The sequence below is a fragment of the Oncorhynchus gorbuscha genome, linkage group LG06, assembly GCF_021184085.1.
Source record: "Oncorhynchus gorbuscha isolate QuinsamMale2020 ecotype Even-year linkage group LG06, OgorEven_v1.0, whole genome shotgun sequence".
In the NCBI taxonomy this organism is placed as follows: Eukaryota; Metazoa; Chordata; class Actinopteri; order Salmoniformes; family Salmonidae; genus Oncorhynchus; species Oncorhynchus gorbuscha.
The window spans coordinates 62,361,177-62,433,265 of NC_060178.1; the positions used below are offsets into that span (position 1 = coordinate 62,361,177).

At 43.7% G+C, this 72,089-nt stretch overlaps 1 protein-coding gene and 1 pseudogene across 1 annotated transcript in view; both read left to right on the forward strand.

Annotated features, from left to right (window-relative positions):
* LOC124037205 (fibroblast growth factor 8-like) overlaps nucleotides 1-5,337 on the forward strand; it is a 6,570-nt gene extending 1,233 nt beyond the window's left edge. The window contains exons 3-5 of the mRNA XM_046351875.1: nucleotides 696-876; nucleotides 2,759-2,865; nucleotides 4,061-5,337. Of these exons, the coding sequence (XP_046207831.1) occupies nucleotides 696-876; nucleotides 2,759-2,865; nucleotides 4,061-4,345 (573 nt within the window). The 3' untranslated portion in view covers nucleotides 4,346-5,337. The remainder of the gene's footprint in view (nucleotides 1-695; nucleotides 877-2,758; nucleotides 2,866-4,060) is intronic.
* Nucleotides 5,338-10,057: 4,720 nt separating this feature from the next.
* Nucleotides 10,058-41,545, forward strand: LOC124038717 (annotated as a pseudogene).
* The last annotated feature ends 30,544 nt before the right edge of the window (nucleotides 41,546-72,089 follow it).

Genomic DNA, 72,089 nt, shown 5'->3' on the forward strand with positions numbered 1-72,089 from the left:
CAAGGCGCAAGGGGCAGCGGGCGCGCTGCATGCCGCCCGCGTCACAGCTTGGCAGGTATCTTGCGAACATACTTCCCTCGCGCAGGATGCGTGGGCACAGAAGGGGCATCGCGTGGGGAAAGGCAAGTCTGAAAAATCTCTTGGGGTTCAAATATTAGGGCCAGGAGTCTCCATCATTGTTCCTTAGCTGTCGTTTCTTGAAACAGACACGAGGGCGTATGGCTAAGTGTCAAATAGGGACACGTTTAAGGTAGTCATTAATATGCCCACTTGCTCCATTTTATTGTGAGTTAAATATTAAACATTTATTATGTATAGCCTATTTTATATTTTAGACGTGTTTAGTATCTATCTAACACCACGCTATCTGCCTGCACTCACTTTTACGCACACGCTGTTGCACCTTGCGCCCACTTTTTCAGTTCAAGGTTTTCCTACATTACAAATTATGCATACATCATTTTAAGGAACTGTTGGCCTTGGCATTAGTATTAAATCATTATGGTCTATTGCATTTTATCAAGTGGTGCGTTTTTAGGCCTAAAGAAAAATGGAAACATATTTTCAAATTGGCTTATTTTGGTTTTAGAGCAAAATTAGGATATTATTGCTTAAAACATAGGCAACTGTAATTAGCCTACTTTGAGGCCATTTTTTTCAAAATACTGATTGTGATGACATTTAATTTCTGACAGGTAACCAATCAGTCCTCGCCTAATTTCACGCAGCATGTAAGCGAACAGAGCAAGGTGACGGACCGTGTGAGCCGCAGGTTAATTCGGACCTACCAGCTTTACAGCCGAACCAGCGGGAAGCACGTGCAGGTTCTGCCCAACAAGAAGATCAACGCCATGGCAGACGATGGAGATGTATACGGTAAGCCCAATATACAAACGTTGTGTACTTGTTTCAATTTCCTCACACTTTTTTCAGTTTTAACTAACCAAAATGCATTAAGTTTAAAACTATAAACTAACTAACTAATTAACGTAGGCCCTATGGATATAACAGTGTTGGGCTATGCATATAGGCATATAGGGTCTAAAGGCCCATTTTCTTTGTATTACAATCATGTGCAAGAACCCACTGGGTAACAACTGGTTGGATCATCATTTCAACCCCCAAAATCTATGTGATGACGTTGAATCAACGTTAAAAACGATGTAAGGGCATTTAAAATATTTTTCACCCAACTTTTAACATAAATCCAATGACATGGTGACATTTCAGTTGATTTCACGTTGACAACTCAACCAAATGTAGGCCTAAATACAAACTATTCATTGAACTGACATCTATGCACAGTGGGAGGTTAGTAAACTAATACAGCGACTACATTAAACATAAGTTGTTTTTCTCTATTTTTTTTACGGTAAATAACACGCCACGGTATCTATCAGGTATTGTTGAGAAGAGGCCGCGGACCTCAAATTTAAATTGGATTGAATATTGTGCTGTAGGTGATTCTCCAGAGAAACGCATGTCTGGAAGAGCCATTATAAATAATTTTACCTTAACGTTCTGAACATTTTCTGCATAGCTCTCTCTCTCTCTCTCTTTACTCTGACCAGCTTACTAAGAAAAATAGACCGCGCTGAATTTCCAACTAGTCCGCTTGCATTTTACGCACAGTTTCCCCTGGACAGCCAGGCTACATTTATCTAATCATATTTGCATATTCACAAAGATGGATATTTTGTTCAGACTTGGAATTTCTATTTTAAAATAAAACGTTTTTTTTTTATTGACATTAAATGGTTTTAGAATTAAATATAATTTGGCAGCAAACTGGACCTTTGGTTCTGTGTGTATCCTGTCTAATGTGGTTTATTGAGTGTGTGTGTTTGTGGTTTGCACCAGGGGGTGTGGAGGTGCTCCGGTCACCTGTGCCAGTGCCACCTTTACCCTGGTAGCAGCTTGTATGTGTGGGTCTGCAGCTGTGGCTTTTATTGTTAAGTCCAACCATCTGATTATAACTGTAACTCAATGACCACAGTGTGCATGAATCAAAGAGGGGTTAGAATCTCTAATAAGGGACGTACAAGTGGCTAACATTTTGAAATGTCCGTAGTCCTATTTGTTGAATTCTGATCTGTTTTAACAAGAATAGAGTCTGAGCAGTAAAACTACCAGATGCACCATGGGTTATTTATTTCTCCCAATGTTGGTCTATGAATGTGTGTGTCATCGTCATGTAGGTAGGGGGGTGGGAATAATAACGGTTTGTAAGCCTATGAAAAGTTTATTTTTAATGGCTTTGTCGACATGGCGTGCCTCCGTGGAAGGCCACAACAACATAGATAAACACATTTGAGTTTGATAAACCCACACCTCCTTATTTTACAACCATAGAAGCAGTTGTGAGACTTACAGTACACATAGACACATAGATAAACCATTGAACATACTTCTGTTTATGTGTTTTCTTTCTTCTGATTCCAAGCGTGATCTATGAATGTGGTGCTTATGTGTGAATTGAGTAGAAATGTAAATAAACATGAAAAAAAAAGTTGATAGTCCTTCCAGGATGGCCTCTTCAGTTTTCAAAGAATTGAGGTACACATGTTTTTGTCATTCTGCAAGAATTTAAGCTTGCGTAAATCCTCAGGAATGGTCCCCACAGGTTTTGTGTGTGTGTGTGTGTCTGATGATATATAGAGTTTGCTCGTATTAAAAGTATAAACTGAATCAACCAAACGATGTCTTTGAGCAATGTGCCATTACTAATAGTGATAATAAAACCCCTTTGTTTCCTCAGCCAAACTCGTCGTAGAGACGGACACGTTTGGAAGTCGCGTGCGGATCAAAGGAGCAGAGACAGGACTCTACATCTGCATGAACAAGAGGGGGAAGCTGGTCGGAAAGGTAGAGAGAACAGTTCCTCTGAGCACTCCACTGAGGGTTATGATCATTTTCCATTGGCTCGGGCTTTCGAGGTTCTTCGTCGGTGGTTCCACTGTTTGATTATATTGTAGTTCTGTTTGGGGGTTCTAAGACCAGTGGATTTTGTATGGCCAGTCTGCAACAGTTCTTACCATAGTTCAGTGTGGCCGTGGTTCTGTTTGTTGGTTCTCTAGAGCTAGGCTCCAGAACCGTCCACCCCTGGTAGGTTCTGCATGTGAGAGGGGTCGTTGTATGTTGTTGGAAGTCTCCTCCTCTGTGTAACGTGTTGTGGGTCCGAGGGTGTCTCTGCTCCTCTCTCGCTGTGCTGGCTAATAAACAGGGCTGCCATCCCCGCCCCCCCACAGAACCCTGCCAGGTGCACCATCTGCCCTGAGCTGCCTCTCTCTGCCATACTGGCCCAGCAACAGCCTGTGTGTGTGTGTGTGTTTAAATGACTATGCGTATATTTGTGTATGTTGCACTTGCTAGCTGGCTGCATGGATGCTAGATTTATTTTTAACAGCCCATTTTGTCCATCTAGGTTGAGCTCGTTGAGCTAAGTTACTGTTGCCGGTGTGTGACGTGTCACAGTCCAGTGGATTTTGGGCTGGAGGGGTTGTGGGAGGACGCAGGGCCTAGCTACTGCTCACAATACAAGAGCACAAACTCCCTTCGCTCTCACTGTAGAAGCCAGCAGGAAAATAAAAAATCCACCCTGTCGGACCATTTCTCAAAACGTAGAGATAGATAGAATGGATGCTAGTCAACCATGTATTTGATTGTACCGAAGGGAGACTAGTCTAGTTTATCCACACATGAAGCTGATAAAGAATTTGAACTCCTGAGGTATTTCTCCTATGATGGTGTCTTAGGCTGCTGACCCGTGAGTGGTCCTTGGTGCACTGCCTGCGTCTCTGTGTTTACTGAGGGGGGAGACTCATCGCTTACTGTCATCCCCCCTCTCTGATCTGGGCCTGTAATGGTTGTAGCATATGCTTCATGTGTGTGGGGAGGGCTGCACGCATGTGTATTTGTGTGTGTGTGTGCAGGGACATACTGTTCGGGCTAGCCTTCATACATCTGATATTTTCCATCTGTAAATCTTCATCGAAAGCTCCTTCAGAACCTCAGACTGACCTGGTATGTATGTGTGTGTGTGCGTGTTTGTCTTTCACAGAGAAATGGGCAAGGCCACGACTGCATCTTCTCAGAGATTGTCCTGGAGAATAACTACACGGCGCTGAGGAACGCACGCTACGAGGGCTGGTACATGGGTTTCACCAGACGTGGACGTCCCCGGAAAGGCTCGCGAACGCGGCAACACCAACGCGAGGTCCATTTTATGAAACGATTGCCTCTGGGATCCCATCCCACCCATCCGGCCCAGCACAAGCCCTTTGACTTCGTCCACTACCCCTTCAGCCCCAGGACTAAACGCACACGCTTCTCAGCCGAACGCTGAGGGGGGTCAGAGAGGGAGGAAAAGAGGAGGAGGAAAAAAACACTGACTGAAGCTGAAATGAACTCCTCTGTCCAAAACCTCTAGAGACATTTGTTTTTGTACTGAACATTACTATACCTAACATGTAGTTTTTACAATTTTTGACAGAAAGTAAAGAAAACAGAAACAAATAAGAAGTCTATTTTTGTACTTGAGACTTTTAGTACTGACCTGTGTTAAGTTGTTTCTAGATGCACATAACTCATCGGACATTTGGGGTGCTGACCTCTCTCCGTAGAGAGTGGACCTTTTATCATCTCTGTATTTTAGGTTGTGTTTTTACTTTTGTTTGACGGTTCAGAGTTGTTTGGACTCACACTTGCTGCTCCAAGAGACTTGAAGGGCCCTGATCGACCGCACTGCCAGAATACGCTGTGTTCAGCGACACATACAGTACACACCCCACGCACACACACACACACACACACACACACACACACACACACACACACACACACACACACACACACACACACACACACACACACACACACACACACACACACACACACACACACACACACACACACACACACACACACACACACACACACACACACACAAAGCATAAATGCTGCGTTCAGGAGCTCAGTATTGGGTAATGTCGCGTTCAGTCTTACACACAGCCACGGCACCTCTGCTTTGAACACTGTGGTGTGCCCCTGCTACGTCTGGAATTCTATACAGACAAACACAGTTAAAGCAAACAGAGCTTTAAGGACACACAATGGAACATGTGGCAGCTACATTGATAATCAAAGGTTTCTTGCTATAGTTCTAACTAAATTAGAGGTATAAAAATGCATCGACATGTAGGAAACTCCCTTTGATTTTGTTGCCCTTTGGTTTGTCTGTTTTTATACATATATAAATCTATTTTTATTTGAGGATGTGTGCAAATAATTTTAATGACGGGATATTTATTTAAAATGTGTAATAAATGTACATTAGAATACGGATATTAAACTCTTGTTGGTTAAATGGTTGTTGTACACTCATTGAACCGCACTTGGAAAGTGGAAGTGTCATTAAGCACACACTGGAGATGGCTCAAGTCACTCCACGCGCACACGCACAGGTCACTTGGATCACAAAAGCATTCTGATGATACGTAAAACAGAAGGTCATCCCTTCCCAGCCTTCAAGCCCTTAATGCAGACATCTAAATCCCTTGAACTCTGTTGTTAAGAGAGATGTCTTTCTATTTGCTGTTTCTCTGAGTTGATCTTAGAAATGTCAACTTTACAGCTGGAAATGTTTTCGTTCTCCAACCATGCAGTAGAAAAATATCTATCTGTAAAGTTTGATAAAGAGTTGGGAAGAGATTCCCTCCTGCTTTGCTCTGTTTGAAATGCTACTCTTATCCCCCTAGAAGGCCAAGCAGCAGTCTATAGCAAGCCGTGTAAGACTACAGCAGGTCACTGATGTTGGAGCCCTTTAGCATATAGAAATGTGTTGGTCTTCTTCTGCTTGGTCCTCCTGAGATGATATCAATCTGTTTGTTTAAGGCTTTGGTTTCTCCAGGTTCAGTAACTGTCTCAGAGATGATAGCAATGTGTTTGTTTAAGGCTTTGGTTCCTCCAGGTTCAGTTACTGTCTGTGTCTCTTTGTGTGCAGACGGCTGTTTTTCTTTCATCTCACTCCTTTAACACCTCAGGGCTTAATCTGATTGGACAGCCCCGTTGTGTGTGTTTATAATCTGATTGGACAGCCCCGGTGTGTGTGTGTGTTTGTTTGTGGACGGTGTCCTCATGGGTGGAGAGCTGTGCTGAGTGAGGGAGGTTGGGTTCTGACAACTCCTTGGCCACAGTGTCTCCAGGGATTCATTTCTTTCCAAGATGTCTTCTGAACCCTTCTGCTTCTCTTGCTCCCCCATATCAGACTAAGCAGAACTATCTTGCTACAGAAGGGTCTTTTGATGCAGCTCTGCATGGCAGAACAAGACCTGGTGATGCATCTCTGTAAAAAACCCACACATATCAGAATGAGGGGCAGCCAAGCGCAGCAGGCAGCTATTCAGTATCTTGATATGGCCACTGTGTGTTACAGAGACCACCTACCGAGGGTGTAGAATCTTCGAAAAATGAACAGAAAATGACGTCCGATATTCTGGTTAGAGGCACTCGGTTGCACTCGGCTGTCCATCGTTCTGGTGTGTGTTCTACTTAAGGCATAGTAAGGCCTTCTGGTTGAGCTCTGTATGCCAGAGCAAAGTCTAATTATGGAACTCAGTGAAGAGCAGCATGGCAGGCTTCACTGGCAACTTATACTTCAAGTAGTCTGTTCATTGCAGATTCTAATTGGTAATGTCCCTTATTTGAAAGTCCAGAGCATTTATGTCTAAGATTTACTGTATATCATTCTGGGGTGTCAGGGTAGCCTAACGGTTAGAGCATTGGACTAGTAACTGAAAGGTTGCAAGTTCAACTCCCCGAGCTAACAAGGTACAAATCTGTCGTTCTTCCCCCTGAACAGGCAGTTAACCCACTGTTCCTAGGCCGTCATTGAAAATAAGAATTTGTTCTTAACTGACTTGCCTAAAGATAAAAAACATATAACTATTTTTCAATGTTGACTGAATTCTGTTGTCTTGGGGAGGATCATTATCCCAAATGGCTTTTTTATTCTATGGTCATGATTTTACCCCCCACCCCCCACCCTTCCTTTCTTACGCCTTACTATATCTTACCGTATCTAACCTCACATCTTAATTGTTAAGTCAGTGCTTAGGAGTTGAAATGCTCTTCCATACTTGAAGACTGAATTAAAAGGTCTATTCACAAATCTTGACATTAATCTGATTGAGTCCTTCCATGATGGATTAACAGGGTTTCTGTCCCCCTGGGCTCTCTGTAGTGACTTCCTAGTCTGCCCACTCTGTTACAGCTCTGTGTTGGTCCTATGACTCTAAAGTCCCAGAAGACACTGGGGAAGGAGTACGTTGTGGGAAAAGTCGCACCTTCTGTGTAGCCTGTGAAGCCTTGCAAATGCAGAGCAATTCTGCTGCAGAAACAGGGGGTAAAATTGCTTTCTTTCGTTTTTTATTGAGCCACAACCATCGTCCTTAACCCCAGATAAACAAGAACTACCTTCTTCATTTGCTTAAGGAGCAATTTAGCCCCCCCCCCCCCGCTGAGACAGGAGAATAGCAGGGGTGAGCAAGGAGCACGACCCTGCCTCCCTATGCAGAACTGCTACAAACTGATGCAAACTGCCCTGATAAAAAAAAACTCATAACATCTAAATATATCTTAATTTTAAAAAAGTAAACATTTTGTGTGAGATCAAATACCACAAACTTTCCTTTGTTATCTTCCTGATCAGGAGACTCATACTGAGGTCTCAGGTATGTTTACCATCTACTTTTCTCAATATAGAGAATATTACAAAAAAAACCAGGAAAACCACAATAAGCAGTCATCAATAACCAAGTAGGTTTGAGGTTTCTGTGTGTTTGACACTGTCCAGAAATAGTGCTCAGTTAACTCCCATTTTCTTCGTTTCATTCTTGGAGCCTAGAATACTAGTTGTATTGATTTTCCTTCCATGTGACATAGATCCCCCTTAAATCCATGTCCTTATTCTTCCTTCAATGTTAGGGAAGAGCCAGCAGCCAAACCAAGCTGAATAATTGAAACGCAAACACTGATCAAAGAGGAGCTCCAACTCATACGTTTCATTTGTTTATACGGGCCTTACGGGAGACCTGTTGACTTTTCCAATTGGAGCTGTAAACTTTTGTTTGTCCATGCATTTCCAAGACTGATTGTCAGAATGATCTGAACAATTACCAGTTAAATGTGTTTGCCTGCTCAGGGAGAGTCCCCCCTCTCTGCTTTAAAAAGATCAAAAGGGAATACCCCCCCCCCCCCCTGTGCACCCCTCTGCTCCCCAGCTCTCTCCTCCCAACCTCTTCATTTCCTTTTAGCCATGTCAGTTCAGCTGGAGACCCGACCATAAATGATTTTTTTAAGGTGTCCCAGTGTTTGGGACATGGCCTTTCAGTGTGTGCAGCTTTCAACCGAGGACACGTCTCTAAGAGACGATCTGCATATTTCGGTGATGTGCCGTTATGCACAGCTGATCAAGGACTTTTGGGGCTGCCTGTTGTAACTGAAGGCTAGAGCACCCTCGTGATGTGAATGTGCACAAATGGATGTTAGTGACACAAAACTGTTGAGCTTTGCGACAGTTGAGTGGTCGATATTAGTAGTAATTTCACCACTGTACAACTTTTGGTACTTTATTGCTTTTGGTGAATAACCGTCAATTCTGGACATAGATTAGAACTGCAGGTGAAAAGGAGCAATATTTTGCATGAAGAGAGATTTAACATATGTGGTTCTCACATGATTTACAATGCATACAAACTTGTCCAGAGAAAATAAAACACTTTGAAACATTTTTGAAACCATTGTCCTTGCATTATAAAGCCTTTTCCACAGTACTCTTTTTCACAGTATTCTAGTATTTCACAGTTGGCATCATCCCAAGAACCGCAGGTGCTTTTTGCTTAGAAACAGTATTTGTCAGATACATACAGAGAGTCAATGATATTGTTTTTTAAAATCACAATGTTTTCTAAATCATAATGTTGATGTGGGATGTGGTTCCTATGGTCCTATATTGGTTTGACCTGGTCACCTGTGTCTGACCTGGTCGCCATCCAGTTGTTGCAGGGAACTTGGTTTCAGTTCCGTCACCTCTCTATGAGCAACACAGTCACAACGCGGAATGAGATAAGGTTACGCTGCCACTTTGGTCTAAATAGAAAGCGCCACCTAGAAGCTGCATTTCTGCCAATCACACATCATGACCTCTGATCAAACAGCCTATCACATACCATAACCCTTGATCAAAAGGGCCCATTGTGGCTGTAATAGAAAAACATGTCAGACAATGACAGATTTAAATACTGACAAGATGGGGGTCCGCCAGCAATGACAAGAAGCTCGCCATACAAAAAAACCCCACAACAAAAACATCAGAGAGACTGGGTCAGTCAATATGCCTCAGCCCCTCAGAAGGACTGAGGGGCATTCCACAAGCCACGGAGCATGTCTGCTGCCGGGGAACTCATGCCCATGCCAGAATAGCCCATAGAAAACAGTGAAGACAAGGAGAAACAGCCAAAGAGGCCACCTGGCCAAGCAATGACGAGCTTAAACTCAGAGTTAGTAAATAGAGCTGCAGAATAAAACAAAACATTACAGCAGTTAGCTATAGAGCACTGTGGAATGTGTGTGTAGGTTTTCAACACCTCAAAATGCCATAGTATAGGAAAGCAATACATGTCACTGTTGCAAATACAAGCAATATAATAATTGGAGAGTGAGACATTTAATTTCATATACCCAAGCCTTTGCTATGTCCCCAACAGCCGGATGTTCCGGTTTTCAGGATAAATGGAAAGAGCCTTTGACAGGACTTCCTTTGGAAGTTAACAAGGCAACACTCCATCCTTATTAACATTTACTGGATTGTTTGAACATGCAGAACAGAACTTCCCCGACAGTATTTTCCCCCCTTCTCGTCAAAACCAGTAGGTAGACGATCTAGTTTCATGCGTTTCTTTCACGCCTGCTACGTTATACATGTACACACTGACAGAGCAACAGGTTATAGGTGTATGACGTCATTGCGTCGCACGACGTCATCGCGTGCTCTGCTGTTACTGTTTTGGAATGGCTTCTTGTGTCTTCTCTATTGAACGCGCTCTGAAAACACGGAAAATACCGCTATTATTAGATTTTTTTTTTACTACCACAGAAGAGACAATACACCTCCCAGAGAAATATACAGGGAAACACATAAACGGAAAAGAGAAACCTTCTTCAATAAGAACTTAAAATGTTCTTATTCCGGTTACCAGATGATGTGCTCTACCACATCATGTCATATTTGGAATACAAGTCTTTGAGTCGCCTTTCTCAAGTTTGCAAAACTGTTTACCATTTTGCTAATCGGGACGCAGTAAGGAGGAAGATAGAGAAAGAGTTCATAAACACTGGAATGTCATGACAAGAAGCGGATGTGTAAGAAATACATTTGTTATTCGTACAGTAGGCTACAGTGGTCGTTTCATGATAAGTAAGCATCATGAATTCCCAAGCGCTGTTTACATCTTTTCCCGGCTTGCTACAGTCTGTCACACCACTTGTCCTCCTTGATGCAAAATTATGCAACACTGTAGCATGTAGTGCATGGGCTACAATGCTTCAGTATGTAAAAATGTATGCAGATAGCCTGGTGGTTACATGCTATAGATATAACTTACAGCGTTTATAAATCAGTTATACCTGCATAATAACACATTCCTTATTGCGCACAGTCATGCTGCTACATAATGCTGAGAATAAAATACTCGGTCAATGACTGTAGTTACGTTGACATGGCGACAATGTATTTCATGACACATTCATTGTAAGAAATAGCCTTTTTCTTCCCACTTGCTGCTGTGGAGTCTGACTGACTGGTCTAGAGAACCGAACATTGTGAATTGGACCTGAGCCATCCTGGCATCACTGCCTCTTCCCCCCAGCACAGCTCCATGTGCCACAGTGACAGCCACTCTAATCGAACCATGGGTTTCCTTTGAGATGCAGCCTAACGCCAGTGTAAATGAACTTGGCATTCCTGCTGAGAGCTACAGGATACCACATCCCTCAGCTCTGTGAGAGGAGCAGGCTGTTTCCTCCAGCCCGTATCCACCCCCTCTGGCACAGCCTCCTGAACACATGTGAATACATATGCTACTATTCTGGACTGGGTTTTCCCAAAAACGTTGCAGCACTAAGATAATCTTTCGTCCATTTAGTGTAAATGGAATTAAGATGATCTTATTGCTACGATGCTTTTGGGAACCCAGACCTGGATGACGTTGTTGAGTTGAGGTCTGACCAGTCTTTTGTCTTTCTAACTGCTCTTATCCCCTCTAGATCCTAATTGCAACATGCATATAAACAATATGGTTCTGTTTGAGGTGTCTATGTGATATTCATGTCATGCAATGTTGTAATTCTAAGCCTTTTTAGGGAATTGTTTGTGAGCGTCGTCTGTTCGGCGGTTATGTTTATTTGTTATTCTTCGGGGGTTATAATTGTGTTATCACATCACTGTCCGTGTTACAGGTATCTCCACATCCCGCTGAAGGACAGAGTGAAGGTATCTCAGAACTGGAGCCATGGGATCTGCAGAAAGGAAGTCACACTCAAATGGAGGATTAAGTGAGTGTGTTTGTAAGTTTTGGCCTCATGGTGACATCATGTAGATGTCAGAAGTTATCCTAATCCATCTCATCTCTAGCCCCAATGAACACACGACACACAGCAAGGTGAAGGGTTAGGGGGAAATAATTGACAATGAGTTCCTGTAGCGCTATTGTGAGTTTGTTTTCATAAAGCTGTGTACAAGTAAATGGTATTAGATATTTAGGTGTTAATGTCTTTGAAAAATGGCTGCTGAATAGCTTATAGTTCTCGATGTTGGGGCTGAGAAGCTCATTAGGAGTACTGCTATGCTCTATCCAGATAGTCAATGGTTGGCTTACTGTCCATCCTTAGATGACTTGAAAAAGTGTTCCCATCTGGTTGTGCAATTGACAAGGTTTCAACTAAAGGGAGGATCATTATCTCCTTTTAGTCATCGTGTCACCTCAATCCGTGAAGTCTGAAGTGAGGTGTAGAAGAACAAATGTTTCGATTGTGTGTTCCCCCCCCCCCCCCCGCAGCTTGTTGCCATGGATACAGGCTCGATGGGGATGTGCTGTATCTGTCTCAGGCTGGAGTGCGCACCTCGTTAGTGGAGGAAGGTAAACGAGCAATAATCGCCTTGACCCAAAATTCCTGGAAGGAATATTATCAGTGGTTGAAGTTCAGTCCAGCATTTTGCTTCAGGACTCATATGCCATTCCTGCTGTGAACATATTTAGACTAACGAAAATAGAAGCATCATCACTACTGCAGACCCACGGCCATAGAAGCACACTCACGTCTGTTATGATGAACTATTATCTGTCTCTTACAGAGATGGTAAGATCCTGGTGCACCACAGGAGGAATGGATTCTCTGTAGAGTACTCAGGTCACAAGCAGGAGGTGAACTGCCCGGGCTGCATAGGAGGACTGATGGTCTGCGGCTCCAGAGACAGAACAGCCCGGGTAAGACACACACTAGTGTGCTAGCACATAATGTGTCAGTTTCTTTAAAATGATACTGGCTGACAGAGCTCTACTGCAGTGTCCCATTGGGTGGCAACCCAAGAGTGTGTGTCAAATGCAAGCTGGGCGAATAAATTGCCATCAGAAACTCTGTGTGTTCCACCCTGTGGCATATTAGCATATTAACTGTCAACCACAGACAACTATGGTTTTATCGCATTTACAGTGGTTTTAATGTTAGTATTTTCCTCACGTTTTCTTTTAGATTTGGACTTTGTCTTCCAACTGCCCCGGAGGCACTATCCCCATGAATGACAAGGTGTGGTCGGTCTGTGGCTATTAGTCCCACATAGAGGTACGTACATGCCTAGAATGTTCCAACATAGTCGGACAGCTACATTAACATCATATATGAGAGTCCTGCCCCCTCAGGACAAGCCCCATGGTCCAGTACAACACTGGCTTCGGTAATGCCATTATTATGTAAACAATTGTCAGCTACCAATTTGGGTTTAGGTGATGGTCGAGGTTGGGGCTAGATGAACCCTAGCAGTGGGTTCATTGTCCTCTTTTACTGCATAGGACGATATTTCTTTCCCTCAGGTGGTCTGGGGAACAGTGAAAGAGGGATCGAGAGAGGTGAAAAAACAGGATATCAAGGCAAAGCGGGGTTGCCTTCATAGGCCCTATGTGTTGCTCGCGCACACACATACGCACGCGCGCACATGCACACACGCACGCGCACACACACACACACACACACACACACACACACACACACACACACACACACACACACACACACACACACACACACACACACACACACACACACACACACACACACACACACACACACACACAGAAACAGACACCCTTAATGACACACAGACGCACAAGGTTGTAACAGTATCCCTGCTTCACCACTTGCCCCAGACCGGCAGGCAGCTGATCCGTCAAACTGGCCTTAAAGCCGCAGCAGAGTGGAAACACCATGAGTCACGATCACAGAGAGCAGCTCCCCTCGGATAACAGGCCCTGGGTCAACTCCGTTCAATTCAGGTGATCAGAGACACCCATCATCTTCCGGGTGGATTGTTCAGATTCATGCATTCCATGTCCATTCATCGACAGGAATAGAAATGGGGTAGACCTGGAAGACTGTGATACTGTAGTGAGACTGGCTGTGTCTGCTCATTGACCCCTGTCCCCTCAGCCATACATTCATTCAGTACAGAAACTCAACTTCACAAACACACTTTTATTTTAGAGACACACAGACAGGGTCACGGACAATATGAACTCACTCGCTCACTCTGTCATACACACTCCTTCAGTATATATTACTCTCACACTGACACACACTCACGCTGAGCCCCGGTGGCCTTGTCTGCTCAGCCAGGACGTCAGCTCTGAGAGTACGGGGCGATTATCCACTTCATTAATTCTCCAATTTGCTGGCTAAAATAGCAGCCGTGACTCAGCCTGCTGCCCCCTGATAATGGATCTGCTCCTTCCACACACTGGCCAATGACCTGGTTAATTAAAAGGCCCCTTGGAATCAAGGTGTCAACTCACTGATAAACCTATAAACTCACCTACCCCTTCAAACTGATCACTCCTAGAGCTAGGGGGTTACAAGGAGAGAGATGTCATAGCCAGAGTCAGTGATGTGATGGTACCACCAATACATTTTAAGTGATTGCATGACACAGGTCTTGTCACTAAGGACATGGCTCAAAATAAATCTGATATAACAACTCTTTTTTTTTGTACAGCTTTCCACTCTTCCAACTGTGTTGCATGACATGGTTTAACCATGGAATTTAAAGTTGGTTTAATGTTGTTTTAAAGGACAGTCGAAAGCGACGGGGTGGTGGTGCCATGTTTTTGATTTGGTGTTGTAGGGAGAGAGAGAGGGAGGGAGGGAGCCCCTTGTGTTGTCAATGTAATCGTCCCTGCTCCCGAGTGACGCAGCGGTCTAAGGCACTGCATCTCAGTGCTAGACCCTGGTTTGATTCCAGGCTGTTCTTAACTGACTTGCCTAGTTAAATAAAGGTTAAATACATTTCTAAAATTAAGAAATCTAAAGAGTAGAGAGAGGGGGGGGGGCAGCAGGAGACAGGGGGTTGCCATACTATTGCTAACGTGGCTATGCCTTGCTGTAGCGATGCTGCCGTACTGTAGCTTCACTACTCCTCTAGAGCTGCTTTCCCACGGTATCTGTTATGCTGTCATGCCATTGAGTGTATGCTAACCAACAATGGTCATATCCATAGTCTGTTGTCAATAGTACCACTTCTATACTGCTATTACCCAATGGTCATCCCTCCGCTCCGCCACACTGCCACTGCTCTTTTTATATTGACCCTAGTGTTCAGGCTGGGGGCTTTGAAATGTTTCCCTCTCCCTCTCCTCGTCCTCCCCGCTCCCCCTTTCTCTGTGTAATCTTCCTCTCTCGGTGTCCCTTGTTTTCCATCTCCCTCTCTCTCGTTTTACAGTGAAAATCACCTCAAGGTCTGTTAGAGGATTACAGAGAGGTGTATTGTGGCCGCAGTGAAATGCCAAGGCTGACGCGGCTCCGTGTTGTCCCTGCCTGCGCTGGACGAGATTGATCCCAGCAGTAAATCTGGCCCTGGCCTTTTCTCTCAGATTGCTTTTCTCAATCAAGTGTATCTTTCCACACCACGCTGTGGGATACTGTATGTGTCCAGAGGCCCACCTCATATGGCACGTGGTTACTGGAATAGGCCTGGGCTCTGTTGGGTCCATGTCCAAGAGGTTTTCTGTCATCGATCAGCAATTGAGTAAAAGGGGTCGAATCGGGTCTTGGACTTGACTCTGAGATGATCAGGGACAGACCTACTCCCCAACCCCGTACTACACATTAGATATGAGGACCTGCTGTATTAGTGACAGAGGATGAGGGTGAAAATGGGTTCAGTTACTGGTCTTCTCGCTCTCTGTCTCTCTCTTTTCCTCTCTCTTTCCCCTTCTCACCCTCACCCTCACCCTTTCCACTCTTGGTGATGTGCTTTTGAATTATAAGGAAGCGGGGCAGGTGCTTAATAGTTGACTGAGGTGTTTCCTGCAGACAGGTTTGGGCCAACAAGAACGAACAGGTTGAGTCTTGGGCGCTGGAGCTGCCGAGGCAGGTCACTATTCAACGGGAGAGAGCATGGCGTCACAGCTGATTGGATTTCCTACCATAGGTTGTTGCGTTGAGTTGTGGTGCTGTTTACTGCTGCTGTGTTGCTCTGTAGGAAGAGTAAGGAAATGGTCTAGGACCAATGGAATGAAAGCTAGGTTTATCCCTCCTAGGGAATTCTTGCCATTGTCACCTTGGCTCTTTCATTGTGGGTTTAAGTCGGACACTTTGTCACAAATATAGGCTTATTTGAAAAACTTCAGCCATACAAATACAATTTGATAAATTGATTGATTGGAACTCTGGTGTTAATCAGTTAATCAGATAACTGTGTGTGCATGAGAGAGTCACCACAAAAGCTGTCACTCACACACCCAGAGAATCACCTGTGCGCATGTGTTACAGGGTGAGCAGCAAGGGATAGCCAATAACAGACTACTTCAAAGGACCAATTAGGGTTTTACGCTCAGTGTCAAAGAGCCAATGAGATCAATCCATTTCTCAGCGCCAAAATGCAGGCACACAATGTATGTCGGGAAGACTAGGGGGTGGGGGAGGGAGGGGGGGTTACACTGACCACTCGTAAAGGAGAGGGGGCTGGAAGCCACTGGAGGGAGAAGCTACCCTGAGGAGAGGTGAGAAAGGGGCGCTTTTTTGGGGTTTGTTTTGTCTAGAATTCCTCAAGCACAACTACAAAGATGTTGCAGGGGCAATGCCTTTGAAAGTTTCCAAAGAAAATGATTGTTGGATAAACCGCCCCGATTCGCCACTTTCTCACCACGGAGGGAGGCTGACCTCTGACCTCTAGTATCAAAGTACAGGGAGACGCCCCCTCCAGCCCCCCCACTCCAATTTCACCCCCACTGCTCTGCCCCACTCAACCGCAAGAAAAAGCCTGAAATTCATGTCTTTCTCTTCTGTCTCTCTCAGGCTGGGCCTGTGGCTCAGGAGTCAAGAATTCAATTAGTTAAAAAAAGAGAAGAAAAGAGAGAGACTGCAACAATGCAGCGATAAGGGGCAGAATGTGCGTTCCCACACGCTAAATACAGGGCGCTTTCTCTAGGGCCCACAGAGCCGGAGGACCCGCACTGCAGGAGGCGAGAATAATCACAGCTCCTCTGAACCACTCATTACACACACACACACACACACACACACACACACACACACACACACACACACACACACACACACACACACACACACACACACACACACACACACACACACACACACACACACACACACACACACACACACACACACACACACACACACACACACACACACACACACACACACACACACACACACACACACACACACACACACACACACACACACACATTTACGTACATAACTCACATACTCACATCTCACATACACACCTGACACCCACAGACATATGGTACCTCAAATTTACACACACCTAAGCTACTTCAAACACACACACCCATGCGCACAACTCATACGTACCTCACAAACACACATCTCACAGGCCTCTCATTACACAACACCTCATACAGGTGTTCCTGGCGTTCACTTGCTCTACCTGAGAGACAAGGCCTGCTGTTCAATGTACAGAATGGAAACAACACTACTTGTGGTCTACATCATAGCATACATTGGGTCAATGAAACAACTGCCCAGTGAACATGGGATGGTACACCGTATATACAAAGTATGTGGACACCCCTTCAAATGAGTGTATTTGGCTATTTCAGCCATACCCGTTGCTGTCAGGTGTATAAAATCGAGTACACAGCCATGCAATCTCCATAGACATACATTGGCACTAGAATCGCCTTACTGAAGAGCTCAGTGGCTTTCATTGTGGCACCGTCATAGGATGCCACCTTTCCAACTAGTCAGTTTGTCAAATTTCTGCCCCGATGGAGCTTCCCAGGTCAAGTGCTGTTATTGTGAAGTTGAAACCTCTAGGAGCAACAATAGTTCAGCCACGAAGTGGTAGGCCAAACAAGCTCACAGAACAGGACCGCCGAGGGCTGAAGCGTGTAAAAATGGTCTGTCCTCGGGTTTCCACTCTTCCAACTGTGTTGCATAACATGGTTTAAGCATGGAATTTAAAGTTGGTTTAATGTTGTTTTAAAGGACAGTCGAAAGTGACGGGGTGGTGGTGCCATGTTTTTGATTTGGTGTTGTAGGGAGAGAGAGAGGGAGGGAGGGAGCCCCTTGTGTTGTCAATGTAATCGTCCCTGCTCCCGAGTGACGCAGCGGTCTAAGGCACTGCATCTCAGTGCTAGACCCTGGTTTGATTCCAGGCTGTTCTTAACTGACTTGCCTAGTTAAATAAAGGTTAAATACATTTCTAAAATGAAGAAATCTAAAGAGTAGAGAGAGGGGGGGGGCAGCAGGAGACAGGGGGTTGCCATACTATTGCTAACGTGGCTATGCCTTGCTGTAGCGATGCTGCCGTACTGTAGCTTCACTACTCCTCTAGTTCCAAACTTTGTCGGGAAGCAAAGTCAGCACAAGAACTGTTCTTCGGGAGCTTCATGAAATTGGACTCTGGAGCAGTGGAATCACATTCTCTGGAGTGATGAATCACGCTTCACCATCTGGCAGTCTAATGGACGAATCTGGGTTTGGCGGATGCCAGAAGAATGCTACCTGTCCTAATGCATAGTGCCAACTGTAAAGTTTGGTGGAGGAGGAATAATGGTCTGGGGCTGTTTTTCATGGTTCGGGCTAGGGTCCTTAGTTCCAGTGAAGGGAAATCTTAACGCTACAGCATACAGTGGCATTCTACATGGTTCTGTGCTTCCTGTTTCAGCATGACAATGCCCCGTGCACAGAAATGGTTTGTCAGAGCATAAACCAAGCCTTGAGGTCAAAGGAATTGTCCGTAGAGCTCCGAGACAGGATTGTGTCGAGGCACAGATCTGGGGAAGGGTACCAAAACATTTCTGCAGCATTGAAGGTCCACAGTGGCTGCTCCAGAGCACACAAGACCTCAGACTGGGGTGAAGGTTCACCTTCCAACAGGACAACGACCCTAAGCACACAGCCAAGACAACGCAGGAGTGGCTTCGAGACAAGTCTCTGAATGTCCTTGAGTGTCCCAGCCAGAGCCCGATCGAGCATCTCTGGAGAGACCTGAAAATAGCTGTGCAGCGGCACTCCCCATCCAACCTGACAGAGCTTGAGAGAATCTGCAGAGAAGAATGAGATAAACTCCCCAAATATTGGTGTGCCAAGCTTGTGGCGTCATACCAAAGAATACTCAAGGCTGTAATCGCTGCCAACGGTGCTTTAACAAAGTACTGAGTAGAGGGTCTGAATACTTATGTAAATGTATATTTCCATTTTTCATTTTTTTAAATAAATGTGCAAACGTTTCTAAAAACTTTTTTTTGCTTTGTCATTATGGGGTATTGTGTGTAGATTGATGAGGAAAACAACAACAATTTAATCCATTTTAGAACAAGGCTGTAACCTAACAAAATGTGGAAAAAGCCTAGTTGGTAGAGCTTGGCACTTGCAGCGCCCGGATAGCATTTCATATTTTATAAGGATCCCCATTAGCTGTTCCCAAAGCAGCAGCTACTCTTCCTGGGGTCCACACAAAACATGCAGCATGACATAAAACAGAATGTCAATAGACAAGAATAGCTCAAGGACTGAACTACACACATTTTTAACAAGAACAACATAACCTAAAACAGGTTCTACTGACACAACACTGAGAAAAACAAGAGAGACCCATTACTTTAGGCCTCCATCCAAATACGTTCATATATTACATTTCCATGTTCATATATTTAATTTACATTCAGTAGCATCTTTCAGACATCTTTCAAAACATACATACATCAGTACAGATACATATGCATACGAGTTATTTAGGTCAGATAGGGGAGTTTTGCTGTGAGGTGTTGTTCTTTTTGATAGTGGGTTCTATTCCCGGGACCACCCATGTGTAAAATATATGTACGATGACTGTAAGTCACTTTGGATAAAATAATCTGCTAAATGGCATAGTCTATTGTTGTAATCCATTATAGAAATCCACTTTGCTCATAATCGGCATAATCTGAAATTGAATGTTGAGCTGTTGTTAGTTAGAGGATAGCCGTTACTATAGCGAGACTGGATGGTGTTTTGTGTTTTCAATACATGGTGGCGGGCTGTTCTGTTCCGTTCCAGCTGGCTGAGCAGAGCAGAGCAGAGGGGCTGGGTGTGGAATGTCCTGGTGCTGTCCTGGTGACCTCAGACAGAGGGGACACAAACAGAAGCCAAAAGGGCCAAGAGGGGGGTATGGGGGGGGGGGGACAGTGTGTGTGTGTGTGTGTGTGAGTGTGTGTGTGTGTGTGTGTGTGTGAGAGCAGAGGGGGGTGTGGGGTGGGTCAGGGCGAGCCCCTGCCATTGTCCCACTCCCGGCTGATATAAAAGCATCATAACCCTTTGAGCTCAGACATATTTAGAGAGCAGATAAAAGCACTTTTTTACAAACTAGATACACAGTGGGCACAATGCCGGGGGTCAAGCGCAACAAATTAACAACCTCTTTTGGCTAGAGGAGGGAGGAGGAGGGGGGCAGGGGGCATAGCTAAATTGCCCCTGGAGTCCATCGCCATGCCTCTACATTCCCAGCGCCTACATGGGTCTGTGTTCGTCTCTACTATTTAGCCTATTCTTCTGTAATTGGCTGGGGCTTAGTTTAAATAAATGGTGACTTACCAGTTTTGTTTGGAGTATTCCTTTTCGTGTGATAGGTTTGTGTGGGTTTCTTTGAATTTCACAGAAGTGGTGCCAGTCCTTTACATCTTTGGCAATAAGGATTGGGGTCAGGTCAAATGTAACATTTTATTTTGCTGTCAGATAGCCACATACCATTTTAAACTATACGTTTAACTTTATTTACTTTGCATGAAGCTTCACTTTTTTATTTTTCCCATAAGCTACAATACTGCGAAGGATACATTGTGTCCATCTGTTTCCCTTGTAGCCCATCTCTCAGAATGTTTAGGTAGCAAGCTGAAAGTCATACACATGGAAACGGTATACTTTTGTAGTGACTTGTGATGCAAGCCAAATGTTAAAGCCACGCTGGTGGCTTAGAATGTGCAGCCTGACACCAAAGAACACCACTATCCCACCGCGATGTAGAATGGACATGTCATTAGAACACTGAGTCACTGAGCCGGAGACCAGAGACCAGAGGGCGAATAGATGAAATGCTGCTCCCTAAGTCCATACATTGACTTTATGGTGTTTGACACAAAGTTTACATTTTGATGTGTTTGACTTTCAGAATTCATTTAGATTTCCTGTATTTTGACTCCCAAGTGTGTTCAAATAGGTAACTTTTTTTTATTTCCGGGGAGGGGGGGGGTCAGAGAATCCCCTATTAACTGAGAAATAATTATCATAACGTTTAATTTGTTTGAATAGATTCCTAGGGAAAATTAAAGTGATGTTGTGGCTAAGAATGGGGATGGGTTACCACAAGTGGAGCTTTTGCGGTGGTCTTAGGAAGGGGTGGAGCGCCCTGTGCAGTCAGCTTGTTGATTTGGAGCTAACTTTGTTGGTACTGTTGGGATCGTCTCCCAGCAGGAGAACACGCGTGTGCCTGTGCGAGTGCATGCATGCTTGTGGCAATGTGCACATGTGCATGCCTCTGTGTATTTTATTTGTAATTATGTGAGTGTATGCTTGACCGTGTGATTGTGTGTGTGTATATTAGTTTGGCTGAGTTCCCAGCAGGAGCTGAGTTAGTTTGTGGGACCCCTCCACACAGGTCCTTAGATAATGCAGCCAGCTGATGAGTCTACCCAAACGGCAGCAGAGACCCAGCATGTCCTAATGATGAGGAGTGGACTGGGAAGGAAAGGGAGAAGGGTTGGGGGCCACAGAGATGGGGGCGGGCTATGTGATGATTTCAGGATGGAGTGGTAGTAGCAGCTCAGGGAGGTGATTGGGGATTGAGGGGTTTTAAGGAGGGGGCTCCTGTCTCACATCAGGTGAGAGAGGCTTTGACCTTAGCAGCTATAATATCAGTGAGTGGTCTGACCCTACATCAGGGCAGTGCTCGGAGGGACAGAACCGGTTCATTGTAAGTCTGTGCTGTTTGTCCCCCCCTTCCTGCCCCAGCAGAGCAGAGCCCAGTGAGTGGTGAGTAATCTGAGTAATGGAGAGTAATAAGGGCCAGCCAGCGAGTGTGACCTTAACCCTATTGTATCCTATGTCACCAGGGGTCAGAGGTCATACTCGCTGAGCGCCCGCCACCCTGATTGGACCAAATTAGTTTACCCAACACTAATTAACATGGGCTTCGCTAACGGACCTCTCCACTTAACGGGCCTGACAGCTGCCCCTGTGCCTCAGTACCCCCCCATGCTACGCCCCTGTCTCAACGCCAAACCATTAGACATTAAAACCAGCAGATAGTGATAGCGCTGGGGTCATCCTAAAGAAAACTCCCGATGGCATATGAAGCCGGAAGTATTTGAATTTGAAACGCGCCATATTGCTGAATGGAGCTAAGCGGCACCAAAAAATTGCTAAGGTTCATGATGAAAGTGGCCTTAACTAGCAAAGGATCATGGTCTATGTAGTCATTTTCATCCTGCCGGAGAGAGTCAATGAAGATTAGACTCTTTAGACTTTCGAGTGACGATTAGTACAGTTAAATATAGAACATGCCGGCATGGTCACTCTCTTTGTAAAATCAGACTCAAATTAACTAAAGTGAAGTGCGCGCGAGTACCTTATCTAGTCTGGATATCAAATGACCATGATTGTTCCACCTGAAAACACAACAACCGATCACAACTCGGTTAGGCTAGATTGGATTACCCCATGAGAAAAAAGTGGACTATATTATTTTATCTCTATTTTTATATGATTATAGACTATCTTTATCATTTGTGCAACTGCATCATTTTGTCATCATAAAAAATTAACCTTGGACATATGATGTAGTTTTGGAATTGATACATCATTTACTTATTCAATTATAATTGCATACCAAATTGATATTTCGAACATAGTGTGAGGACAATCCTCCATCTCCATGTCCATCTTCTGTACTCTGCTCTGTCATCCTCTGTCAGCCCCGTAGACATTGGTCAAGCCCCTCCATCTCCACTTGACAGGCTCATTGACTCTGCGCTGTCATCTGGATAGCACACCACACCCCCTTAAGTGCACGTGCAAAGATCTGTGCATGAGGGCGCAAACCTCCTTGTAGCCTGCCGGCCCATGATTGGTCTGTGTCAGCATGTGGTCCTGTGTGACGACAAATGTAGTAGTCGGAAATGGATCACAATTTAATTCAGTATCACGATTTGTAGTGAACTTTAAAATAATTCAAAGTAGCGATTATAAAAATCAATATTTTGAGCCCAAAACGGTCATCTACATGTTTTAGGGGGAGCCGTTCTGGCAATCGTAATTTACATAGGCTTTCTAGGGCAGACAAGGGCTTTTGGCACCACTAGGTATGTAGTAGCTGACCAGCAGAGCTAGTGACTTCATGCCCCAGACCGGACACTGGGGGCTTGTTGCCAACCCACCCAGCCGTCAAGAGGAAGAAACGCCAACCAAACCACCTAACATTGCATCAGCACAGTTATCTGTCAACTTCTCTGTCCATCTCTCCTTCTCTCTGGCTATTCTGTCTCATTGTTTTTCATTTGAGATCTGCCGCGTTTAGTTTGACATTGTATGCCAAAGCAGTTGATTCTGAAACTGTGAAGTAAAATGGAAAAATAGTAAATGAATTAGTTGTACAAAAGAAAGAAAAAAGATAATCAAATGGTAGTTGTGCCCCAGGGTGTTGGACCTCCCCCTGTCAGTCAAATCTGCAGGAGGCCCTAAGCCTGAGACCTGGGCAGAGCCCAACAGAAGCCCCCCTACCGGCCCTCTCCCTTTGGATCCACCCCACCCTCTACACAGACCCTACTACACCCCTCCACCCCCCTCTCCTCTCCTTTCACCCCTGTCCCTCCCATGCATCACCATGCATACCTAGGCCACTAATTCCGACCTGTCAATCCAATCAAAGGAGCACATGTATTTTAGTTTTTCCTATTTTTTTTCTTCCCCACTGAAACAATAAACCATCAGACCTCCTCCTCCATGCTTCACGGTGGGAACTACACGCACGGAGATCATCCGTTCACCTACTCGGCGTCTCACAAAGACACGGCAGTTAGAACCAAAAATCTCCAATTTGGACTCATCAGACCAAAGGACAGATTTCCACCAGTCTAATGTCCATTGCGCGTGTTTCTTGGCCCAAGCAAGTCTCTTCTTATTGGTGTCCTTTAATAGTGGTTTCTTTGCTGCAATTCCACCATGAAGGCCTGATTCACGTAGTCTCCTCTGAACGATTGATGTTGAGATGTGTCTGTTGAACTCAGTGAAGCATTTATTTGGGCTGCAATCTGAGGTGCAGTTAACTCCAATATCTTCTGCAGCAGAGGTAACTCTGGGTCTTCCTGAAGAGCCAGTTTCATCATAGTGCTTGATGGTTTTTGCAACTGCACTTGAAGAAACTTTCAAAGTAATGATGGACTGTTGTTTCTTTTTGCTTATTTGAGTTGGTCTTGCCATAATATGGACTTGGTCTTTTACCAAACAGGGCTATCTTCTGTATACCAACCCTACCTTGTACAACACAACTGATTGGCTCAAATGCATTAAGAAGGAAAGAAATTCCACAAATTTATTTTTTAACAAGGCACACCTGTTAATTGTGGGCACCCGCGCGGCGCAGCGGTCTAAGGCACTGCATCTCAGTGCAAGAGGCGTCACTGCAGTCCCTTTGGCCGTTGTAGGCCGCCATTGTAAATAATAATTTGTTCTTAACTGACTTGCCAAGTTAAATAAAGGTTAAATAAAATGTAAAAAATGAAATGCATTCCAGGTGACTAAGTCATGAAGCTGGTTGAGAGAGTGTGCAAAGAGAGTGTGCCAAGAGTGTGCAAAGCTGTCATCACGGTATAGGGTGGCTACTTTGAAGAATCTCAAATATATTTGGATTTGTTTAACACTTTTTTGGTTACTACATGATTCGGTATGTGTTATTTTGTGGATTTGATGTATTCACTATTATTCTACAATGTAGAAAATAGTAAAACTATAGAAAAACTCTGGAATGAGTAGGTGTGTCCAAACTTGATTGGTACTGTATATTGACACGGTTACAAGGTGTACCTGAGCTCGTTCTTGCTAGACAACATGAACAACATGCCCTTGTGTAGTACATACATGTAGTATAGTATTCAGGTCTTTTGTTTTGTGGTTTGTGTTTTTCTCTCAGCGGAGGAGTAAAGATCCCAGTCCTGAAAAATATGATGTTTTTACTGTAGTGTGATGACTGGCACCAGTGGCCTGGCTGATCTGTGTCCCCCATTGTTACTTCCTGTCTGGTAATCAGCTGAGGTACACAAAGCAGTCTGGGAGAGGGCAGGGTGAGGGTTATGGTGGCACTTTGTGTATCTGCAACTGTCTTTTATTTCCCATATCTCAGATGCTTTCACACACACACACACACACACACACACACACACACACACACACACACACACACACACACACACACACACACACACACACACACACACACACACACACACACACACACACACACACACACACACACACACACACACACACACACACACACACACACACACACACACACACACACACAGCAACCCCCCCCACCCAGACCGTGATAATCCCCTCCCACACATACAAAACACCTTCAACCTCTCCAGACACACAACCATAACTATCCACCCCCCTCCTCCACCCCAAACTAAGACTACCAGCATCAGCCCACCCCAAACCTGTGCATTAGCGTGACCACACTCCCTTTGACAGTAGACACATCAGAGAGAAAACATCATAACTAAGACAATGTTACACCTGCAGCACCAAACATAGCCAGTAAAGCAGCTGGTACATCAGGATCTGAACAAGAAAGGAACCAAAATATACTGCTGATTCCAGGAATGACTTGTCTTCCGATGGTGGAAAATAGTGGCACAGGATGTGACTGAGATCAAATATGCTGATGCTCAAGTCATGGGCTGCCACAGTTTTTTAAGAGAGGGAAAGAGGTGAAGAAATATAGATGCAGGGAAAGGGTGAGAGATAGGAGGGAGAAAAAAGGTGAGAGGAAAGGGGACAGAGGAGAGAGTACGACCGGGGTAGGAAGAGAGGGAGCAATTTGTTCTGTCTATTACAGTGGCAGGTCTGATTTGTTCTAGTTTCACAAATCAAGAATTGTACCCTTTGTTTTTCAAGAAATCAGGACCTTTTTATGACAGATACATGCCTTTATTCTAGAACAGTCTCATTAAAATCAGGTCCTCTTTCTTGAATCAGTTCCTCTTTCTTGATACATCTAGTGTTGCCACTAGAAGTGGGGCAAAGGAACAAAGGAACCTGGGGCAAAGGAACCTTGACCGGTCACACATTGTGGCTTTGATTTTAATTTAATTTAACACGTTTCTTTTATCACCCATTGCAATTAATTCTGTGTCTTTTTCATCTCAATGGCACAAAGCCTATGATCAGCCATACAGATGGATCCCACACAAGTGGCGCTTCCGAGCGCACCCCAACTTTTCATGGTGCCTTCTCTCATGGATAAACAGGGAAAAAGCATCAAAGGATCCCAACCATCCCTCCGAGATTCCCGTCAAAGGAGCCCCACAATCGCCTGGCTGATTCCTGGCATTCCGCTCTGAAAAGAGGGGGTTAAATGTCTGCGTTGGGAGGTCGGTCTGTCATACAAATTGCACGGGCATTGTTTTTGGAGAGAACGCGTGTGACATTTAAAGGTGGCTATTGTTCCACCCGTACATTCCTGCCCAGTTCTGTGCCCCACGGTTCTCCCAGCTCCGGGGCTAAATTAGGTGGACGTGCAGCGGGTTGCGTGGCTCCCTGAGTCCCCTCTGTTTGTTTTAGGGCTTGAAAACCCCAGCAGGACTCTTTCTCTACCTGTCTGACGTCCTTTCAGAGGAGTGGCTGTTTCCCAGCGCGGACGTCCCCAGGCCCAGTTTAGACTCTAGACTTAACCTTACAAGAGCCCCCCCCCCCACCCATACTGCTTTTCAATAGTCCTCCGACACCAAGAGAGAATGCCCTTAGCTTCTCCCTTTTAAAAGTCTGTCAATTCATTAATGGTTCCTTTCACACACTGGGTGTGTGTATGTGTGTGAGTGTGTGTGGCCCTAAAGCCAACCTGACTCCTGCAGTGAGACCATACAGGCCCTATTCCCACTAAGAAAAATGAAGGAGAGTCTGAGGAGTGGCAAAAGAGATTTCTACTTTTCAATTCATATTACATCTTTGCCTTACGTTTCGTTGTGGCTGGCAATGCTACATTCTTGGTCCGTAGCTCAAATTGTCCGTAAATATCAAAGTGAGCACAATTCATTATGCACAAACTATTTAACAATCCAACCAACTTTACTTCTAAAACATATTACACTATTGAATAATGCAACCAAACCATATTACACTCTTTAATAATGGAAGAATTCACAAGTATGTGCAGACAATTAAATGGTTTATTTTCTTGTCCATACACATTAAACTAGCTGACAATACACAGATAACTCCCGCTAGCTAGCTAGCTAGCTAACTAACAACATGCTTCAGGATCAAGTAAAGTTAGAGTATAAATAATGAACGTTTACCCCTCCAATACGAATATAAATGTACAGTAAAAACGTTATCATACAGTGTCATTCATATTATAATATAGGCTACACAGCTAGGTTACGTTAACTAGCAAGCTAGCTAACTAGCTAAACATCATTTCTGCATCCTCACATCAACGTGCTGGCTGTTATCTGAATGCTGATGTTTAGCTGAACCATAGCTAGCTAAATAGGAGCTCTTAGGCTTAAACTAGTGTATTAAAGTTACCTTAGAACAAACCGGGCTTCAATTTATCAATATCATTATATTAGGTCAAAGCAAATTGTGACTGTAAACCACGGTAATTCCCTGGGGAGATTTGAAGCTACGGCGACAGTTTCAGAATGTGACAGGCGTTTACTACAATTTCAGGTTAAAAAAAATCAATTAAATAAGTCTAAAAAATAAAGAACAATGTCTGTACATTTCAGCTGTTTCAAAAACATTGCTCTGGTATTAACTGTAAGAGTGTTGTCTCAACGAGACAAGTCTGTTTACTCTGCCCTGCTTAGAGGGGGGCAACTGTCGGTCTATGCGCTACTCCAGACGTGACAAGTTCACAAGTTTACATTGCAGTAATATGTGTAGCCGAGGGTATTTTTGTGAAAAGTCTAGTAAGTGTGAGACCCTCTACTACAGACAGTCACTACCGTCTCATAACAATCAGTCAGTCCCCCCTATCGTGGACAGTCAACTCACCTCTCAAAATAACTGCACTGTTGGGCTTCATTTTTTGTATTGACTCAAAAAACAAGGTCAGTAGCACAAGCTGCTCTGTAGGTTTTGAGTAGGGTCACAGTCACAGAACATTGGTGTGAGAGCAGCACGTCCCTCTATCTTTCTAGGGGAATATACTGCCCATGCGATCTCTTTTGCAGGTTACACGCCTCCCAAGTGTCCCTTACTGATCTCTGAACTCCCATGTGTCCAAACCCAGTCCAAATGTTAGACATCATCTGTGGCGGCATGCTATAATGACTCACCTTGTGATTTCACCGACTCAATAATGTGACAGGCTACATTCGGGCAAACTCATATGGGTTGTTACACCAATTCGATGCCTTTTAGGATTTCACCTAATTTAAACATTCTGTCATGAAAAAATTCAAACAAAAAAAAAACACTTTTTCCCATCTCAAGAGGTTCAATCATTTTGTAAAACTTTACTAAGTGCCTATTAAGTGCCAAATAAAGTAACAGGGTTGACTGTAACATGGTTGACAATTTCATCTTAAATCAGCCCTAAATCTCTTTGTGACAGAGGAAATGGAAGCTTGTTGTGTGTAACAGGGAAGGGCAATTGAATGCAAATTGTTAAAACATTTGTAACCTGTCTATCTAATAGGTATCAAATCAAAGTTTAATTGTCGCAATACACACAGATTAGCAGAACTTAAAGCAGGTGCAGCGAACTGCTTTTGTTCCTACCTCCAGCAGTGCAGTGAATGGCTAACAGTATAATAAAAATACACAAATAATCCCAACAAAAAAAGAAAAGAGAAAATAAGAAAAAACAAGAGATGAAGAAATATCAGAACCAGCTATGTCAGAGTACGGGATATAAATATGTGAAGTGTATAGATAGTATGGGCAGAATATAAGTAGAAAAAAGGTATGTACAGCAGTAGTTACACTGAACAAAAATATAAACTCAACATGCAACAATTTAAAAGATTTTACTGCGTAATAGTTCATATAAGGAAATAAGGAAATTGAAATAAAGTCATTAGGCCCTGTTCTATGAATTTCAAATGACTGGGAATACAGCTATGCATCTGTTGGTCACAGATACCTTTAAAAAAAGGTTGGGCGTGGATCAGAAAACCAGTCAGTATCTGGTGTGATCACCATTTGCGTCATGCAGCACGACGCATCTCCTTAAATGAATATATAATCGACTTCAGTGGGCAAATGCTCACCTCCAATGGCCACTGGCATGCTGGAGAAGTGTGCTCTTCACGGATGAATCACGGTTTCAACTGTACCGGGCAGATGGCAGACAGCGTGTATGGTGTTGTGCCCCATGGTGGCGTTGGGGTTATGGTATTGACAGGTATAAGCTACAGACAATGAACACAATTGCATTTTATCAATGGCAATTTGAATGCACAGAGATACCGTGACGAGATCTTGAGTCCCATTGTCGTGCCATTCATCCGTTGCCATCACATCATGTTTCAGCATGATCTGTACACAATTCCTGGAAGCTGATAATGTCCCAGTTCTTCCATGGCCTTACATACTCACCAGACATTTCACCCATTGAGCATGTTTGGGATGCTCTGGATCGATGTGTCAAACAGCGTGTTCCAGTTCCCGCCAATATCCAGCAACTTCGCACAGCCATTGAAGACAGCTTGATCAACTCTATGTGAAGGAGGTACGTCACGCTGCATGGCGCAAATGGTGGTCACACCAGATGGTTTTCTGAGCCTAGCCTCCTTTTTTAAGGTATCTGTGACCAACAAATGCATATCTGTATTCCCAGTCATGTGAAATCCATAGATTAGGGCCTAATACATTTATTTCCATTGACTGATTTCCTTATATGAACTGTAACTCAGTAATATCGTAGAAATGATTGCATATTGCGTTTATATTTTTGTTCAGTGTAGTTAAATCAAACTATGTTTCAGCAGAATAATGTTGCAGGAATGCTAACCTTAAACATTAATGTTACCAGTGCGCAATGCCTTCAGAAAGTATTCATACCCCTTGACTTATTTCAAATTTAGTTGTGTTATAGCCTAAATTCAAATGTCACCCATCGACATACAATACCCCATAATGACACAATTTTAGCAAATGTATTGAAATTTAAACACAGAAATGTCTAATTTACATAAGTATTCACACCCCTGAGTCAATACTTGTAGAAGCAACTTTGGCAGCTGTGAGTCTTTCTGGGTAAGTCTCAGAGCTTTCCACTCCAGGATTGTGCAACATTTGCACATTATTCTTTTCAACATTCTTCAAGCTCTGTCAAAATATGTTGTTGATCATTGCTAAACAACCATTTTCAGATCTTGCCATAGATTTAAGTCAAAACTGTAACTCAGGAACATTCACTGTCTTCTTGGTAAGCAACTCCAGTTTCAATTTGACCTTGTGTTATTGTCCTGCTGAAAGGTCAAATCAAATTGTATTGGTCACATACACATGGTTAGCAGATCTTAATTTAATTTTTTAATTTTTACTTTATTTAACTAGGCAAGTCAGTTAAGAACAAATTCTTATTTTCAATGACGGCCTAGCAACAGTGGGTTAACTGCCTGTTCAGGTTAAGAACGACAGATTCGTACCTTGTCAGCACGGGGATTTGAACTTGCAACCTTTCAGTTACTAGTCCAACGCTCTAACCACTAGGCTACCCTGCGTGTAGCGAAATGCTTTTGCTTCTAGTTCCGACCGTGCAGTAATATTTAACAAGCAATCTAACAACTTCACAACAACTACCTTATAAACACAAGTGTAAAGGAATGAATATGAATATGTACATATAAATACATGGATGAGCGATGGCCGAACAGCATAGGCAAGATGCAGTAGATGGTACAGAGTACAGTATATACATATGAGATGAGTAATGTAGGGTATGTAAACATTATATAAAGTGGCATTGTTTTTAAAGTGACTTGTGATACATTTATTACATCCAATTTTTAATTATTAAAGTGGCTAGAGATTTGAGTCGGTATGTTGGCAGCAGCCACTCAATGTTAGTGATGGCTGTTTAACAATCTGATGGCCTTGAGATAGAAGCTGTTTTTCTGTGTCTCGGTCCCAGCTTTGATGCACCTGTACTGACCTCGCCTTCTGGATGATAGCGGGGTGAACAGGCAGTGGCTCGGGTGGTTGTTGTCCTTGATGATCTTTTTTGCCTTCCTGTGACATCGGGTAGTGTAGGTGTCCTGGAGGGCAGGTAGTTTGCCCCCAGTGATACGTTGTGCAGACCCCACTACCCTCTGGAGAGCCTTATGATTGTGATTGTGGGTGGAGCCGCTGCCATACCAGGCGGTGATACAGCCCGACAGGATGCTCTCGATTGTGCATCTGTAAAAGTTGTGAGTGCTTTTGGGGACAAGCCAAATTTCTTCAGCCTCCTGAGGTTGAAGAGGCGCTGTTGCGCCTTCTTCACCACGCTGTTTGTGTGGGTGGACCATTTCAGTTTGTCCGTGATGTGTACGCTGAGGAACTTAAAACTTTACACCTTCTCCACTACTGTCCCATCGATGTGGATAGGGGGGTGCTCCCTCTGCTGTTTCCTGAAGTCCACGATCATCTCCTTTATTTTGTTTTGTTGAGTGTGAGGTTGTTTTCCTGACACCACACTCCGAGGGCCCTCATCTCATCCCTGTAGGCCGTCTCGTCTTTGTTGGTAATCAAGCCTACCACTGTAGTGTCACCTGCAAACTTGATGATTGAGTTGGAGGCGTGCATGGCCACGCAGTCATAGGTGAACAAGAAGTACAGGAGAGGGCTGACAACGCACCCTTGTGGGGCCCCAGTGTTGATGATCAGCAGGGTGGAGATGTTGTTTCCTACCCTCACCACCTGGGGGTGGCCCGTCAGAAAGTCCAGGACCCAGTTGCACAGGACGGGGTCGAGACCCAGGGTCTCAAGCTTAATGACGAGTTTGGAGGGTACTATGGTGTTAAATGCTGACTGTAATCCATGAACAACATTCTTACATAGGTATTCCTTTTGTCCAGATGGGTAAGTGCAGTGTGATTGCGTCATCTGTGGTCCTATTGGGGCGGTAAGCAAATTGGAGTGGGTCTAGGGTGTCAGGTAGGGTGAAGGTGATATGATCCTTGACTAGTCTCACAAAGCACTCCATGATGACAGAAGTTTGTGTTTCCGATCTCCTTGCCATGATTAAAAGCAGTGGTTCGTGCTTTCAGTTTTGCGCGAATGCTGCCATCAATCCACAGTTTCTGGTTGGGGAAGGTTTTAATTGTCACTGTGGGGACAACATCACCGATGCACTTTTATTTTTTATTTTTTTACCTTTATTTAACCAGGCAAGTCAGTTAAGAACACATTCTTATTTTCAATGACAGCCTGGGAACAGTGGATTAACTGCCTGTTCAGGGGCAGAACGACAGATGTACCTTGTCAGCTCGGGGGTTTGAACTCGCAACCTTCCGGTTACTAGTCCAACGCTCTAACCACTAGGCTACGCTGCCGCCCCTTGCGAAAACTCACTCACTGAATCAGCGTATACATCAATGTTGTTGTCTGATGCTATTCGAAACATATCCCAGTCCACATGATCGAAGCAATCTTGAAGCGTGGAATCAGATTGGTCGGACCAGCGTTGAACAGACCTGAGCACAGGTGTTTCCTGTTTTAGTTTCTGTCTATAGGCTGGGAGCAACAAAATGGAGTTGTGGTCAGATTTCCCGAAAGGAGGGCGAGGGAGGGCTTTGTATGCGTCGCGGAGGTTAGAGTAGCAATGATCGAGAATTTTGCCAGCCCGGGTCGCTGATCAAAATTTAGGGAGCCTTGTTTTCAGATGAGCCTTGTTAAAATCCCCAGCTACAATAAATGCAGCCTCAGGATATGTGGTTTCCAGTTTACATAGAGTTCTTTCAGGGCCGTCGAGGTGTCTGGTTGTGGGGGATATACATGGCTGTGATTATAATCGAAGAGAATTCTCTTGGTAGATAATGCGGCCGGAATTTTATTGTAAGGAATTCTAGGTGAGGTGAACAAAAGGACTTGAGTTTGTGTATGTTGTTATGACCACACCACGACTTCATCATAAGGCATAACTCCCCCCCTGCCTTTTTTCTTACCAGAGAGATGTTTGTTTCTGTCGGTGCGATGCGTGAAGGTGAATTCATCATCCAGTGTCTGGTGGAAAGCAGACTGAACCAGGTTTTTCTCTAGGATTTTGCTGTGCTTAGCTCCATTACATTTTATTTTTAATCCTAAAAAACTCCCCAATCCTTAATGTTTTACAAGCCAACCCATAATATAATGTAGCCACCACTATGCTTGAAAATGTGTAGAGTGGTACTCAGTAACTGTGTTGTATTAGATTTGCCCCAAACGTAATATGTTGTATTCAGGACAAAAAGTGAATTGCTTTGCCCATTTTTGCAATATTACTTTATTGCCTTGTTGCAAACATGATGCATGTTTTGGAATATTTTTTATTCTATACAGGCTCCCTTCTTTGCACTCTGTCAGTTAGGTTAGTATTGTGGGGTAACTCCTCAGTTTTCTCCTATCACAACCATTAAACTCTGTAACTGATTTAAAGTCACCGTTGGCCTCATGGTGAAATCCCTGAGTGGTTTCCTACCTCTCTGGCAACTGAGTTAGGAAGGATGCCTGTGTCTTTGTAGTGACTTGGTGTATTGATACATCATCCAAAGTGTAATTAATAACTTGTTGAGGTAGACCATTCAATTCTTGTGGGTCAGCTAAGGAGTATTGGTGTCTCTGAGGGTTCTTTGGCCTGGTTTGCTAACTACCTCTCTCAAAGAGTGCAATGTGTATCGTCAGCAAATGTACTGTCTCAGTCACTGCCTGTCACCAAGGGAGTACCCCAAGGCTCAATCATAGGCCCCATTCTCTTCTCAATTTACATCAACAACATAGCTCAGGCTGTAGGAGGCTCTCTCATCCATTTATATGCAGACGATACAGTCTTTTGCCCCTCAACAGATGTTGTGTTAAACACTTTACAACAAAGTTTTCTTAGTGCCCAACAAGCTTTCTCTAAACTTGCTCTGAACATCTCCAAAACAAAGGTCATGTGGTTCCCCCCTCACCCCACTGGTGTGATTACCTCTGAGGGTTTAGAGCTTGAGGTAGTCACCTCATACAAGTACTTGGGAGTATGGCTAGACGGTACACTGTCCTTCTCTCAGCACATATCCAAGCTGCAGGCTAAGGTTAAATAAAGACTTGGTTTCCTCTATCGTAATCGGTCCTCTGTCACCCCAACTGCCAAACTAACTCTGATTCAGATGACCATCCTACACATGCTTGATTACGGAGACTTAATTTATAGATCGGCAGGTAAGGGTGCTCTCGAGTGGCTAGACGTGCAGGAAAGGGTACCGAGCGGAGGGAGGGAGGCCGGCCAGTGATGACTGGTTAACAGTCTGATGACCTGGAGATAGAAGCCATCTTCAATTTTCTGTCCCTGCTTTGATGCCCCTGTACTGTCTTCACCTGCTAGATGGTAGAAGAGTGAACTGGCTGTGGCTCGGGTGGCTGATGTCCTTGATGATCTTCTTGGCCTTCCTGTGGCACCGGGTGCTGTAGATGTCTTGGAGGGCAGGCATTGTGCCCCCGGTGATGTATTGGGCTGACCGCACCACCCTCTGGAGAGCCTTGCGGTTGCAAGCGGTGTAGTTGCTCTAGCAGGTGGTGATGCAGCCTGACAGAATGCTCTCGGTTGAAGAGATGCTGTTGCGCCTTCTTCACCACAGTGTCGTTGTAGAGGGACCATTTCAAATCCTCAGTGATGTGCACGTAGAGGAACTTGAAGCTTTTAACCTTCTCCACTTAGGCCCCATTGATGTGGATGGGGGCGTGCTCTCTCTACGGTCTCCTGTAGTCCACGATCAGCTCCTTTGTTTTGTTGTCGTCGAGGGAGAATTTATTTTCCTTGCTCCCCTCCGCCAGGCCTCTGCCCTCCTCCCTGTAGGCTGTCTCGTCGTTGTTGGTAATCAGGCCTACTACTGTTGTGTCGTCAGCAAACTTGATGATTGAGTTGGAGACTTACGGAGCCACACAGTCATGGGTGAAAAGGGAGTACATGAGGGGCTGAGCTGAGCATGCACCCCTGTGGGTCCCCCCTGTTGAGGATCCCTGTGCCTACCTTCAACACCTGGGGTCAGCCCGTCAGGAAGTCTAGGACCCAGTTACGCATGGAGGGGTTCAGACCAAGGGCCCTGAGCTTAGTGATGAGCCTGGAGGGAAGTATGGGGTTGAAGGCTGAGTGTAGTCGATGAACAGCATTCTCACATTGGTGTTACTCTTGTCCAGGTGTGATAGAGCAGTGTGCAGTGCAATGACTATTGCGTCGTCCGTGGATCTATTGGGGGCAGTATACAAATTGTAGTGGGTCTAGGGCAGGGATCATCAACTAGATGAGTGGATGGTTGGGGGGCCGGAGTGTAATTACAAATAATCAGATCCCTTCCCCTTTTCTACATTTTGTTGCGTTACAGCCTTATTCTAAAATTGATTCAAAAAGTGTCCCTCATCAATCTACACACAATATCCCATAATGACAAAGCGATTAACATTTTTTGGGGTGCAAATTTATTCAAAATAAAAACAGAAATACCTTATTTACATAAGTATTCAGACCCTTTGCTATTAGACTTGAAATTGAGCTCAGGTGCATCCTGTTTTCATTGATCATCCTTGAGATGTTTTTACAACTTGATTGCAGTCCACCTGTGGTAAATTCAATTGATTGGACATGATTTGGAAAGACACACACCTGTCTATATAAGGTCCCATAGTTGACAGTGCATGTCAGAGCAACAACCAAGCCATGAGGTCAAAGAAATTGTCCGTAGAGCTCCGAGACAGGATTGTGCGAGGCACAGATCTGGGGAAGGGTACCAAAAAATTACTGCAGCATTGAAGTTCCCCAAGAACACAGTGGCCTGCTACAAAGGCCTATGTGTTCAAATTGCTGCAAAGAAACCAGTACTAAAGGACACCAATAGGAAGAAGAGACTTGCCTGGGTCAATAAACATGAGCAATGGACATTAGACTGGTGGAAATCTGTCTTTTCGTCTGATGAGTCCAAATTTGAGATTTGTGTTTTTGTGAGCTGCAGAGTAGGTGAACGGATGATATCCGCATGTGTGGTTTCCACCATGAAGCATGGAGGAGGTGTGATGCTGTGGAGGTGCTTTGCTGTTGACGCTGTTGGTGATTTATTTAGAATTCAAGGCACACTTATCCAGCATGGCTACCACAGCATTCTGCAGCGATACGCCATCCCATCTGTTTTGCTCTTAGTGGGACTATCATTTGTTTTTCAACAGGACAATGACCCAAAACACCTCCAGGCTGTGTAAGAGCTATTTGACCAAGGAGAGTGATTGAGTGCTGCATCAGATGACCTGGCATCCACAATCATCCGACCTCAACCCAATTGAGATGGTTTGGGATGAGTTGGACCGCAGAGTGGAGGAAAAGCAGCCAACAAATGCTCAGCATATGTGGGAACTCCTTCAAGACGGTTGGAAAAGATTTTCTCACGAAGCTGGTTGAGAGAATGCTAAGAGTGTGCAAAGCTGTCCTTTCATTTTTTTAAACCTTTATTTAACTATGCAAGTCAGTTAAGAAAAAAATATTATTTACAATGACGGGTTACTCCGGCCAAACCCTGACGATGCTGCGCCGATTGTGCGCCGCTCTGTGGATCACGGGCGGATGTGATACAGGGACTGTAGTGACACATCTTGCACTGAGATGCAGTGCCTTACACCGCTGCACCACTTGGGAGTCCCAAGGCAAAGGGTGGCTACTTTGGATACTTTGAAGAATCAAAAATATAAATACTTTTTTGGTTACTACTGTACATATGTGTTTTTTCATAGTTTTAATGTCCTCACTATTATTATACAATGTATAAAATACAAACAATAAAGAAAAACCCTTGAATGAGAAGGCGTGTCCAAACCTTTGACTTGTACTGTATATCAAAGGGACACAAAAGGCACTCACTCACTTCATGGAATGACTCTGTTATGTGACGGTAATGACTCATCAGTATTAGTGACGGTAATGACTCATCAGTATTATTTTATCGACTCAACCATGTGACTTTCCACTCAGGCATGTTTTGGGCCAGACTCAGGTATGTGACGGTGTGGACCCAGACATGAGATGGTCAGATCACACAATCAAGCTGCAGCTCAAAGGCAAGTGGCAGCCCCACATGCAGATACAGTCCTTCTGACAGATTATATGGTTATGCTCCATCCTGTAATCTTTTCCTAGGCTCATAAAAGTGGTGACCTAACAATTTGAGAGCCCCGTTTTGCTGCTCGCCAACCCGTCACACAGTGCTATTACGGGCTTTAATATGTTGACGCAGATGTGAAGAGCGCTTTCATGGATCCGGGTTTTTATCATCTCACCTTGGTGTCGGACGTTTCAGAAGGCCACGAAGACCTTCAGTGCAATCAGCTCAATTGTGTCTGTGAGACGTTGTATTCAGGCTATGAATTGAATGGCCTATATCCTTGTGGGTTGAGGGATATAGGGGGCTCTCTATAAGACACATTTGAGTTATGAGTCAATTATTCACGTGTGGCTTGAGTGGTATAGGTGTTCTTTGTCTGGCATGCATTAAGCCCTGGGTTTTAGCAGTAAAAAGAAAATGAGAGGTCGGTACCCCACACAGACACATAGCCCAGAGAGAGAGCCTCATCACAGACTCCCCATTGGCCAGGCTTAGACCCCAGGGCTGAGAAAGCTCTCATCCAATAAGACGCCCCGTGAGGAAAGCCCTCGTCCAATAAGATGGCCCCCTGGGGTGAGGCTGGCGGATTACCAGTCTGCCCCTGGTGTTTGGGGCAGTGGGGGCACGAGCGAGGAGGGGGAGGGAGTGCGGTCACCAGGGCCAGCGGGCACCTTTAAATGGTTGCTAGGGAGCAGGTATCAAAGGTCTGCGATTCGCACACAGTCACGGTCATGGAGGAATTAAACAGCAACAAAGAGACAGTTATTCTGCAATAATCCGCACTGTGGAGGGCAAGTTATTCTCCAATAATCAGAGCCGCTGAGGGGGCAGCCAACAGAGGACTGTGATCACAAGAGCATGGTACTGCTCATACACACACACACCCATACACGTCCTTTGTGTACCCATACACACAAATATATATTTTTACACACCACACCACGCCACTTTCTCTCTCTCTCTCTCTCTCTCTCTCTCTCTCTCTCTCTCTCTCTCTCTCTCTCTCTCTCTCTCTCTCTCTCTCTCTCTCTCTCTCTCTCTCTCTCTCTCTCTCTCTCACACACACACACACACACCTCCATCCCGCACAGTGTCGTAGCGTGGGAGGATCCCTGTAATCGGCCTCAGAACCCTCTCCCAGATAGAGAGGTGTTGACTTTGATCTCCTCTGGGTGGTCTGGAGCCGGTGGGATTGGGAATATAGAGATGGAGAGAGAGAGGGCTGTCTGTGGGAATATGAAGATATACACAGCGAGCTTAGGGGTGAATCAAGGATCAACTCCAAGAAAGACCTAGACCGGTGACAAAAGTGTGTTGTCTTCCCCTCACTTTGAGATAAGATGAGTTATACCTAGTAGGGACTCCATTGAATATTCGTGGTTGCTTATGGGTGTAAGTGAACACTGTACATCCTCATTTGAAGCACTATGGACCTCCTGTATTCGACGTAAAGTAGCCAGCGGCATTTATTGATACAGAGGGAAGAGTGTACATGTAACATATCTGTGATCTTAGGTGCAGGAACTGAACTGTCTCTCTCTTCATCTTTCTTTTTTTTCCTACTTTCTCTCTATTTCTCCCTCCTCCCTCTCACTGTCTCTCAGGTGTGAGTTGCTGTGTTGTCTAGGTTCAGAGTCCCAGAGGGAAGCAGGTGTGGTGGATATAGCATATGAGTCGCCCTTCCAGCAGCTCACCTGTGGCTACGACGCCTATATCCGCTCTTGGGACCTCCGCCTCAGCCCCAGGTACGCCGTCCGTCCATCAAGCAAGCTGTCAATCAATACTTTTTCCCTCTTCGTATTCACGTATGTATAAATTGTCAATGTACTGTGGCTCATATTGTATGGCAAAATGTACCTCCACCAATATAGCACATGCATCAATATACATTATAAAACTGTTCAAGCAGTATGATTTGCAAAGAAGCATTCTGTGCCGTGCCAAAATTAGAATTAACGTCACGGCTACATCATACACTTCAATACACGTGCTATGAGTCAGCACAGCACACATAAGAGCACTAGCAACACAGTCTAGTCATTCTGCCTCCCCTCCATCTTCCAAAGAGAAAGAGTGCAGTATGTTACTATCCAGTCCACACTGGGCGGTGCCCGTATTGATGCGGAGCGTTTCCACAGCAAACCCGGTCCTGCTATCAAAGGAGACGGGGCCATTTGATTTGGGTGGTGTGTGTGTATGTGTGTGAGGTGTTTTTGTGGGGAGGGGTCCAGTCAAGTAACACAAATAAAAGCTGATTGTCAGCTAGCTCTGGGGAGTTGAGTGGAGGGTTGGGCTGGGATGGGGGTCCCTCTTTAGACATCAATAATTCACACCACACACAGCACCCCCAGGAGGCTCCCTGGGACAGTGAGGAGGCGCGGGGTGTCTGGACGTTGGGTTCCCGCTGAAAGCAGGACTTTGAGTTTTGCAGATGCCTGGAGGGTATCCGACCAGAGGACAGCAACACACACACAGTTCATTCTCTGTCTGATATACACTGTTGTCTTGGTGTTGTGAAGCACCTGTCTCTTGTTATGGGTTAATGTTGTGTAGTGTTGTTGTGTATTTTATCAGATTGATCTATCATCTCATGGTCTTGTGGAATATGTAAGTTTTGTGTATAACGTTGTTTCATCATATTTTTGGGGTTATTTCTTTATATTTATAATATGTTTTTTGGGGAATTGGGTAAAGGAAAATAGTTTTCTCATGTGATGTGGTATTGTTTTATTTAGTTTTAGAGATGTCTGTTTTTGTGTCGTGGCTGTGACAAACCCTGCTGCATTCTCACCATGTCGGCTATAGGTTTGGCAGAGAGGGGGGAAACGAGAGAGAAAGAGAAGTCAGCCCAATGGGCCTTGTCTACCTCATGCACTCTTGACTCACATTGTCCCAGAAAAACACACTCCAAGAAACCGACACAGCCCAAACTCTCTCAGAGACACACAATAGTAAGTTACTGCTTGACTTTAACCTCAGTTGCCAAGACAGGTAAAGTGGTCTGGTGACAGGGACACTCCTTTGAGTCTGGTCGAATCAGGGCTATATGTGGATATATCTGGTGTCTCTCAACACTTTAGGACCCAATGACAGTGAATTGACCTCGTGCTCATTGGATTGCTAAAATTAGGACGAAGAAGCGGTGCGTGCCTGTGTGTGTGTGTGCACGCCTGTGTGTGTGTGTGTGTGTGTGTGAGACTGACTCCAGACGCCTCTGTTGCCCTGCTGTCTGCACCCGGTCCCTGTGCATCACTTATTGATGAGGCTCTAATGGATGATCGATCTCCATTGGCAGAACTCCTAAAATATTTCCCCTACCACCACCTCCTTCCCCACCGCAAACCCAGCCAGCACTTCCAACACCCCAGCGCCTTTCCGTAAACAACAGATGAAGTTTCAGCATCCCCAGACAACTCGCACACAAACCTCACAACATACACCCTACTCAAAACACACACCAACATACACAATCTAACTTACTCAAAACAAGCACACACACATTTGCCTTCTTAAAATTCTTGAAAGTACACTCTCCAAAATCCAGTCACATTCCGCACTGTGAAGTAGTGGTCCTCGCCTAGGTCATCAAAGTAAGTTGAACCTAATGAATGCTGTAACGCTGTCGTTTTCGACTATTTCACCTCCTGCAATTCATAGTATTTCAAATGAAACAGATGTCTACTTTTTCGCAAACATCCTCCTGTCCAACAGGAAGTGTGTCATGGAGTGGGAGGAGCCTCACGACAGTGCCCTCTACTGCATCCAGACGGACGGGAATCACATGATTGCCAGTGGCTCCTCCTACGACGGCGTCATACGGATGTGGGATAAGTGGCAGGCCCGCTGCGTAGAGGTATGTGTGTGTAAAATCAATTTGTGTGACGGCCATTTATGTCTGTTTGTTTTCCTTGCCACAGATGTTGCAGTTATCCTCCGCTGTGAGCAGCCCAGTGTGGTCACCTGATGCAGCACTCCATCACTCTTCTTCTAGGTCATATAGTCCTTACACAGCCTGGAGGTGTGTTGGGTCATTGTCCTGTTGAAAAACAAATGATAGTCCCACTAACCAGATGGGATGGGCGTGTCGCTTGCGAATTCTGTGGTAGCCATGCTGGTTAAGTGTGTCTTGAATCCTAAAAAAAATCACAGACAGTGTCACAAGCAAAGCACCATCACACCTCCTCCTCTATGCTTCTTGGTGGGAACCACATATGCAGAGATCATCTGTTCACCTACTCTGCGTCTCACAAAGACACTGCGGTTGAAACCAAAAATCTCAAATTTGGACTGATCAGAACAAAGGACAGATCTCCACCGGTCTAATGTCAATTGCACATATTTCTTGGCCCAAGCAAGTCTCTTCCTTATTGGTGTCCTTTTAGTAGGGGTTTCTTTGCAGCAATTCGACCACAAAGGCCTGCTTCACGCAGTCTCCTCTGAACAGTTGATGTTGAGATGTCTGTTACTTGAACTCTGTGAAGCATTTATTTGGGCTGCAATTTCTGAGGCTGGTAACTCTAATGAACTTATCCTCTGCAGCAGAGCTAACTCTGGGTCTTCATGAGAGCCCATCACACCTCCTATTTGAGCTGTTCTTGCCATAATATGGACTTGGTCTCTTTCCAGATAGGGGTGGTATACAGAAGATAGTCCTATCTTGTCACAACACAACAGATTGGGTCAAACACATTAAGAAGGAAAGAAATTCCACAAATTAGCTTTTAACAAGGCACACCTGTTAATTGAAATGAATTCCAGGTGACTACCTCATGAAGCTGTTTGAGAGAATACCAAGAGTGTGCAAAGCTGTCATCAAGGCAAAGGGTGGCTACTTTGAAGAATCTCAAATATTAAATATATTTAGATTTGTTTAACACTTTTATGGTTACCCACATAATTCCATATGTGTTGTTTCATAGTTTTGATGTCTTCACTATTATTAAACAATGTAAAAATAAGGAAAAAACCCTGGAATGAGTAGGTGTGTCCAAACTTTTGACTGGTACTGTATATGCGGATACTACGCCCTGAAACCAACATGGAAACCTCTGCCAGGGCAACACAGATCCTGGACTAGAGGGCATGCAAGAACATGTTGTTACAGGACTAATCCAGTGGTCTGGAAGCTCTCTCTCCCCCACACACACACACACACACACACACACACACACACACACACACACACACACACACACACACACACACACACACACACACACACACACACACACACACACACACACACACACACACACACACACACGATAAAGCCTAGATAACGCTTCCATTGAAGAACACACAGGGAGGTGTTTCCACCTCACACTTTGAGTGACTACGGGCTCTGTCGGATGCTTTGAGGGGATAAAACCATATTAGCCACTGACAGTAACATAGGAAAACAGTGTTTGGGGTTTCCATTCATTTGACCTCAACACCTGCAGTCAGTCAGGATTGAAGTGTTTAACCTTTGAAAATCCACGTTATAATGTGAGGATCATTTGACGGACAAAGATAAAATATACTCACATCTGGCATATCAAAGTTCGGGACACATATCCAAACCCCACTTACCCCTGGCGGTGCGTCATACACTGTAGATATAAATGGGTCTCATTTTGACGTTTTCCTCGGATTCAATTGGTCAGTGGGGAGAGGTAGTTGGGGGTTTATTCTGTGTTGTGCTTGGGGTTGTGAGGGAGGGTGGTTTGGGGGATGTGGTGTGTGTGCATTTGGTTCCATTGTGAATTCCCGGAGACCCTCCCTGCTTGCCATTAATGGCATATATTAGATCATATTCCCATTAGCTAATATTACAGTAGCAGATAAGAGGAATGGCCACGCTGCGTAAAGACATTGCACAACCATGCAGGAGATGTGGCCCCCAGGGACTGTGCAGAGTTTAATTAATCATATGGACCCAGGGAGGGGCCCCACAGAAGCTGTTCAGTCGTGTGGCCGGTATTTTGTTATCTGTAACGCAGTAGACTGAAATACGGGTGGTGCACTGATGATGATTTGATTGTGTAGAACGTCGTTCTTCACCTGCTGTGTGGCTTGGTATGAAATGCCTGACCTTGCAGGTGTAAGGAATCACACACTGAGGATGCCACAGACTGAAGTGTCATCAGGCCACACTACTTGGTACCAACGATGCAGTGCTGTTTGAGCTTCTGTCGCAAGGTCAACACAGTGACTCACACAACCCCACCAACCAACTAACTCCCTCTCAGGAAAAGGCTGAAATTAAGACTTCCATTTGGGACAGAAGTAGTGGAGGGGGGGGGGGGCTGGGTTGAGAGTTGCAAGAAGGGTATTTGTGGTGCCTCTCGTCACACCTAAAGAGCCCACTCACACACCACACTCACCTAATAACACTTGCACACACCATCGTCTCACAGACTGAGTGATGTGGGCCTTGCCTGTACCTGCCCTTCTCCCTCAGTAGTGTCAGTTTGGAGGGAACGGATGAGGAAGAAGGAGGGGGGTGCAGAGGGCACCTGTACAAACCTCTCTGTCACACAGGTGACGGTGAGCTTAGCAGGGGGACAAAGGATTTCACCTCACCCTCTGCCACAATACCGTCATTCTTGTGACATTAACTCGGTTACATCATTACTATGATTCCCGTGTCAGACATGAAGACGTAAATAATGAAATCAGTGGTTTGTTCTTGTCATGTCAGGTCTATTAGATTCAGTTAAATGTTCTGGCATTGGTGGCTTTTTCTTTGTTTATCCGGATCTCTAAATGAAGAGTCAGCGGCTAAATATGGCATGTAGCAAGTGTGAAGTGGGCAAACCATCGTGACCTCAACTGAAACGCAGCCAGCTGAGACACGCAGGGTATATTTAGCTGAGGGAACCATGTGTAGAGCATCGGGGTGCGTCTGGGTTAGTGGCGACCTGGTTTAAGACGTAAATCACACACACTTGGATCATGCAGATGATGGATGAGGAAATAAAGGTGTCTGGTACTGCCTCGACCTTGCAGTGGAGCATGACTCGCACCAAAATGCATTAGCTTTATGCCAAAACGTGTTAGCAGATGACAGCTGATGGAACCAACCAGGCTGTGTGTGTGAAGGAATAGTGGTTAACTGTTTTCAACACAATATGATTTGGCCAATTAGGATTGTCATTTCCGTACCACTACTGTTACAGTTCACACGAGATCAACAGAGTAACCCACTGGCACCTGTCTCAGCGCAATCCACCATCCCTGGACTTTGTTTTCTCTCACAATGGATAACCTGTCATTTACCCATAGCACTTAGCAAGACTAGCAGAGTAACATGAGAACATGTGAAGAATCACACAGTGTTTTCTTTGGCCAAGTTCATTGGACTTGAATGGAAGGAAGGGCTTCCCTTTCAGTGGAGGTGAGCCCTGTTTCCGTGGGCTCAGTGGGCTGTGGTACAACTATGGAGAGGATCAGATATCAGAGCAATGCTGGGCTGAGCATCAGAGCATCATACCAGGGTTGAGATTGGTTTTATGGAGGTGGTTGAACTGTGTTATAAATGAGCTGGCAGGTTTTTACACTGATTTACCAGTATGCAGTTATGTGCCGAAATGTGCTGGAGCTTTGAATTCTTGTACCAATGCTGCCATCTACAGATGATGAGAGTAAATGCATGCAAGACACCACTACCAGACTGCCACTACCACTCACATCTGCCACCATTGGTTGCAGACAAAATACAGGTAAGTGCCAAAAATAAAGGAAACACCAACATAAAGTATCTTAATAGGGCACGTGACTGGGACTCCATCATTTTGAAAGATTCCATCATTTTGTGTTTTGTTGATTGTGGTGAAAAACTCTTGTCTCAGCTTCCGCTGCAGAATCAATTGAGATCTGTTGACTGTTGACTGCGATGATCCTTTGGGACCCCTCTTTCAAAGTCACTGAAATCTTTTCTTCTAGCCATGGTAGCCAAAATAATGAGCAACTGGGCATTTTTATGTATGACCCTAAGCATTATGGGATGTTAATTGTTTAATTATCTCAAGAACCACACCTGCTTTCAATATACTTTTTATCGCTCATTTACTCTAGTGTTTTTTGGGGTGGGCGGATACCTGTATATTGGCACGATCAAAATATCTCAATTTATTTTATTTTCACACAAACTTCCACCTTTTTAAAGAAAAAAAGGACATGCATGTTTTCCCAAAACACTGAAGTAATGGAGGAAAACTGGATCAAAAGATATTCCCCAGACTAGCTGTCTGTTTTTGTGTTTTTGGGGGGTGGAGCCCAAACCAGCCTTGATTTCAATGTCTACAGAAGTTTAATTTTGGTCCGGATCAGACCAAATCTGAACTAATCATAGACGTCTATATTTCACAAGTTTAGAGTACAGTGTAATGTACTGTACTATACTGAATTAAACTCTACTGTCCTGTACCATACCGTACTATACAGTACTCTACTGTCCTGTACCATACCGTACTGTACAGTACTCTACTGTCCTGTACCATACCGTACTGTACAGTACTCTACTGTCCTGTACCATACCGTACTGTACAGTACTCTACTGTCCTGTACCATACCGTACCATACCGTACTGTACAGTACTCTACTGTCCTGTACCATACCGTACTATACAGTACTCTACTGTCCTGTACCATACCGTACTGTACAGTACTCTACTGTCCTGTACCATACCGTACTGTACAGTACTCTACTGTCCTGTACCATACCGTACTGTACAGTACTCTACTGTGATAATTGTTTGTGATGTTCAAACTTGTAAAACATAGCCTATGAATCATTCAGATTAGGACCTGGTCCACACTGGCCAAATGTGTACTTGTTTGGGGGCAGAGCTCATTAGAATAATACACAGCATGCTTTGCGAGTGTTTGTTTTTACATTTAGGTCATTCAGCAGACACTCTTATCCGGAGCGACTGACAGTCAGTGCATTCAACTAAGGTCGGTCAACAACAACATATCACAATCGTATCAAGATAATAAACAAATCTGTAACCGTCCTTTACTGCAAAGCGTATTGTTGTTCAAAGTGGTCTCAATGTTTTAACAATCCTCCAGTTGGGTCACAGTGAGCTCCATGTATTGGGACAGTGACACGTTTTGTTTCTCCTGCAGCACTTTGGATTTGAAATGATACAACGATTGAGGTTAAAATAAAAAATGGGTTTGCAGAGAAAAACAAAAACAGTCTTCGTTTGTCAATAATTTAGCAATACATTTGATTTCTAGATATATGGCAATAAGTCCTGGTGCTTATTCTGTATGTTGGACTACTTTGGTGGATGTTAGAGACCTTGCACTCCTCCACCTTCCGTTTGAGGATGCCCCACAGATGCTCAATAGGGTTTAGGTCTGGAGACATGCTTGGCCAGTCCATCACCTTTACCCTCAGCTTCTTTAGCAAGGCAGTGGTCGTCTTGGAGGTGTGTTTGGGGTCGTTATCATGTTGGAATACTGCCCTGCGGCCCAGACTCTGAAGGGAGGGGATCATGCTCTGCTTCAGTATGTCACAGTACATGTTGGCATTCATGGTTCCCTCAATGAACTGTAGCTCCCCAGTGCCGGCAGCACTCATGCAGCCCCAGAACATGACACTCCCACCACCATGCTTGACTGTAGGCAAGACACACTTGTCTTTGTACTCCTCACCTGGTTGCCTCCACACACGCTTGACACCATCTGAACCAAATAAGTTCATCTTGGTCTTCTCAGACCACAGGACATGGTTCCAGTAATCCATGTCCTTAGTCTGTTTGTCTTCAGCAAACTGTTTGTGGGCTTTCTTGTGCATCATCTTTAGAAGAGGCTTCCTTCTGGGACGACAGCCATGCAGACAAATTTGATGCAGTGTACGGCGTATGGTCTGAGCACTGACAGGCTGACCCTCCACCCCTTCAACTTCTGCAGCAATGCTGGCAGCACTCGTATGTCTATTTCCCAAAGACAACCTCTGGATATGACTCTGAGTACGTGCACTCAACTTCTTTGGTCGACCATGGCGAGGCCTGTTCTGAGTGGAACCTGTCCAGTTAAACCGCTGTATGGTTTCGGCCACCATGCTGCAACTCAGTTTCAGGGTCTTGGCAATCTTCTTATAGCCCAGGCCATCTTTATGTATAGCAATAATTCCTTTTTTCAGATCCTCAGAGAGTTCTATGCCATGAGGGGTGGCAGGGTAGCCTAGTGGTTAGAGCATTGGACTAGTTACCGGAAGGTTGCAAGTTCAAACCCCTGAGCTGATAAGGTACAAATCTGTCGTTCTACCCCTGAACAGGCAGTTAACCCACTATTCCTTGGCTGTCATTGAAAATAAGAATTTGTTCTTAACTGACTTGCCTGGTTAAAAATGAGGTGCCATGTTGAACTTCCAGTGACCAGTCAGTATGTGAGAGTGATGACACCAAATTTAACACACCTGCTCCCCATTCACACCTGAGACCTTTTAACACTAAGGAGTCACATGACACCGGGGAGGGAAAATAGCTAATTGGGCCCAATTTGGACATTTTCACTTAGGGGTGTACTCACTTTTGTTGCCAACGGTTTAGTTGGCTGTGTGTTGAGTTATTTTGAGGGGACAGCAAATTTACACTGTTATACAAGCTGTACACTCACTACTTGACATTGTAGCAAAGTGTCATTTCTTCAGTGTTGTCACATGGAAAGATATACTCAAATATTTACAAAAATGTGAGGGGTGTACTCACTTTTGTGATATACTGTACATATTTTAGACTTCGGAAAAATATGTCTTATAACCTTTCATTCAGCACCTGAAATCCACTTGATGTCAACGTCTGGAAAAGACGTCTAATAGACATCTTTTTAGCGTATTTTAGCTTATTGGGATTGTATATTTATTTTTATTTTTATTTAGAACATTTCGGTATTATTTGTCTAACTATGTGATTGTGAAATTGTCTCAGCTGAAGACCAAAAAGCTGCCATACAGCAAGATTGAGCTAATTGTGTTAATTGTGAATGTATGCGTGTGTGTTTACCGCTGTTTGTACCAGAATGTCAATGAAGAAAGGCAACCATTACCCCCCCACCCCACTCACATACAACCCCTCCATCCACCCCACACACCCCCAACTCTAACTCCACCCTCATCACCTGTCAGTCATCCACGGGTCCCTGGGCTGAGGAACACAGGCCTGTCAGAGGGACCTCCAGCAGCCCTCAAAGAAAGAACCCCCCCCCCCCCCCCCCCCCCAAAATAAGTAAAATTTAAGAAAGTCGGCCCTACTTTGCAGATCAGTCAGTAGATACCTGATTGTCACTCTGAGAGTCACAGCCTAATCCTATTGTGTCCTCTATAGGATTACTCTCTGTGGTCCCTCTCTCCCTGTGGCTGCGCGCGGGAGAAAAACCAGATTAAGGGGATTAGCTTGTATCCTCCTGACTTGTCAAGCTGGGATGTAAGGAACCATTGACTTCTGGGATATGAATGAGAGAAGTGCCTAAAAAAGAGGCAATGAAAGGCAGTGAACAAGAAAAATTCCTGAAAGAACAATGTGATTTGTTTGCTTTTGTTCCCTTTAACTGGGCTGAAAGGTTCAAAGGGCTTCCCCTGAGGAAAGGAAACCACCAAGCGCAGAGAGAGCGAAGGAGAGGGAGAGGGAGAGGGAGAGGGAGGGAAAGATGGATGGAGGTAGAGAGAGAAAGAAAGAAAGGGAGAAAGAGAGGGAACTAGGGCAGGAGAAAGACAATGAGTGAGGGTGGGAAAGAGAGAGGGGGGACAGAGGAAAAGAGAGGAAGAGATCCACATCTCATTTCTATAACAAGCATGTAGGGCTTTCTTGTTTTTTTTGTACAATATTACATTAATGTATTGCCTTTATCATGTTCCTAGAATTACCCATTTTTCTTCTCCAGCCATTGATCATCATCCAGTATACACTTCCTATAGATTCCAGGAGAATGAGATATGGAATCAATCTCAATCAAGTCATCCAGAAATTAACCCTAAACTCCATTCATAAAATATTTTACGCACACAGCTACATGTAGCCTACTTGGACACTGGTTCCCCACATTTCCCACTCTCCCACACCAAATAGCTTGAAGCAACAGAGCTCTTCTCGAAGGCTCCATTTCCCTACATGGGAGCATGTTGATCTGGTTACATGTGCATTGAACAACAGAGCAGCTTTTCAGCATTTTTAAAAAAATGTATGAGAAAAAAAATAGACAACGAAGTTTGCTCTTTTACGATGGGGGTCAATGGGAAATAATGTTTGTTTTCACCAATTTATGGGCATGGTCGGGGGGAATTCCTTCTTATGACATGAATACCAACTCGAGTATGCGAATGCGCCTCAACCAATGAAAACGTGTGGTGGACAGGGCCGGCCAGGGAAGTTATATAAGGTTATAGGGTTATCATAAGGTTTTCTATTCTCTCTGACATTTGTTTCTTTGTATAATCTAGCTGTGGAAGACAGTCTCCCTTGAACTGCCAGCTTTTTGAAAAGCGACTTTGAGATTCTGTATGAAAGTTCAATATATTATTATTAATAACAACATATATGCCTAATATTATAATAAACATGTAATAAACAATATAGATATAACCAAAGGAAAGTTTACAGCTGTCTCAGCCTCCAGTATTTATGCTGCAGTAGTTTATGTGTCGGGGAGCTGGGGTCAGTTTGTTATATCTGGAGTACTTCTCCTGTCCTATTCGGTGTCCTGTGTGAATCTAAGTGTGCGTTCTCTAATTCTCTCCTTCTCTCTTTCTTTCTCTCTCTCGGAGGACCTGAGCCCTAGGACCATGCCCCAGGACTACCTGATATGATGACTCCTTGCTGTCCCCAGTCCACCTGGCCGTGCTGCTGCTCCAGTTTCAACTGTTCTGCCTTATTATTATTCGACCATGCTGGTCATTTTTGAACATTTTAACATCTTGGCCATGTTCTGTTATAATCTCCACCCGGCAAAGCCAGAAGAGGACTGGCCACCCCACATAGCCTGGTTCCTCTCTCGGTTTCTTCCTAGGTTTTGGCCTTTATAGGGAGTTTTTCCTAGCCACCGTGCTTCTACACCTGCATTGCTTGCTGTTTGGGGTTTTAGGCTGGGTTTCTGTACAGCACTTTGAGATATCAGCTGATGTACGAAGGTCTATATAAATACATTTGATTTGATTTGATGATACAGCTATCTACTCTGGTACAACTATCCTACAGGTATCGAGAAAGTTTTAAAGAAAGTTTTTCAACCACCATTTCCTAGTTGCTAAAATTCTAATAGTTCGCCTATTTTCAGAGTATGTGACAAAACAAGTATAGTGTAGAGAATCATTTTACCATCTAAACCAAAGTGAAATATATTTTTCCGAAGCAAAAATATTGTATTTTCAGCATTTTGAAGCTGGTGTACGAAACCGAAATTAAAGCAAAAACTAAACTTAATGGAAAACTCTACCCGAAAATTAGTTTTTGGTACAGTATTTGTTTCATCAGTCTATTGTTGATATAGTACCAAAATATTTTGCCTGTCAGCAATCACGTTTTCAAGATATGTAACTTTCAAAATACCAAAATGTGGCCCATATGATGCAATTACATCATATGATGCAAAATGCATCATACTGGCCAGATTTCTTTATTTTGTTACACACAGTTTTTGAGTCATTCATCGGTGGAAAATAAATAAGCTACAAAATAAATAGGCAAGTAATGAGACCAATTTATTACATCAGAAAAGGTCTCTTAGGTGAACATCAATCTGGTCCTTTGCTCCGTAAGGTGAGACTGCATCCGAAACAGAAGGGAAGCTGAGGTGCAGTTTGTGGATGGGACATTCTCCTGTGCTTTCTGGACATCCTCATGCCTTCACTCAGCTCCTCCTTGGGTTTGAAAGCACTATATGGTGGAAGCATGACAGCGGGAAGATGTTTTGGGTTGGGGGTGCTGAGGACTATTTTTATCTGCTAATTCAGGAGTAATAAATTCCTTCTTTTTTTTCATACTTTTTTTTCAGGGGGTGCTGCAGCACCCACAACATCCCTACTCCCCTCAGCTACGGGTGGAAGGTGCTTCTCCTGTGGGCGAGACAAAACAATTCTAACGTAGTAACTTTTATTGGACCACCATCAACACAAATGTACCCACAAAATATTTCATTTGTTTACAAATGGTGACAATAAAACTAACCTAACACAAAAATAAGTGATCCACATAACACATCTCTTGATTGACTATTGATTGACTGCAATTTATGAAATAGAGTGTAAACAGTGATTAACAAATACAACAAGGTATAACAATATGAGCACTACTTACCCAACACCTCGTCAAGTGTAGATCTCTTGACGTAACGGCTAAGAATACCATACCCCCCCGAATTCGCTATTTGTGTCAGTGGTGGGAGGGCGCCCATAAGGCCATAGGAGAGTCGTGTACACTTAAGAAGGAAGGAGGTAGTGCTCTTCAGAAGGAAGGGGGGAGTGTAGTGACCTTAACCCAACACCTAACAACCTCATCGAGAGTTCCAATTCTCTCGGTGTAACTGCTAAGGTGTTGGGATGTCAGTCGCTGGACACTCGTTTGGGTCCCAGTCAGAGATACCCCTCGAATTCACTATGGCGTTATTAAATGGGCACCCTATTCCCTATTGGCCAGGTTAAAAGCAGTGCCCTATGTAGGGAATTGGGTATCATTTGGGACAATAGTAGAACTTTGTAATGGAGAAAATGTGCTTTTAATTAGCTGAATTCATTGATCACACACACACACCCTGACCGACACATCCCGTGTCTGACACAGCTCACTAATTGGTCTTTTCACCAATCAAATCTGGAAAAGATCTAATCTGAAAGATCTGATGTGAATGGTCAAAATACCAATTAGTGGAAAAAATATCAGATTAGGGCTGCCTGTCTAAACAAAGCTATAGTGTACCACAACCAGAAACATACAATATTATACATTCAAAAAGTTGGCCCAACTAAATACAGTGTATTAGGAAGGTTTTCAAACCCCTTGAGTTTTTACACATTTTGTTACGTGACAGCCTTATTCTAAAATGGAAATCTATGCTGCAATAGTCTATGTGCTGGGGGCCGAGGGTCAGTTTGTTATATCTGGTGTAATTTGTTATATCTGGTGTATGTTCCCTTTAATTCTCTCTGTCCCTTCCCTCCCGGAGGACCTGAGCCCTAGGATCATGCCTCAGGACTACCTGGCCTGATGACTCCTGGCTGACCCCAGTCCACCTGGTCGTGCTGCTGCTCCAGTTTCAACTGTTCTGCCTGCGGCTATGGAACCCTGACCTGTTCACTGGACGTACTACCTTGTCCCGGACCTGCTGTTTTTCTCTCACTCTCTTTCTACCGCACCCGCTGTCTCAACCTCTGAATGCTCTATTATGAAAGCCAACTGACATTTACTCCTGAGGTACTAATCTGTTGCACCCTCTACAACCACTGTAATTATTATTTGACCCTGGTGGTCATCTATGAATGTTTAAAAATCTTGAAGAACAATCTGTTCTTAATTGCCATGTATTCTTATAACCTCCACCCGGCACAGCCAGAAGAGGACTGGCCACCCCTCAGAGCCTGGTTCTTCCCTAGGTTTCTTCCTAGGTCCTTGCCTCTCTAGGGAGTTTTTCCTAGCCAAAGTGCTTCTACATCTGTATTGTTTACTGTCTGAGGTTTTAGGGTAGGACTTTGTGACATCTGATGTAAAAAGGTCTTTATAAATACATTTGATTGGTGAAATCGTTTTTTCCCCTCATCAATCTACACACAATTCCCCATGATGACAAAACAAAATCCGGATATTAAACTCAGCAAAAAAATAAACGTCCTCTAAACTGCATTTATTTTCAGCAAACTTAACATGTGTAAATATTTGTATAAACATAACAAGATTCAACAACTGAGACATAAATTGAACAAGTTCCACAGACATGTGACTAATAGAAATGGAATAATGTGCCCCTGAACAAAGGGGGGTCAAACTCAAAAGTAACAGTCAGTATCTGGTGTGGCCACCAGCTGCATTAAATACTGCAGTGCATCTCCTCCTCATGGACTGCAACAGATTTGTCAGTTATTGCTGTGAGATGTTACCCCACTCTTCCACCAAGGCACCTGCAAGTTCTCTGACATTTCTAGGGAAAATGGCCCTATCCCTCACCCTCCGATCCAACATGTCCCAGACGTGCTCAATGGGATTGAGATCCGGGCTCTTCGCTGGCCATGGCAGAACACTGACATTCCTGTCTTGCAGGAAATCATGCACAGAATCAGCAGTATGGCTGGTGGCATTGTCATGCGGGATGGCCATGTCAGGATGAGCCTGCAGGAAGGGTACCACATGAGGGAGGAAGATGTCTTCCCTGTAACGCACAGCGTTAAGATTGCCTGCAATGACAAGCTCAGTCCGATGATGCTGTGACACACTGCCCCAGACCATGACATACACTCCACCTCCAAATCGATCCCACTTCAGAGTACAGGCCTCGGTGTAATGCTCATTCCTTCAATGATAAAAGCGAATCCGACCATCACCCCTAGTGAGACAAAACTGCGACTCGTCAGTGAAGAGCATTCTTTGCCAGTTCTCTCTGGTCCAGCGATGGTGGGTTTCTGCCCATAGGCGACGATGTCTGGTGAGGACCTGCCTTTCAACAGGCCTTTACAAGCCCTCAGTCCAGCCTCTCTCAGCCTATTGCAGACAGTCTGAGCCCTGATGGAGGGAATGTGCATTCCTGGTGAAACTCTGTCAGTTGTAGTTGCCATCCTGGTGGGATGTTTGGATGTACCGACCCTGTGCAGGTGTTGTTAAATGTGGTCTGCCACTGCGAGGACGATTATCTGTCTGTCCTGTCTCCCTGTAGCACTGTCTTAGGCATCTCACAGTACGGACATTGCAATTTATTGCCCTGGCCACATCTGCAGTCCTCATGCCTCCTTGCAGCATGCCTAAGGCAGATTTACACAGATGAGCAGGGACCCTGGGCATCTTTGTTTTGGTGTTTTTCAGAGTCAGTAGAAAGACCTCTTTAGTGTCCTAAGTTTTCATAACTGTGACCTTAATTGCCTACCGTCTGTAAGCTGTTAGTGTCTTAACGACCGTTCCACCGGTGCATGTTCATTAATTGTTTATGGTTCATTGAACAAGCATGGGAAACAGTGTTTAAACCCTTTACAATGAAGATTTGTGAAGTTAGTTGGATTTTTACGAATTATCTTTGAAAGACAGGGTCCATAAAACAGGGTCCAGTTTATAAATACAATTGTTTACATTAAAATCGTAATTTACAAAAGTATTCAGACTCTTTGCTATGAGACTCAAAATTGAGCTCTGGTAAATCCTGTTTTCATTGATCATCCTTGGGATGTTTCTTCAACTTGATTGGAGTCCCCCTGTGGTAAATGCAATTCATTGGACATGATTCGGAAAGGCACACACCAGTGGAGGCTCCTCAGAGGAGGAAGGGGAGAACCATCCATAAAAATAAAGGGGAAGACCATCCATAAAAATAAAAATAGTGAAGCATTAAAAAAGTTATCTTTTTTTAGATAAAACTATATTAAATATATTCATATGTCACTAAATAATTGGTTAAAATACATTGTTTTGCAATGAAGGTCTACAGTAACTTCAACAGCACTGTCTGGGCTAGTACCATGGGTCCTCCCGAGGACAGCTATGCTTTCATCCTCCTCTGGCTACATTGACTTCAATTCAAAACCTAGGAGGCTGGTAGACCTCACCCCCTTCCATACACATACACGGTAATTTTGACAACTTCCAGAGGACGTCCTCCAACCAACCGCTTTTGCGGTATGAACTGACATGTTCATCCAATCATAGATGTAGGATCAGAGAATGAACCTAGTGTGTTTTATTGGGACTGAGCCACAGAGCATTATGGAGTTCTATGTGTTGATGAGCTTGGTGACATTGTTGGATATAGATTAAGAGTGATAGTTGAGTATTTTTGGGACATTATTCAATTCAAATTATTATTTTTTCAAATTACAGGAGATGGAGGAGGTATATTATACATTGTTTTCTTGGGTTTAGAACTTTATTTTTGTGTCCAGTTCGTGCAATTATTAAAATTTGCCTTGCTAACTTCAGTAGCTGGCTAGCTACCAGTGCGAGTGTGCATTTCTCTCCGCCAGAATGGTAGAATGGCCAACGCTGCTGGAAATGTTATGGACTTTTTGTTGAAGAACCCCTTTCATTCTTTGGGGTACACGGAAAAGGTGCGAATTAAAAGCGAGGGTCGACCTCTGCCTGAGATCAGTTTCATGAAGAAGGATGAAAAGGTGAGGGATTGTAATACCAACTGGTATCAAATATATAGCTGGTTAACAGGGAGCCTATCATCAAGCCGCCTGTAATTGCACGTTACGATTCTTTACAAGCTGAACATCTTTTCTGGGATGTCGAAAACAATTCAGAATGATTTGATAGCTTCCATCACATAAAGGTTATATTAAAGAGAATGAAGGTTTATTATGTAATCACGGTTATGTGAGCTATATGGATCACTCCAATATATTGGTATCACTCCGCAGCGGAGAGATACATCCAAGGTGAGGGTTTACAGATTTACTCCCGTGTTCACCTGTGTCATGACTGGGGTTTGCCCCTATATATAAACCATATGGCAAGGACACAAGTTCTCTACATCATTTTTGATGCACCTCTAGCACCGTAGAGGTTTGGAGTGATCCCTATAGCTCACATAATCGTAGTTACATAAGTAACCTTCGTTATGTTTCACGGACAGAAGATACAGGTCAACCCCGTGCAGCAAGTGGAGAACCCAAAAGGAGGGGCTGGCCTTGTCAACGGCTGCTCCAGGCTGCAAACAGCCAGTGAGTATACGTCCATGCAATATATTGCCCTTACCAGTGACTTACCAAGCGAACTTCAGAATGTGTGTACCTCAAACCATACGGACGTCCGCCGAGAAAATGAAAGAGAACGTGTGTCGCGGCCATGGGGTCTATATATAGGGGCGGACCCCAGCCGTGACACAGGTGTACACGGGAGTAAATCTGTAAATCCTCATCCTCACCCACCCCAGAGATTTTTTCAGGCGTTTTTTAAAACCATGTGACTTGATTAGGAAAAACTGGTCCCATCATAGCCAATATGAAACCTTTTTACAACTGATTAATGACTGTCATTCCTTATAGGGTCCAGAGTTTTCCTAGTTAGGTTAACATTTAGGGAACAACTCCAGGCCTCAGAGGGTAAAAATTGCCCCACCGCTCTGGGAACTATGGTGCCACCAGTCTGCTCGCAGTTGTCAGTTATCGTCAGGTATGTGGATGATCAGGGCTTTATTCAGGAACGTTTCTTGAGCTACTTTGATTTGTCAAGTGGGCGAGATGCGCAGTCTGAGTTCGACTTGATGAAGAAAAATATCAGGGTGCCTTGTGGAGGATCAGGTGACGATTGGCTAATCTGCCTTTGCCTTCCGGCATGCTAGCTAATGTTCAATCCCTGGAAAATAAATGGGAACAACTGAAAGGACATTAAAATAGTCATTTCTTATGTTTCACCGAGTCGTGTCTGAACGACGACATTATGAACATACAGATGCGGGTTATACACTCTATTGGCAGGTTAGAACAGCAGCCTCTAGGAAGACACAGGGCGGGGGCCTATGCATATATGTAAACAAAAGCTGGTGCACGATATCAAAGGAAGTCTCAAGGTTTTACTCACCTGTGGTAAAATGTCATGATAAGCTGTAGACCACACTATCTACCTAGAGAGTTTTCATCTGTATTTTTCGTAGCTGTCTAAATACCACCACAGACCGATGCAGGCACTAAAACTGCACTTAATGAGCTATATACTGCCATAAGCAAAGAGGAAAACGCTCATCTAGAGGTGGTGCTCCTAGTGGCTGGGGACTTTATTGCAGGGAAACTTAAATCAGTTAAACCTCATTTCTATCAGCATGTTAAATGTGCAACCGAGGCAAAAAATTATAGACCACCTTTACTCCACACACAGTTCTCCCTAGCCCTCCTTTTGGCAAATCTGGCCATAATTCTATCCCCCTGATTCCTGCTGACAAATGAAAATTAAAGCAGGAAGCACCAGTGACTCGGTCTATAAAAAAAGTGGTCAGATAAAGCAGATGCTAAACTACAGGACAGTTTTGCTAGCACAGACTGGAATATTTTCCTGTATTCTTTCGATGGCATTGAGGAATACACCACATCAGTCACTGGCTTTATCAATAAGTGCATCGAGGACGTCATCCCCACAGTGACTGTACGTACATACTCCGACCAGAAGCCATGGATTACAGGCAACATTTGCACTGAGCTAAAGGGTAGAGCTGCCACTTTCAAGGAGCGGGACTCTAACCCGGAAGCTTATAAGAAATCCTGCTATGCCCTGCGATGAACCATCAAACAGGCAAAGCGCCAATACAGGACTAAGATCAAATCATACTACAACGGCTCCGACGCTCGTCAGATGTGGCAGGGCTTGCAACTATTACAGACTACAAAGGGAAGCACAGCCGAGAGCTGCCCAGTGACACGAGCCTACCAGACGAGCTAAATAACTTATATGCTCTCTTCGAGGAAAGTAACACTGAAACATGAATGAGAGCATCAGCTGTTCCCGGACAACTGTGTGATCACCCTCTCTGCAGTCGATGTCAGTAAGACCTTTAAACAAGTCAACATTCACAAGGCCGCAGTGCCAGACAGATTACCAGGATGTGTATTCCGATCATGCACTGAATAACTGGCACGTGTCTTCACTGACATTTTCAACCTCTCCCTGTCTGAGTCTGTAATTCCAACACGTTTCAAGCAGACCATCGTAGCCTCTGTGCCCAAGAACACTAGGGCAACCTGCCTAAATGACTACCGACCCGTAGCACTCCAGTCTGTAGCCATGAAGTGCTTTGAAAGGCTGGTCATGGCTCACATCAACACCATTATTCCAGAAACCCTAGACCCACTCCAATTTACATACCGCATCAAGAGATCCACAGATGACGCAATCTCTATTGCACTCCACACTGCCCTTTCACCACTGGACAAAAGGAACACCTATGTGAGAATGCTATTCATTGATTACAGGTCAGCATTCAACACCATAGTGCCCTCAAAGCTCATCACTGAGCTAAAAATCCTGGGACTAAACACCTCCCTCTGCAACTGGATCCTGGACTTCCTGACGGGCCACCCCCAGGTGGCAAGGGTAGGTAACATCACATCCGCCATGCTGATCCTCACCACGTGGGCCCCTCAGTGGTGTGTGCTTAGTCCCCTCCTATACTCCCTGTTCATTCATGACTCCACGGCCAGGCACGACTCCAACACCATCATTAAGCTTGCTGATGACACAACAGTGTTAGGCCTCATCAACGATAACAATGTGACAGCCAATAGGGAGGAGGTCAGAGACCTGACCATGTGGTCAAGGACAACAACCTCTCCCTCAACATGATCAAGACAAAGAAGATTATTGTGGACTACAGGAAAAGGAGGACTGAGCATGCCCCCATTCTCATCGATAGGGCCTTAGTGGAGCAGGTTGAGAGTTTCAAGTTCCTTGGCATTCACATCACCAACAAACTAACATGGTCCAAGCACAACAAGACAGTCGTGAAGAGGGCACAACAAAACCTATTCAGACTGAAAAGATTTGTCATGGGTCCTCAGATCCTCAAAAGGTTTTACAGCTGCACCATCGAGAGCATCCTGACAGGTTGCATCACTGCCTGGTATGGCAACTGCTCGGCCTCCGACCGCAAGGCACTAGGAAGAGGTGTCAGAGGTGACAGAGGTGTCAGAGGAAGGCCCTAAAAATTGTCAAAGCCTCCAGCCACCCTAGTCATTCTGTCTGTTCTGTCTGCTACTGCATGGCAAGCGGTACTGGAGCGCCAAGTCTAGGTCCAAGAGGCTTCTAAACAGCTTCTAACCCCAAGCCATCCTGAACAGCTAATCAAATGGCAACCCGGACTATTTGCATTCTCCCCTCCCTCTTATACACTGCTGCTACTCTGTTATTATCTATGCATAGTCACTTTAATAACTCTACCTACATGTACATATTACCTCAATTACCTCGACACATTTGTTATTCCAATTTCTTACTTTTTTTTGTAGGTATTTTCTTTAAACTGCATTGTTTGTTAAGGGCTTGTAAGTAAGCATTTCACTTTAAGGTCAACACCTGTTGTATTCGGCTCATGTGACAAATAAAATGTGATTTGATTTCAATGACATCATCAACCAATTAGTAGACAATTAGTAGACATTTAGTAACTGGTCAAAATCACACAATGCACTCCAATGATGTCAAAGGAAACACTTATCTATCTTTTTTACTACAAAACATGGAAACACACCATTTTCACATATGTTGATGTTGGGGTGATGCTGGAGAGGATGAATAGGAAGTTGAAAAATGGTGAAGTTTCTCTTTAACGTTACTTTAGTTGCTCCACCCCACAGATACAAGCGGTTTAGTTATAGTGCAATTCCACCACTTTTCAACCTGATATTCATTATCTCCAGCACAATGTTTTGTACCAAAAAATATAAAGCCAACATTTGGTGTGTGTCTGTTGACATCATTAAAAGTTCAAATATTTCAACACTGAGATTCGTGGTGACGTGGGAAGCAAGACAACACCCTCACCCTGGCTAAAAACTAATTGCAGGTTTTGAAAATCACCGTTTTTTTACATTTAGGATTTTTTTAAAGAACCTTTCTTATCTTTTCAACCACAGATAATAAGAATGTGCCATTTTCACATAGGTAAACACTGGTATGATACTGGAGATTTTGAATGTGAGGTCAAAGAGGTGGTAGAATTGCCCTTTAAGTAGCTGATTGGCTGAATACCTGGGGCACGAGGCAGTTGGAGCAGAAATATGCCATATTTGAGAACTACTGGTGTTTTTTTTATATATACACTGAGTATACAGAACACTACAAATACCAGCTCTTTTCATGACAGACTGACCAGGTGAAAGTGATGATCCCTTATTGATGTCACATGTTTAATCCACTTCAATCAGTGTAGATAAAGAGGAGACAGGATAAAGAAGGATTTTTAGGCCTTGAGACAATTGAGACATGGATTGTGTATGTGTGCCATTTCGTGGGTGAATGGGCAAGACAAAAGATTTAAGTGTCTTTGAACAGTGTATGGTAGTAGGTGCCAGGCGCACCGGTTTGAGTGTGTCAAGAACTGCAACCCTGCTAGGTTATTCATGCTCAACAGTTTCCTGTGTGTCTCAAGAAAGTTTCACCACCCAAAGGACATTTTACATTTACATTTAAGTCATTTAGCAGACGCTCTTATCCAGAGCGACTTACAAATTGGACATCCACTGTGGGAAGCATTGCAGTTAACATGGGCCAGGATCCTTGTGAAACTCTTTCAGCACCTTGTATAGTCTATATACCCAGACGAATTGAGGCTGTTCAGCATTAGGAAGTTGCTCCTAATGTTTTGTACACTCAGGGTATAAAGCGATCTGTGCATTTGAACAACATAAATACACATATTTCACATTTGCATGTCAATGCTGCCACTGATTTGAAGAGGTTAGATTATACTATTTAGGATGAGCAGCCAGCTCATGAACAAACGAGTGCACCAGGGAGAATAGTCGTCACTAGTATATATATATTTTTTACAATTTCTCTTCTTAAAACGTGATTTGAACCCTAACCTCAAACACACCCTAACCTTAAATTAAGGCCTCCAAAAATATATCTTTACGATACAGCTACTAATAATGTATTACTTGAGAATAGGGCCGATTCCGATGAGAGTTATCTGGCCCAATTGTATATATTACTTGGGGCTCGGGTCGATTCTGGTGTGAGTTATATCTGGTCCAAATGTATTACTTGCTGTCACGGCCGTTGCTGGAAGAAGACCAAGGTGCAGCGTGGTGATTGTCCTTTTTATTTCAAAATGTCGCCAACAAAACAACAAACGAAAACACAACCGTGAAGCTTACAGGGCATTAGTGCCACAAACAAAGTTAACTACCCACAACGAAAGGAGGGAAAAAGGTCTACCTAAGTATGGTTCCCAATCAGAGACAATGATAGACAGCTGTCCCTGATTGAGAACCATACCCGGCCAAAACATAGAAACACAAAATCATAGAAAACAAAACATAGAATGCCCACCCAAAATCACACCCTGACCAAACCAAATAGAGACATAAAAAGGATCTCTAAGGTCAGGGCGTGACAACTTGCGGCTCGGGCCGATTGTTGCTACTCTCTGGCTGCTTTATATAATTAACAATTAAATATTTATTTTTCCATATTTTCTCATTGTTTCTGTAATCAAAAAATACAATTAACATTTAAATGAAATTATTCTGTAGTATTTTGATACTTTGTGCAAGGCAATTGATAAGCATTAAAAACTTTGTGGATGACATTCTGTTACTGTTCGATTGAGTGTTCAAATCAAATGGTATTTGTCACATGCACCGAATACAACAGATGTAGACCTTACCGTGAAATGCTTACCTACAAGCACTTAACCAACAATCCAGTTCAAGAAATAGAGTTAATAAAATATTTACTAAATTAACTAAAGTAAAAAAATATATAGAATCAATCAAAATGTAACACAATAAATGTACATAACAATAACGAGGCTAAATAGCAGGGGGTACCGGTGTCGAGTCAATGTGCAGGGTCCTAAAGTGGCCACGCAGTCGTGGGTGAATATGGAGTACAGGACTAAACACGCACCCCTGAGGGGCCCCAGTGATGGGGCTCAGTGTGGCAGATGTGTTGTTGCCTACCCTTACCAACTGGGGCGGCCTTCAGGAAGTCCAGGATCCAGTTGCCGAGGGAGGTGTTTAGTCCCAGGGTCCTTAGCTTAGTGATGAGCTTTCTGAGCACTATGGTATTGAACGCTGAGCTGTAGTCAATGAACAGCATTCTCACATAGGTGTTCCTTTTGTCCAGGTGGGTAAGGGAAGTGTGGAGTGCAATTGAGATTGTGTCATCTGTGGATCTGTTGGGGTGGTATGCAAATTGGAGTGGGTCTAGGGTTTCTGGAATATGGTGTTGATGTGAGCCTTGACCAGCCTTTCAAACCACTTCATGGCTACCGATGTGAGTGCTACGGGGCGGTAATCATTTAGGCAGGTTACCACACGGGTTCCACACATATCAGCTAAAAACAAGAAGAAGTGGCTCCAGTGGGCATGCAATCACCAACACTGGACAATTGAGGAGTAGAAAATTTTTGCCTGGTCCGACGAATCCCTCGTTCTTGTTGCGTCATGTTGATGGCAGAGTCAGCATTTGGCGTAGGCAGCATGAGTCCATGGACTCATCCTGACTGGTTTCAACGGTACAGACTGGTCGTGATGGTGTACTGGTGTGGGGAATGTTTTCCTGGCAGATGGTAGGTCCTTTGAAAATAATTGAGCAACGAACATTTCTGACACCTTGTTGAAACCATGCCCTGAAGAATTCAGGCTGTTCTGGAGACAAAGGGGAGTTTGACACAGTAATAGATGGTTGTACATAATAAATTGGCCACATTCCCACAATCAATAACCCCAGAGATTGCTGTCACCTCAGTACCTGAATAGGGTCTGGACTAGTCCTGCTGTTTGGCAGAGTTTCATATGATATTGTAAGCTACTCAATGGAGTAAAAGGTGTGACATACTGTATAACCAATGCTCCGTCAAACATTTTTCGTCACTGAGTAAATTTCAGGTCTGCTGAGCACAAACTTGAACATTGTGAAAATTCTGTGCAACTTCCGGCGCACGTTTTCTGTGAGTACTGAGGCTGTACCCATTTTAAATTATTTTTAACATTATTCAGGTAGGCTACTGTGGCTATTTGATCATAATGTAGGCCTACCTGTGTGGCCTACCATCATAAACAATGGAGGAAATGCATCCCATAACATTTTAACATTGAAATAGCTGTTCTATCGTTCAGCCTACAGTAGCAGCCAATGTGTGTTGTTCAGTGTAAGCCTACATTCCATGAGACTTCTGGGAAAAAAACAAACAGAGCTTGATATTAACCTGTTTATCCACTTGTCCTTCAGACAAGGAGGTGACTGACAATGTTGTGTTGTTTGATGCACGAAACCACTTTACAAAATAAAATGCATCATTATTTCCATAACATTATTACAGATAATCAGACAGATTACGCTACCCTCTGCCTATTGGCCAATTATGTTATTCAAACCTGTCTCAAAATACAACACTGCCCCTTTAAGACAAAAGAAAAACGATTTACCTGACTGGCTTATCTAGAAATGCATACGTTTTGTGCTCTTGTAGGAATCAATCACTCCCCCATTGCTGACTACAAATGATCTATAACTGGGCTAATAACTCACTAACTAGCGAAGGATATGAACATAAGTACAAATGTGCACACGTCGCTACATGTAGCTCTCGCTTTGATCTCAAAACAAGCGCATCTACTCATGACTGCTCATGCTGTAGAAACAGTCCAGTTCAAAGTGAATTGCACAGATCCATATATGGCAATGGTCTATTTGCATATAGGCCTACTGCAGCTCTGATTGGTTATGGCGCACTGGTCTGTGTAGAGTACGGGAACATTGCATATAACCTATTGTGATAGAGCAATATGTTTTATTTAACATCAAAATGTATATTCCCCAGTAAAACTAACATTCTCTGAATCAAAATACACACTTAAAAACAATCAGCAACTGCAGAACATGCACAAACAAATTGCATTAAATCCTTTGGCACGATTTTCTTTTGTAGGAAGTCTATCACATTCTACAATTAATTTTAAAAACAGCTGTCTCCAAACTTTTGAAAAACTCAGAACATACAAAAAATATGATCATTCTTTAAATTTGGAAAACATTACATTCATTGGCACAGTTAGCGGTGCTTTTATACAGCAGCTAAATCCGTCTCAAGGTAAACGGACCTCTGAACTTAAACATTTGAGTCAATGGCAGTCTTCACACTTCCAGTAGAGGGAGTCTGTCCAGTTCCATACTGGAGGATAGTGGTTTCCACCCCAAAGGGGGAACTTGAGAAGACTCATGAGACCTACTGGTAAAATGCACGAGGGTGTATTTTAGGGTCACTCCGGACAGAGCAAAATTCTGTTGGTGACCAAATGTTTTGGGGAACCACTGTTGTAGGACAAGAGTCCAGTAACAGTTATGAAAATAAACAAACATCCAATAATTTGGAAAAATATCATACTATGTAATAGTAAGACCTTTGCACAACCTTTGATGCACCTTAAGGGAGTTAATTAGTTTTTTTATTTAACCTTTATTTAACTAGGCAATTCTTATTTACAATGACGTCCTACCAAGAGGCAAAAGGCCTCCTGCCGGGACGGGGCCTGGGATTAAAATTCATTAATTAATTAATACAATATAAGTTGACATCAAGAAAGCAAGTCAGTTGATTGTTGACACGTTTTTCCAACACTTTTGATAAGCAGGGCAAAATAGAAATAGGTCTATAACAGTTAGGATCAGCTTGATCTCCCCCTTTAAATAAAGGACGAACTGTGGCTGCCTTCCAAGCAATGGGAACCTCCCTAGAAAGGAGAGACAGGTTAAAAAGGTTGTAGATAGGCTTGGCGATGATAGGGACAGCAACATTAAAGAAGAAAGGGTCTAAACCATCTGACCCAGATGAGGTCAAGTTTAAGCATCAGGGATAGTCACATTGGAAGGGGTGGGAGATGAGGAAATGTTAGACGGGCAAGGAGGCATGGCTGAGTCAAATAGGAATCCTTACTTAATTAAGTGCTGATTAAAGAGCTCAGACATGTGCTTTTTGTCAGTAACAACCACATCATCAATATTAAGGGACATCGGCAGCTGTGAGGAGGAGGGTTTATTCTCCAGGTCTTTAACCGTTTTCCAGAACTTCTTGGGGTTAGACCCACAGAGAGAGAACTGCTCCTTAACTAGGGTACGTGGGATGGTAGCGTCCCACCTGACCAACATCCAGTGAAATTGCAGAGCGTCAAATTCAAAAACAGAAATATTCATTATAAAAATTCAGAAAACATACAAGTGTTATACATAGGTTTAAAGATGAACTTCTTGTGAATCCAACCATGGAGTCAGATTTCAAAAAAGCTTTACAGCGAAAGCATACCATGCGATTATTTGAGAACATTGCCCAGCAGACAAATCATTACAAACAGTAACCAGCCAAGTAGAAGAGTTACACAAGTCAGAAATAGAGATAAAATGAATCACTTACCTTTGAGGATCTTCATATGGTTGCACTCAGAAGACATTAATTTACTCAATAAATGATTGTTTTGTTCGATAAAGTCTCTCTTTATATCCAAAAACCTTGTTTGCACGTTTTCTTCAGTAATCCACAGGCTCAAATGCAGTCACAACAGGCAGAGAAAAAATCCTAATTGTATCTGTAAAGTTCATAGAAACATGTCAAGCAATGTTTATATTCAATCCTCAGATTATTTGTAGCCTAAATAATCGTTAATATTTCAACCGGACAATAACGTCGTCAATATAAAAGGTGAACAAGAAAGGCGCGCTCTCAGGATTGCGCATGAAAAAGCTCTGTGACACTTTAGGGTCCAGTCATCCAGACTGGTCTTACTCCCTAATTTTTCAGAATACAAGCCTGAAACAATTTCTAAAGACTAGTGGAAGGCATAGGAACTGCAATTTGAGTCCTAAGTCAATGGATACTGTAATGGCTGGATGGATCTTTCTCAGGTTTTCGCCTGCGAAATCAGTCTTGTTATACTCACAGACATTCTTTTAACAGTTGTGGAAACTTTAGAGTGTTTTCTATCCATATCTACCAATCATATGCATATCCTAGCTGCTGGGCCTGAGTAGCAGGCAGTTTACTTTGGGAACACTTTTCATCCAGAGGTGAAAATAATGCCCCCTACCCTAAAATAGTGCCCCCTACCCTTTTCTGTGAGTTTAGAGGCATGCCTTGTGGGATTAATGATAATCTAAGAAAGATTTAGGGAGTCCCATTGCTTTAGGACTTAGTCAGGTGGTTTAAGCATATCCCAGTTTAGGTCACCTAGCAGGACAAATTCTGACTTAGTGTAAAGGGCCAGGAGGGAGCTTAAGGCAGGTAGGGTACAGGCCGGTGCTGATGGAGGACGATAGCACCCAGCAACAGTCAACAAAGAGCTATTTGCTTAAAACCAGCAAATCAAATGTTTGGGAGACAGACTTGGTGGAGGCAACTGAGCACTGACGGTGATCCTTGGCAAAGATTTCCACTCCCACACCTTTGGAAGGTCTGTCTTGCTGAAAAAGGTTATAACCAGAAAGGTTAACATCAGCATTCAAAACACTCTTTCTTAGCCACGTCTCAGTAATAAGCAACACATCTAAATTGGAGCTGTGAACCCACACTTTCAACTGATCCATTTTAGGTAATAAGCTTCTAGTGTTAAGGTGCAGAGAACCCAGGCTTTTACAAGAGCAGAAATCCGTGAAGCAGATATCAGAGCACAAGTCAGAATTGTGGCTAGCAACTGTAGATGGGCCAGGGTGTACATGCACATTTCCAGACATCATCAACCATAAACACACGTACACAACTGTACGCCCAAAGAGAGACTCAGGTACTCAGGCAGCATGCCATGAACTAATGCAACGTCATTGAACCACAGCCATTTGAAATGCACATAAAATACAACATCAACACATCCCTTCAGAAACCTTTTACCGTAAATGACAAACAGCAGGACTACTTTTACCTGGACTGTCTCCCTTTCAAACATTATTCAAAAGTTACACACAGATATACTGATCTTGTATATACAGTATTCAGACCCCTCGACTTTTTCCTCATTTTGTTACGTTACAGCCTTATTATTAAATATTTTTTACTTTATTTAACTAGGCAAGTCAGTTAAGAACAAATTCTTATTTACAATGACGGCCTACCCCAGCCAAACACTCCCCTAAACAAGGACGACGCGGAGCCAATTGTGCGCTGCCCTATGGGACTCGCGATCACGGCCGGTTGTGATTGAACCAGGGTCTGTAGTGACACCTCTAACACTGAGATGCAGTGCCTTAGACCGCTGCGCCACTTGGGAGGCATTTTAAAATGGATTAAATCGTTTTTCCCTCATCAATCTACACATAATACTCCATAACAACAAATCAATACCAGGTTTTTAGAAATGTTTAGAAATGTATTAAAAATATAAAACGGAAATATAACATATTCAGACCCTTTACTCAGTACTTTGTTGAAGCAACTTTGGAAGTGTGTTCTTGGGTATGATGCTACAAGCTTGGCACACCTGTATTTGGGGAGTTTCTCCTATTCTTCTCTACAGATCCTCTCAAGATCTGTCAGGTTGGATGGTGAGCGTCGCTGCACAGATATTTCCAGGTCTCTCCAGAGATGTTCGCTCAGGTTCAAGTCCAGGCTCTGGCTGGGCCACACAAGGACATTCAGTGACTTATCCCAAAGCCACTCCTGCGTTGTCTTGGCTGTGTACCTGTTGGAAGGTGAACATTTTCCCCAGTCTGAGGTCTTGAGCGCTCTGGAGCAAGTTTCCATCAAAGCTCTATCTGTACTTTGCTCCGTTCATCTTTGCCTTGATCCTGACTAGTCTCCCAGTCCCTGCCGCTGAAAAACATCCCCACAGCATGATGCTGCAACCACCATGCTTCACCGTAGGGCTGTCATGTGCCTTTTACTGAGGAGTGGCTTCCCTCTGGCCTCTCTACCATAAAGGCCTGATTGGTACTGTGCTGCATAGATGGTTGTCCTCCTGGAAGGTTCTCCCATCACCATAGAGGAACTCTGGAGCTCTGTCAGCGTGACCATCGGGTTCTTGGTCACCGCCCGGACTAAGGCCCTTCTCCCCTGATTGCTCAGTTTGGCCGAGCAGGCACCTCTAAGAAGAGTCTTGGTGGTGATGGGTTCTGACTTCTAAACTTGAAATATTGTTAATCATCAGGTAGCCTATGGAAAGGAGAAGGGCCACAGTCTGATTTCTACACCAGATGTTAAAGGTTATCTGTAGGAAGAATGTATATGGTTGCGGTCACTAATAAGGGTGGAGAGCTGTAGATTAGTGAGGAATGGGGGCCGAGGTCAGGTCAGGTCACATTAAGAGAGAATGAACAGTGTATTCCCCGAATCACTTAACTTCCTGCCTAGCAATGAATATGTCATGTTTAAGCGGGAAGCAGGAGACTTCATCTAAATTGGGGTATGTATAAACTTGTGCTGGTGGGAACATGTCTTTGTCAGTCTAGCTGTCTGACCCATTGGGTGAATAAACTTGGTTTGAGCTTTTATAGTTGTCCGTCTGTTTTTACCCTGTTATTTAGAACCTCTGTTATTTAGAACAGTGTAGCAGCAGCTCTCGCGCTATCGACTGGTATTTCAAACAATGAATAGCCAAAAAACGTATATATTTCTTCTTCTCCCGGACAATTGGCCAGCGCTAATTTTATTTATTTGCCTTACATTCTTTGCATTGGCCAAAAGCCGGCTATTACCAGCTAACGGAAACCCCGGTGTGTGTGTACCTTGATTCTGTGCTGGAGGGAATTGATATCTGGTCTCCTGCTGCTGCTGCTGTCAAGATGTCTGTGGACCTTGAGAACGTTCTATTGAATTGGGCTTTGGTTGAGTCAAGCTATATTAATCTATACTTGTCTCAACATTCTGTGGTACATTCCGTTACAGAAAGCTGACCGTATGACACACGGCACTGCTTCACATGAGGCATTTGAACTAACGCCTTTTTTCAGACATGCCTTCTTGAAAATGTGAACTTTCATGTGCCTTAATAACAAGAGAGAATGTCAAGAGTGTGCAAAGCTGTCATCAAGGCAAAGGGTGGCGACTTTGAATAATCTAATATAGATTTTCATTTGTTGAACACTTTTTTTGGTTGATACACGATCCCATATGTGTTATTGTATAGTTTTGATGTCTTCACTATTATTCTACAATGTAGATCATTATAAAAAATAAAGAAAATCCTTGAATGAGTAGGTGTGTCCAATCTTTTGACTGGTACTGTACATTCTGAAGAAAACAAACAAACTAACAAACAGTGGAGTATTTACATGTAAGAAGTACTACAATGTGGACAGTGTCAGAGAGACTGTGAACACAGTTTAGTGAAGGTCACTGTAAGGGCTACAGTGAAGTCTGCTCTCTCACTATGGAGGTTGTGAACAGTGTGATCAGAATGTAGAAGCGGTCAGTGTCTCCATGCTGGATAAACATGTTGGGTAGCATCTCCCTGATCTCAGGCCTAAAGGAACAACAGAGAGCGAGTGAATGAGTATGATACGACGATACTGTGTAAGTACGTGCAATATGAGGGTATTTAGTATGAGTACATGGTAAATGTTGCATATGAGTGTGATATAATTACGAGCTTCAGAACTTACCCCCTCATGAAATTGAAGCCGTAGGCACAGAACCAGGATGTTGTCATATGGGTCACGACCTTGAGCAGATCCCTGTGCATCGTGTCAAACACCAGGCCCCTGGAACCAGAGGGTGGCAGGACAACTTGTCAGAACAGTGTATACTGTATGTGTGGGAGATAGGAGAGACAGCCATCATCTCTAAAAGGACCTACTAACTGAGATGTATAACTTTTAACCTGGGCCAGACCGGGCGGAGTATTTTGTCAAACCCTAAGTTATTATTTTGAAATAATATCTGTGAAATGAATTCAGCTCAAACCAAATAAAGTTAGACAACATAAAGAAATCGAGTTATAAATAGAGTCAAAGACAACTATATAAAAGGTATTAATGAGAATTTTATTTTACCAGGTAAGTTGACTGAGAACACATTTTCTTTTACAACAACAACCTGGGGAATAGTTACAAGGGAGAGGAAGCGGGGATTAATGAGCCAGTTGGAACAACATAAACCTAATTACTAACTGTAAACTTGTGATGTCAGCCAGGCAGACCTGGTGGGGAAGGCAGGGTCATAGACAAAGTTGAGCATCTCCTGTGGGTAACCGACATGGAAAAGACGTACCACAGTCAGGTCAAACCCCGGCAACTCATACTCAGGTGATTTATGCACTGCAGCAAGCAGGGCTAGAGATACAGTTACTGTAGTACAGAGTAATATACTCACTGGGACAGGGCTACAGTGCAGTCTCTCAGTGTTCATAGAGAGGGAGACAGATTTATATGGTGAGACTGACAAAGCAAGTAATAGGGCCTACACACTGGAACACGGGGAAGGATTTATACGTGTCCTCTGTGGACAGTTGAAATTAAACTGGTATGGATATGGTAAGTGGATAACATACCCGTGCAAGTACACACACGACACACAAACACACTAAGACCAGGCCTGGAAAGTGCTTTGACTGCACTGTCAATTGTTGCCATGGAAGCAGGTGACCTGTAGTGGTTGGCATGCCAAGAACCCCTTAGTTCCTGGTTCTTTAGTACTTGTTTGATGCTTCTACTGTGAAGTGGGGCCGAATGAGATGGGAATGAGTCAGAGGTCTGCCAGTAGTCACGAGCTGGTTATGCGCATTTCACATGAGAGGTATCTTCCGTTCCTTTGCTTTTGTGAAGACAAAGGAATTCTCCGGATGGAATATTATTGAAGATTTATGTTCAGAGATTGAAGTTGTCCTAAAGATTTATGTCCTAAAGATTGATTCCATACATCGTTTGACAAGTTTCTACGGACTGTCACGGAACTTTTTGACATTTCGTCTGCAACTAGTGAACGCGTTTGATTTGTTTACCAAACACGCTAACAAAAGTAGCTATTTGGGCATAAATGATGGATATTATCGAACAAATCAAACATTTATTGTGGAACTGGGATTCCTGTGAGTGCATTCTGATGAAGATCATCAAAGGTAAGTGAATATTTATAATGTTATTTCTGACTTCTGTTGACTCCAACATGGAGGATATAAGTATTTGTTTGTCTGAGCGCCGTACTCAGATTATTGCATGGATTGCTTTTTCCATAAGCTTTTTTAAAAAATCTGACACTGCGGTTGCATTAAGCAGAAGTGTATCTAAAGTTCCATGCATAACACTTGTATTTTCATCAACATTTATAATGAATATTTCTGTACATTGATGTGGCTCTCTGCAAAATCACCAGATATTTTTGGAACTACTGAACATAACTCGCCAATGTATACTGAGATGTTTTGATATAAATATGAACTTTATCAAACAAAACATACATGTATTGTGCAACATGAAGTCCTATGAGTGTCATCTGATGAAGATCATCAAAGATTAGTGATTAAGTTTATCTATATTTCTGCTTTTTGTGACTCCTCTCTTTGACTGGAAAAATGGCTGTGTTTTTCTGTGGCTTGGCTCTAAACTAACATAATATTTTGTGGTGCTTTCGCTGTAAAGCCTATTTGAAATTGGACACTGTGGTGGGATTAACAACAAGATTACCTTTAAAATTGTATAAGATACTTGTATGTTTGAGGAATTTTAATTATGAGATTTCTGTTGTTTTGAATTTGGCGCCCTGCACTTTCACTGGCTGTTGTCAAATCGATCCCAATAATGGGATTTCAGCCCTAAGAAGTTTTAACAAACTATAGTTTTGGCAAGTCGGTTAGGACATCTACTTTGTGCATGACAAAGTCATTTTTCCAACAATTGTTTACAGACAGATTATTTAATTTATTATTCCCTGTATCACTATTCCAGTGGGTCAGAAGTTTACATACACTTAGTTGACTGTGCCTTTAAACAGCTTGGAAAATTCC